At 43.4% G+C, this 72089-nt stretch overlaps 2 protein-coding genes and 1 pseudogene across 3 annotated transcripts; 2 read left to right on the plus strand and 1 right to left on the minus strand.

The window, feature by feature from the left end:
• Positions 1–23579: 23579 nt before the first annotated feature.
• On the minus strand, positions 23580–38177 carry LOC109752687 (callose synthase 3). 2 transcript variants are annotated; one of them, XM_020311586.4, is made up of 42 exons: positions 37584–38177; positions 36635–36735; positions 36226–36350; positions 36025–36118; positions 35639–35752; positions 35408–35524; positions 35176–35268; positions 34986–35077; positions 34728–34854; positions 33656–33793; positions 33503–33579; positions 33314–33413; positions 32945–33067; positions 32718–32832; positions 31833–32167; positions 31697–31749; positions 31554–31614; positions 30907–30988; positions 30784–30833; positions 30616–30702; positions 30278–30403; positions 30062–30165; positions 29889–29973; positions 29646–29806; positions 29424–29547; positions 29234–29331; positions 28973–29114; positions 28708–28859; positions 28252–28361; positions 28043–28168; positions 27864–27932; positions 27599–27773; positions 27358–27520; positions 26789–26908; positions 26593–26711; positions 26396–26479; positions 26010–26122; positions 25700–25929; positions 24809–25606; positions 24628–24678; positions 24276–24461; positions 23580–24175 (listed from the first exon to the last, which is right to left on the minus strand). In XM_020311586.4, exons 1-42 carry the CDS (start codon positions 37813–37815, stop codon positions 23921–23923), a joined length of 5907 nt encoding a protein of 1968 aa, XP_020167175.1. In that variant the 5' UTR covers positions 37816–38177; the 3' UTR covers positions 23580–23920. The 2 variants fall into 2 exon arrangements, with proteins under 2 accessions (XP_020167175.1, XP_020167174.1); XM_020311585.4 differs by having other exon boundaries at positions 27599–27932; positions 37584–38086.
• A 6139-nt stretch (positions 38178–44316) lies between these two features.
• On the plus strand, positions 44317–46593 carry LOC109752690 (outer envelope pore protein 21, chloroplastic). Its single transcript, XM_020311589.4, has 5 exons — positions 44317–44557; positions 44662–44736; positions 44830–44982; positions 45116–45214; positions 46143–46593. The coding sequence occupies exons 1-5, from the start codon at positions 44447–44449 to the stop codon at positions 46224–46226; spliced, it is 522 nt and encodes a 173-aa protein (XP_020167178.1). The 5' UTR covers positions 44317–44446; the 3' UTR covers positions 46227–46593.
• Positions 46594–50259: 3666 nt separating this feature from the next.
• Positions 50260–51514, plus strand: LOC109752711 (nucleobase-ascorbate transporter 7-like; annotated as a pseudogene).
• The last annotated feature ends 20575 nt before the right edge of the window (positions 51515–72089 follow it).

The raw sequence follows: 72089 nt of genomic DNA on the forward strand, positions 1-72089 counted from the left end.
TGCTAATTATGCTCAATGCTTGCTTACGAGATTATTCGTTTCTTGGTTGGTCGCTTCCCAGTCTTTTGCTAGCCTTCACTTTGCACTAAGTATGATTTCTACTTGTGCATCCAAATCCTTAAACCAGTTTTTGCCACATGAGTCCACTATACCTACCTATATGCGGTATTTCCGTGCCGTTCTAAGCAAATTTGTATGTGCCACCTCTAATTTCAAAATAAACTTCTCTTTTGTGTGTTTGTTTCGCTCGCGGAACGGTGAGGGGTGGCTAATATTTTCCATGCTAAGATGTGTTATTCTCACGATGAGTGTTTATTCACTTGTCATTGCACGAGAGTAAGGAAAAGGTATTAGGGATTCCCAATCCCGAAATGAAAAAGAAAAAATATTTACCTTCTGTTATCAAATAATAAATTCCTTGGAAAGTGTTGGTATGGAGAGCACCAGTGGATACGGTTAGCCATGGCAAGTGAAAGCTTGGTGGAAAAAGGAATAACTTTTATTTTTTGTTTGGGAACCACCTATGATATATCTAAGCATGGAAAGTATTCGGAACCCTAAGTCGTTTTCGTTGGTGGGATGGATACACCTCCCAAAATGTTTTTATCTCTCAATTTTCGCTTTGAGATCTGGCACCTCTAAAAATCCCTACTTCCCTCTGCGAAGGGCCTTTCTTTTACTTTATGCAATTTTTATTTTTGAATTTGAGTCTCCATCTTCTCTTATAAAAACACCAACTAGGAGGCACTATGATTGTACCTAAGTATTGCGTGTAGCTAATATGTGAATGTGTTTCATGAATGGATCAATGTTTAAGCATGATAGGCTAGGGGTAACTTTTTTTAGCATTGATATTCTGAAAAAGCTTGGTTGCTTGTTGATATGCTTGAGTATCTAAATTATTATGTCAAAACTAGACTATTGCTTTGAATCACATAAAAGTCCAAATGTCCATGCTATAAATAAAGAATATGATATGACATGTTAGGCAGCATCCACATCAAAAATTCTGTTTTTATCACTTCCCTACTCGAGGACGAGTAGGAGTTAAGCTTGGGGATGCTGATACGTCTCCAACGTATCTATAATTTTTTATTGTTCCATGTTGTTATATTATCAATCTTGGATGTTTTATAATCATTTTATATCATTTTTTGTACAAACATATTGACATAGTGCCAAGTGCGATTTGCTATTTTTTCCATGTTTTTTACAACGCAGAAATCAATATCAGACGAAGTCCAAATGCCCCGAAACTTTACGGAGATTTTTTATGGGCCAGAAGAGACAGAATGGGCCCTGGCTGGGCCTGGGGGTGCCCCGAGGGAGGCCCAAGCGCACCCTGGTGGGTTGTGCCCACCTCGAGATTCCCCCGGACCGCCTCTTTGCTCTATAAATACCCCAATATTCTAGAAACCCTAGGGGAGTCGACGAAATATTCATCCAGCCGCCGCAGAGTCCAGAACCACCAGATCCAATCTAGACACCATCAAGGAGGGGTTCACCACTTCCATTGGTTCCTCTCCGATGATGCGTGAGTAGTTCTTTGTAGACCTTCGGGTCCGTGGTTAGTAGCTAGATGGCTTCCTCTCTCTCGCTGGATTCTCAATACAATGGTCTCTTGGAGATCCATATGATGTAACATTTTTTGCGGTGTGTTTGTTGGGATCCGATGAACTTTGAGTTTATGATCAGATCTATCTTTTTATATCCATGAAAGTTATTTGAGTTCTTTCATCTCTTTTATGCATGATTGTTTATAGCCTCGTATTTCTTCTCCGATATTTGGGTTTTGTCTGGCCAACTCGATCTATTTATCTTGCAATGGGAAGAGGTGCCTGGTAGTGGGTTCGATCTTACGGTGCTTGATCCCAGTGACAGAAGGGGAACCGACACGTATATATCGTTGCCACTAAGGATAAAAAGATGAGATCTATATCTACCGCCATATAGATAAACGGATCTCGTCTACATCATGTCATCATTCTTATTGCATTACTCCATTTTTTTCATGAACTTAATACACTAGATGCATGCTGGATAGCGGTCGATGTGTGGAGTAATAGTAGTAGATGCAGGCAGGAGTCGGTCTACTAATCTTGGACGTGATGCCTATGTAGCTATCTTTGCCTGGATATCGTCATGATTATTTGAAGTTCTTTCAATTGCCCAACAGTAATTTGTTCACCCACCGTTTGCTATTTTTCTCGAGAGAAGCCACTAGTGAAACCTACGGCCCCCGGGTCTCTTCTTAATATATTTGCCTTTGCGATCTATTTTCCGTTGCTTTTATTTTTAGATCTATTAAACTAAAAATACAAAAATACCTTGCTGCACTTTTTTGTTATTTATTTTTTCTCACATTCCCGCAAGATCTATTTATCCAAATTACTACAAAATTACTTATCTTTTACCCGTGAGGGATTGACAACCCCTCTCTTACGTCGGGTTGCGAGTATTTGTTCTTTCTGTGCAGGTGCCTTTTACGTTGTGATTGCTTGGTTCTCCTACTGGTTCGATAACCTTGGTTTCATATCTGAGGGAAATACCTACCGCCGCTATGTTGCATCATCCCTTCCTCTTTGGGGAAAAAACCGACGTAGCTTCAAGCGACATCAAGTACCACTAGCAGTTTTGTAGTGATTGTAATAGCAGCAGTAGCAAAAGTAAATTAGCAAAGATCGATATATGAAAAGTGTAGGCATTTTATCAGTGGTGGATAATTGTGTTGGATGACATTCATCATGTAACAGTCACAACCTATAGAGCAATACACAATAGCTCCAATTCATCAATATAATATAGGCATGTATTCCGTATATAGTCATACGTGCTTATAATAAGAACTTGCATGACATCTTCTGTCCTACCCTCCTGTGGCAGCGGGGTCCATAAGGAAACTAAGGGATATACTAGGACCTTCTTTTAATAGAGAACCAAAACAAAGCATTAACATGTGGTGAATACATGAACTCCTCGAATTACAGTCATCCCTGTAGAGTATCCCAAACAACTGTCACTATGGGGTCTACGGAAGAGAACAATAAAATTGCATATGACTAGCAGATAGGATGAAGAACTCAAATGTATTCATGAAAACATAGAGGGTTCAGTTCTGAAATCATTGCACTCGGGCCCTAATGAAAAGCATTAAGCATAGCAAAGTCATAGCAACATCAATCTCAGAACATAGTGGATACTATGGATCAATCCCTAACAAATTGACTCGATTACATGACAAATCTCGTCCAACTCCATCACCGTCCAGCAAGCCTACGAAGGAATTACTCACTCCCGATGGTGAGCATCATGTTATTGGCGATGAAGAAGGATTGGTGATGATGACGGCGATGAATCCCCCTCTCCGGAGCCACGAACAGACTCCGGATCAGCCCTCCCGATGAAGAACAGGAGGTGGTGGCAGCTCCGTATCGTAAAACGCGATGAAACTTCTTCTCTTATTTATTTTCTTGGGGGGAAAGGAATTTATAGGCTTAAGATTAGGGTCAGCGGAGCTATGTGGGCCCCACAAACTAAAGGGCGCGCCAGGGGGTGGTCGCACTCTATTGCCTTGTGGGCAACTGGTGACCCCCCTCTAGTGAATCTTCACTCTAGTATTTTTTATATTTCCAATAAAAATCTCTAAAAAGTTTCGTCTGATTTCGAGAACTTTTATTTCTGCACAAAAACAACACCATGGTAGTTCTGCTGAAACAATGTCACTCCAGATTAGTTTCATTCAAATCATGCAAATTAGAGTCCCAAACAAGAGCAAAAGTGTTTGGGAAGTAGATACGACGGAGACGTATCAACTCCCCAACGCTTAACTCATTTCTTATCCTCAAGCAATTCAGTTGACAAACTGAAAGTGATAAAGAAAAACTTTTACAAACTCTTTTGTTCTTGTATCCGTATATAAGCTTAAATAGCACCCAAGTTTTTAGCAAAGATTATGAACTAACCATGCAAATGATAACACTTAGAAGTAATATTCACTCATATCAATGGAATAATCAACTAGCAAGCAATAAAAACATATATCAAATGCCAACAATTTGTCAAAACAATCATGATATAATATTGTAACATGGTATCTTGCTAGCACTTTCTGAGACCGAAAAACATAAATGCGGAGCACTTCCAAAGTTCAAGCAGCGACTAAACATTGTAATTCAGGGTAGAAGAGATCCAGTCATGATGCACACAACATTAATTATACTCAATGCATAAGAATGACAATAGTGCTCTCAGGATTGGTGCTTTAATTCAGAAGGTGATGACTCAACAATAAAAGTAAATAGATAGGCCCTTCGTAGAGGGAAGCAGATATTTGCAGCGGCTCCAGAGCTCAAAGCTTAAATCAAAGGTAAATATAATTCTGAGAGGTACCTTCCCTATCAACGTCACGATCGAGGATTTTCAATATCTTCCATGCTAAACAGATTATCGGCGGTTCCCGAGTGGAAAGGTAAAGTTTACTCCCCCTCCATCATACAAACACAAGCCATGGCTAGCCGAATCCACGGGTGCCCTCCATACCAACAACTCCCCTGGGGAGTTTGTTTTCATTATATATTTTTTTCATTTTAATTATAGGATTAGGCATCCCAATTACCAGCCTCTCTCGTGTAGTGACGAATGAATAAACACCCATCGTGAGACTAACCCGCTTAGCATGGAAAATACTGACCGCCCCCTGTCGCTCCATGAGTGGTACGGGTACACAGAATAGATGCTTATTTGAATTATTAGAGGTGGCACATGCAAATTTATTTGGAACGACAGAGTAATACCGCATATAGATAGATATAGTGGACTCATATGGAACAACTTTGGTTTAAGGATTTGGATGCACAAAAAGTATTCCTGCTTAGTACAGGTGAATGTTAGCAAATAGATTGAGAAGCGACCAACTAGAGAGTGACAACGGTCATAATCATGTGTGCAAGTACAACCAACTAGAGAGTGACAACTACTTAAGTATGGCATGAGCAACTATAATCTCTAATTGTCATCACAAACATGTTTACCCAAAATATGCTGAATCATGGATACTGAGCTAAACTTATTTACAAAAACACAAACAAGTAGAGTTCATACCAGCTTTTATTCAAGTGAAAAGACAAGGTAATATGGGCTCTTTGTTAATAATAGTGCAAGTGTGCCGCGGACTAAGCTGGAATCTGCAAACATTTTATTCAAGTTAGAAGACAAGGTAATATGGGCTCTTTTTTAATTCAACAACAAAGCATATGAGAGCCAGTCGTCAATTTCATCGTGGTCTTCTCCCTACAATGACTCAACAAAAGAAGATAAATTCAGAGAAACACACTGAAATATTTTTGGAGTTTTTAGTTTTCCTGAAGAAAGCAAAATAACAAAGGAGAAAAAAATGAGATAAACTATTTACATGGGAAATCTCCCAAAAAGTAAAAGAAGAAATGAGAAATATTTTTGGGTTTTCTTCTAATACTAAGAACTAAATAAACAGGAAAAAAAACCGAAAAGAAGTGAATAATATTTTTGGATTTTCAAAAGTTTTCCAAGCACATAAGAAGAAAGCGGGAGATGAAAACTAGCATGAGTTATACAATGAAAGAGGATGAACACCGACAAGTGGCATGAATGTGTGAACATGAATGTAATGTCGGTGAAACATATGTACTCCCCCAAGATTAGGCTTTTGGCCTAGCTTCGTAATCACCATCCGTAGAATCCATCGGGCCCGGTAGGAAAGTGGCTGGGCTGCGGCACTCGAGCATCCCAAGGCTGGTCCTCATTCTCAGCTGCGGCCAACTTGTTCCGGAGCAGTAATATCTGGTGGCATGATGGTGTATCCGTTCCTCGCATAAGATTCAAACAAAGAAGGTGCAGGCAACGGAATACCATGAGTATCCTCACTAAGTACCAAGTTATAACGAATGTGGTGAGGAGGCTCCAAGTTATCAATAAAGTGGTGATCCATCATAGCCTGGTGATCTTAGTAAATCCTAGGCAGAAAATAATCATTGTGGTGTATATCAACATGGAAACGTTTCGCTAAGCGAGTAGCATAAATACCACCATGAATTTTACCCCTAGTCCTATTAGTGTGCAAGCGGCGTGCAATGATATCTAGAAGGTTGTAAGTGTTGTCACTCAAAAGCGCACAGCGTAAAAAGGCGAGGTCAGGGGCACTGAGCATACCACCTTCCTCCCTAGCAGACAAACATTTCCCTATGAATAAAGCAAAGTAATGTACTGCAGGAAAATGCAAACTAGTAGCTCAGTATTTCGACACCTGCCCCTCTCTTCTCCCACCATTAAAGTATAGAGGGAATCCTCAAACTCCTCCAGTTGAGGCTCCCTAAATTCCCCATCAGAGGGAAATAGACATATCTCACAAAATTCCACAAGTGGTATCTCATAGTGTTGAGCATACAAATCAAAGCGCACCTTGGGAACATTGAGCCTAGGCATGAAATAGAAATTTTGCACAAAGGAATTTGTAAGGAGGTGGTACTGGTCACACTCATCTACGAGGAAGTCAGTCAACCTGGCATTTTCAATGAATTGCACGAACTCTTGGTGAAACCTGGCTTCGTCCATGAAGCCATTGTGTGGCCATTCGCATGGCCAGACCTCGATCCGTCCTACGCGGAATGTTAAGGTCACGGTCCGGGGTATCCCCAATGACTCCCTTGGCACTCCTGCTCGAGGAACCTCTCCGAAAGAAGTTCATTCTCCTACGAACAAATTTCTAATTTTTGGACCACAGATTGATGTTAATAAAACTTCACAAGATTGATAGTGACTACTCATATGGATGTCTAGAGGCTATATCAAGCATTCAAACTACTTGGAATTCAAAGAATTGAACATGCAAGCTCATGTTCAGTAGCACCAAGAGCATTGAATTATGCAAAATATAATCTACTAAATCGAAAACTAATTGGAGCAATGGAGGAGTCACATACCTAGGAGCAATCCCCAAAACAGTTTCGGAAAGGAGCTCCGAACAAAGAGATCGAAAATCTCAGGTTTGGGAGCAACAACACGAAAGAGAAAGCAACCACGATTTTTTTCTGGAGGTAGGGACGAAGTTGTTGAATGGGTAAGTGAGTGGGGTCCTGTGGACCCCACAAGACATCTTGGCACGGCCAGGGCGTGGCCGCATCCCGTTGCCTTGTGAGCAACAGGGGCACCCCCTGGGATGTATTCAGTGCCACAAATTCTTAAATATTTCAGAAAAAATCATGTTAAAATTTTACGACATTCTGAGGACTTTCTTTTTGGGCCATTTTTTTATTGCACGGATAGTTTAGAAAACAGGATAATCATGGCATTTTATTTTATTAAACTACAAATAACAGAGAGCAAACTGTAGGTATAGTAGGTTGTGCTTACTAAATTCATCGACCACATACTCCTCAAAAAGAATCCATTAATAAGGTTGATCAAGTCTTATTAACAAACTTTTTCCGAGTGACATGAAATCGAAGAATCTTTATATAACATTAGGTTACCTCAACGGGGATATGAATTTCCTAAGAGTTTCATATTTCTTTTTGACGGAAGGAAGAGGGAATTCAAAACCTCCAATGGTGATTGTCGAAACTATTTCAATACAATTGATACCATTCACTTGAAGTTTTTTTTCCGAAAAATATACCGTATGCTCATTACCATTGACATGAAAAGTGACATTGCTTTTGTTGCACTCAATAACAGCCCCTGCAGTATTCTAAAAGGGTCTACCAAGGATAATCGACATGTTGTCGTCCTCGAGCGTATCAAGTATAACAAAGTTTGTTAAGATAGTAACATTTGCAGCTACAACAGGCACATCCTCACAAATACCGATAGGTATTGTAGTTGATTTATCAACCATTTGCAAAGATAAGTAGGTGTCAGTTTATTTAAATCAAGTCTTCTATATAAAGATAAAGGCATAACACTAACACCGGCTCCTAAATCACATAAAGCAGTTTTAACATAACTTCTTTTAATGGAGCATGGTATATTAGGTATTCGTGGATCTCCTAACTTCTTAGGTACTATAACTATGTTGTTCATGTGTTAGCAAAGTATAGTTTTTAGAATAAGATTTCATGTAATTGGGTTGATAAACCCTTGGAATTTTAGTTGAGCACAATGTGAACGATGTGATCGTGCTATGATTTAATAAGGCTAACCATGATGGTCTTCCCTAACAAGAGTATGTTCATATAGTGTTCAACAAACAAAAAATGAAAAAAATAACAAAATAGCAACAAAGTTCATTGTACACTTACTACGATGCCAAAGCATACAAGAGATCGAAAACACTCTTTTCTTTGCATTGAAATTAAAGGAGTGAAATTTCTCCTCATCACCGGTTCTAATCGCTAATGTTTTATCTAAGCTTTCACACCCGCTAGTCTAGGCAACTACACTCCTAAAAAATTCTTTGAAATTGGGCACTTATTCCCACCACGATAGGATGGATGATTGCATAACTGAAAATCAGTGAAGCATGGTCAATTGTTGCTTCAAGCGCAAGTCCATTTATCCAGATTTTCAAATTAATAGTTGTCCCTTTATAGAGGACTACTAAATCCAAATGCATGAAGGACTCCATGCCATACTAGTTTAGCTAGAGCACAACAAATAGCAAAGGGTCCATTGTTTCCTTCAAACCACAGAAGTTGCATCGGTCATTCCGACCAACCTCTTTTGATTAGATTTGTATGCTAATTTTAGCATGCATGAACGTTATAGTAATGTCACCTCATTTCCTTCATATTCTTCAGGTGTTTTTGAACTGTTAAAGACCCCAAAGATATGTCATGCGATTGGTGAACCAATGTCTTTGCCCTAAATGCTCTGGGACATAATTTGCGGTTGTTGAACCATATTGTACTGGACATACATCATAACCGGCTCACTCTGGAAAAATAGCCATCAAAGCAAAAACAAAATAGATCAATAAATAATAAAATAAGTAAAAATTGTTAAACAATATCATAATCCACTGCACTGCTAGACGCAGCATGTGTCATTGTTTGTGTTGAGTGTATTTTTTTCTCCGCTCCCTAGTATGTCTAGCACACAAAAACTACACTCGGTCCAAGATGATTTGGGCTCCAAGAAGATGTTGGAAATATGCCCTAGAGGCAATAATAAAATGGTTATTATTGTATTTCCTTGTTCATGATAATTGTCTATTGTTCATGCTATAATTGTATTAACTAAAAACCGTAATACATGTGTGAATACATAGACCACAACATGTCCCTAGTAAGCCTCTAGTTGACTAGCTCGTTGATCAATAGATGGTTATGGTTTCCTGACCATGGACATTGGATGTCATTGATAACGGGATCACATCATTAGGAGAATGATGTGATGGACAAGACCCAATCCTAAGCATAGCACAAGATCGTGTAGTTCGTTTGCTAAGAGCTTTTCTAATGTCAAGTATCGTTTCCTTAGACCATGAGATTGTGCAACTCCCGGATACCGTAGGAATGCTTTGGGTGTACCAAATGTCACAACGTAACTGGGTGGCTATAAAGGTGCACTACAGGTATCTCCGAAAGTGTCTGTTGGGTTGGCACGAATCGAGACTGGGATTTGTCACTCCGTATGACGGAGAGGTATCTCTGGGCCCACTCGGTAATGCATAATCATAATGAGCTCAATGTGACTAAGGAGTTAGTCACGGGATCATGCGTTATGGAACGAGTAAAGAGACTTGCCGGTAACGAGATTGAACAAGGTATAGGGATACCGACGATCGAATCTCGGGCAAGTAACATACCGATAGACAAAGGGAATTGTATACGGGATTGATTGAATCCCCGACATCGTGGTTCAACCGATGAGATCATCGTGGAACATGTTGGAGCCAACATGGGTATCCAGATCCCGCTGTTGGTTATTGGCCGGAGAACGTCTCGGTCATGTCTACATGGTTCCCGAACCTGTAGGGTCTACACACTTAAGGTTCGGTAACGCTAGGGTTGTTATGGGAAATAATATGTGGTTACCGAAGGTTGTTCGGAGTCCCGGATGAGATCCTGGACGTGACGAGGAACTCCGGAGTGGTCCGGAGGTGAAGATCAATATATTGGACGAAGGGTATTGGAGTCCAGAATTGTTCTGGGAGTACCGGGTGACGACCAGCGTGACCGAAAGGTGTTTCCGAGGCCCCGCAAGCGTTGGGGGGCCTTATGGGCCAAGGGGAGGGGGCACACCAGCCCACTAAGGGGTTGTGCGACCCTCCCAACCCCTCTCACGTAACGTGGAGAGGTGGGGGTGCCTCCCCTAGGGCAGCCACCCCACCCCTCCCCTAGGGCAGCCACCCCTCCCGGCCAGGGGTGGGGGCGCCCAAACCCATCTAAGGTTTCCCCTGTGGCCGCCGCCCCTCCCCTAGGGAACCCTAGGGCGCCTCCTCCACCCCCTTCCCCCTATATATAGTGAGGGAGAGAGAGGGCAGCCGCACCCCTTGCCTGGCGCAGCCCTCTCCTCCTCCAACTCCTCCTCCTCTGTAGTACTTAGCGAAGCTCTGCCGGAGAACCACGAGCTCCATCGCCACCACGCCGTCGTGCTGCTGGAGTTCTCCCTCAACTTCTCCTCTCCCCTTGCTGGATCAAGAAGGAGGAGACGTCCCTGGGCTGTACGTGTGTTGAACGCGGAGGCGCCGTCCGTTCGGCGCTAGATCGGATCTTCCGTGATTTGAATCGCCACGAGTACGACTCCATCAACCACGTACTTGTAACGCTTCCTCTTAGCGATTCAAGGGTATGAAGATGCACTCCCTCTCTCTCGTTGCTAGCATCCCCTAGATTGATCTTGGTGACACGTAGGAAAATTTTGAATTATTGCTACGTTCCCCAACAGTGGCATCATGAGCTAGGTCTATGGGTAGATTCTATGCACGATTAGAACACAAAGTAGTTGTGGGCGATGATTTGTTCAATTTGCTTACCGTTACTTGTCTAATCTTGATTCGGCGGCATTGTGGGATGAAGCGGCCTGGACCGACCTTACACGTACTCTTACGTGAGACAGGTTCCACCGACTGACATGCACTTGATGCATAAGGTGGCTAGCGGGTGTCTGTCTCTCCCACTTTAGTCGGATCGGATTCGATGAAGAGGGTCCTTATGAAGGGTAAATAGAAATTGGCATATCACCGTTGTGGCTTTTGCGTAGGTACGAAACGTTCTTGCTAGAAACCCATAGCAGCCACGTAAAACATGCAACAACAATTAGAGGACGTCTAACTTGTTTTTGCAGGGTATGCTATGTGATGTGATATGGCCAAAAGGATGTGATGAATTATATATATATGATGTATGAGACTGATCATGTTCTTGTAATAGGAATCACGACTTGCATGTCGATGAGTATGACAACCGGCAGGAGCCATAGGAGTTGTCTTAATTTATTGTATGACCTGCGTGTCAATGAAAAATGCCATGTAATTACTTTACTTTATTGCTAACCGTTAGCCATAGTAGTAGAAGTAATAGTTGGCGAGACAACTTCATGAAGACACGATGATGGAGATCATGATGATGGAGATCATGGTGTCATGCCGGTGACGAAGGTGATCATGCCGCGCCTCGAAGATGGAGATCAAAGGCGCAAGATGATATTGGCCATATCATGTCACTTTATGATTTGCATGTGATGTTTGTCATGTTTACATCTTATTTGCTTAGAACGATGGTAGCATAAATAAGATGATCCCTCACTAAAATTTCAAGAGATGTGTTCCCCCTAACTGTGCACCGTTGCGAAGGTTCGTTGTTTCGAAGCACCACGTGATGATCGGGTGTGATAGATTCTAACGTTCGCATACAACGAGTGTAAGCCAGATTTACACATGCGAAACACTTAGGTTGACTTGACGAGCCTAGCATGTACAGACATGGCCTCGGAACACAAGAGACCGAAAGGTCAAACATGAGTCGTATAGTAGATACGATCAACATGAAGATGTTCACCGATGATGACTAGTCCGTCTCACGTGATGATCGGACACGGCCTAGTTGACTCGGATCATGTATCACTTAGATGACTAGAGGGATGTCTATCTAAGTGGGAGTTCATTAAATAATCAGATGAACTTAATTATCATGAACATAGTCAAAAGGTCTTTGCAAATTATGTCGTAGCTTACGCTTTGGTTCTACTGTTTAAGATATGTTCCTAGAGAAAATTTAGTAGAAAGTTGATAGTAGAAATTATGCGGACTGGGTTCGTAAACTGAGGATTATCCTCATTGCTACGCAGAAGGCTTATGTCCTTAATGCACCGCTCGGTGTGCTGAACCTCGAGCGTCGTCTGTGGATGTTGCGAACATCTGACACACGTTTTGATGACTACGTGATAGTTCAGTGTGTAATGCTAACGGTTTAGAATTGAGGCGCCAAAGACGTTTTTTTTGAAACGTCGCAGAACATATGAGATGTTCCAAAGACTGAAATTGGGATTTCAGACTAGTGCCCATGTCAAGAGGTATGAGACCTCTGACAAGTTTCTTAAGCCTGCAAACTAAGGGAGAAAAGCTCAATCGTTGAGCATGTGCTCAGATTGTCTGAGTACTACAATCGCTTGAATCGAGTGGGAGTTAATCTTCCAGATGAGATAGTTCTCCATAGTCACTACCACCAAGCTATTAGAGCTTCGTGATGAACTATAACATATCAGGGATAGACATGATGATCCTTGAGCAACTCGCGATGTTTGACACCGCGAAAGTAGAAATCAAGTAGGAGCATCAATTGTTGATGGTTAGTAAAACTACTAGTTTCAAAAAGGGCAAGGGAAAGAAGGGATACTTCATGAAACGGCAAATCAGTTGCTGCTCTAGTGAAGAAACTCAAGGTTGAACCCAAACCCGAGACTAAGTGCTTCTGTAATGAGGGGAACGGTCACTGAAGCAGAACTACCCTAGATACTTGGTAGATGAGAAGGCAGGCAAGGTCGACAGAAGTATATTGGATATACATTATATTAATGTGTACTTTACTAGTACTCCTAGTAGCACCAGGGTATTAGATACCGGTTCGGTTGCTAAGTGTTGGTAACTCGAAATAAAAGGCTATGGAATAAATGGAGACTAGCTAAAGGTGAGATGACGATAAGTGTTGGAAGTGTTTCCAAAGTTGATGTGATCAAACATCGCACGCTCCCTCTACCATCGGGATTGGTGTTAAACCTAAATAATTGTTATTTGGTATTTGCGTTGAGCATAGACATGATTGGATTATGTTTATCGCATTACGGTTATTCATTTAAGGAGAATAATGGTTACTCTGTTTATTTGAATAATACCTTCAATGGTCTTACACCTAAAATGAATGGTTTAGTGAATCTCGATCGTAGTGATACACATGTTCATGCCAAAAGATATAAGATAGTAATGATAGTACCACATACTTGTGGCACTGCCATTTGAGTCATATTGGTATAAAACGCATGAAGAAGCTCCATGTTCATGGATCTTTGGACTCACTCATTTTTGAAAAGATTGAGACATGCGAACCATGTCTATTGGTAGATATGCATGAAGAAACTCCATACAGATGGATCGTTTCGACTCACTTGATTTTGAATCACTTGAGACATGCAAATCATACCACATGGGCAAGATGACTGAAAGGCCTCGTTTTCAGTAAGATGGAACAAGAAAGCAACTTGTTGGAAGTAATACATTTTGATGTGCGCAGTCCAATGAGTGCTGAGGCATGCAGTGGATATCGTTATGTTCTTACTTCACAGATGATTTGAGTAGATGGTGAGTATATTTACTTGATGAAACACAAGTCTGAATTATTGAAAGGTTCAAGTAATTTCAGAGTGAAGTTGAAGATCGTCGTGACAAGAGGATAAAATGTCTGTGATATGATCATAGAGATGAATATCTGAGTTACGAGTTTGGCACACAGTTAAGACATTGTGGAAATTGTTTCACAACTAATACCGCCTGGAACACCATAGTGTGATGGTGTGTCCGAACATCATAACTGCACCCTATTGGATATGGTGCATACCATGATGTCTCTTATCGAATTACCACTATCGTTTATGGGCTAGGGATTAGAGACAACCGCATTCACTTTAAATAGGGCACCACGCAATTCCGTTGAGACGACACCGTATGAACTATGGTTTAGAGAAACCTAAGCTGTCGTTTCTTAAAAGTTTGGGGCTGCGACGCTTATGTGAAAAAGTTTCAGGCTGATAAGCTCGAACCCAAAGCGGATAAATGCATTTTCATAGGACACTCAAAAACTGTTGGGTATACCTCCTATCTCAGATCCGGAAGCAAAAGGGATTGTTTCTAGAATCGGGTCCTTTCTCGAGGAAAAGTTTCTCTCAAAAGAATTGAGTGGGACGATGGTGGAGACTTGATGAGGTTATTGAACCGTCACTTCAACTAGTGTGTAGCAGGGCACAAGAAGTTGTTCCTGTGGCACCTACACCAATTGGAGTGGAAGCTTATGATAGTGATCATGAAACTTCGGATCAAGTCACTACCAAACCTCATAGGACGACAAGGATGCGTACTACTTCAGAGTGGTACGTAATCCTGTCTTGGAAGTCATGTTGCTAGACAACAATGAACCTACGAGCTATGGAGAAGTGATGGTGGGCCTGGATTCCGACGAATGGCTCGAGGCCATAAAATCCGAGAGAGGATCCATGTATAAAAGCAAAGTATAGACTTTGGAAGAACTACTTGATGGTCGTAAGGCTGTTGGGTGCAGATGGATTTTAAAAGGGAAGACGGACAATGATGGTAAGTATCACCATTAAGAAAGCTCGACTTGTCGTTAAGATGTTTTCCGACAAGTTCAAGGAGTTGACTATGATGAGACTTTCTCACTCATAGCGATGCTAAGAGTCTGTTGGAATTATATTAGCAGTTACTGCATTATTTATGTGTTCTTGCAGATAGGATGTCAAAACATTGTTTCCTCGACGATTTTCTTGAGGAAAGGTTGTATGTGATACAACCAGAAGGTTTTGTCAATCCTAAAAGATGCTAACAAGTATGCAAAGCTCCAGCAATCCTTCTAAGGACTGGAGTAAGCATCTCGGAGTTGGAATATACGCTTTGATGAGATGATCAAAGATTTTGGGTTTATACAAAGTTTATGAGAAACTTGTATTTCCAAAGAAGTGAGTGGGAGCACTATAGAATTTCTGATGAGTATATGTTGTTAACATATTGTTGATCAGAAATGATGTAGAATTTCTGGAAAGCATATAGGGTTATTTGAAAAGTATTTTTCAATGGAAAAACCTGGATTTAGCTACTTGAACATTGAGCATCAAGATCTATAAGGATAGATCAAAACCGCTTAATAGTACTTTCAAATGAACACATACCGTGACAAGATTCTGAAGGAGTTCAAAATAGATCGGCAAAGGAGTTCTTGGCTGTGTTATAAGGTGTGAGTATTGAGTAAGACTCAAGACCTGACCACGGCAGAAGAGAGAGAAAGGACGAAGGTCGTCCCCTATGCTTTAGACGTAGGCTCTACAGTATGCTATGATGTGTACCGCACCTGAAGTGTGCCTTGCCATGAGTCAGTCAGGGGGCACAAGAGTGATCCAGAAATGGATCACAGGACAGCGGTCAAATTTATCCTTAGTAACTAGTGGACTAAGGAATTTTCTCGATTATGGAGGTGGTAAAAGAGTTTGTCGTAAAGGGTTACGTCGATGCAAACTTTGACACTAATCTGGATGACTCTGAGTAGTAAACCGGATTCATATAGTAGAGCAGTTATTTGGAATAGCTTCAAATAGCGCATGGTAGCTGCATTTGCAAGATGACATAGAGATTTGTAAAGCACACACGGATCTGAAAGGTTCAGACCCGTTGACTAATAACCTCTCTCACAAGCGAGATATGAACAAACCCTATGGGTGTTGGATTCATTACAATCACATAGTGATGTGAACTAGATTATTGAGTAGTGCAAGTGGGAGACTGTTGGAAATATGCCCTAGAGGCAATAATAAAATGGTTATTATTGTATTTCCTTGTTCATGATAATTGTCTATTGTTCATGCTATAATTGTATTAACTAAAAACCGTAATACATGTGTGAATACATAGACCACAACATGTCCCTAGTAAGCATCTAGTTGACTAGCTCGTTGATCAATAGATGGTTATGGTTTCCTGACCATGGACATTGGATGTCATTGATAACGGGATCACATCATTAGGAGAATGATGTGATGGACAAGACCCAATCCTAAGCATAGCACAAGATCGTGTAGTTCGTTTGCTAAGAGCTTTTCTAATGTCAAGTATCGTTTCCTTAGACCATGAGATTGTGCAACTCCCGGATACCATAGGAATGCTTTGGGTGTACCAAACGTCACAACATAACTGGGTGGCTATAAAGGTGCACTACAGGTATCTCCGAAAGTGTCTGTTGGGTTGGCACGAAATCGAGACTGGGATTTGTCACTCCGTATGACGGAGAGGTATCTCTGGGCCCACTTGGTAATGCATCATCATAATGAGCTCAATGTGACTAAGGAGTTAGTCACGGGATCATGCGTTATGGAACGAGTAAAGAGACTTGCCGGTAATGAGATTGAACAAGGTATAGGGATACCGACGATCGAATCTCGGGCAAGTAACATACCGATAGACAAAGGGAATTGTATACGGGATTGGTTGAATCCCCGACATCGTGGTTCATCCGATGAGATCATCGTGGAACATGTGGGAGCCAACATGGGTATCCAGATCCCGTTGTTGGTTATTGGCCGGAGAATGTCTCGATCATGTCTACATGGTTCCCGAACCCGTAGGGTCTACACACTTAAGGTTCGGTGACGCTAGAGTTGTTATGGGAAATAGTATGTGGTTACCGAAGGTTGTTCAGAGTCCCGGATGAGATCCCGGACGTGATGAGGAACTCCGGAGTGGTCCGGAGGTGAAGATCGATATATTGGACGAAGGGTATTGGAGTCCGGAATTGTTCTGGGAGTACCAGGTGACGACCAGCGTGACCGAAAGGTGTTTTGGAGGCCCCGGCAAGCGTTGGGGGGCCTTATGGGCCAAGGGGAGGGGGCACAAACCCATCTAGGGTTTCCCCTATGGCCGCCCCCCTCCCCTAGGGAACCCTAGGGCGCCTCCTCCACACCCCTTCCCCCTATATATAGTGAGGGAGAGAGAGGGCAGCCGCACCCCTTGCCTGGCGCAGCCCTCTCCTCCTCCAACTCCTCCTCCTCCTGCGTAGTGCTTAGCGAAGCTCTGTCGGAGAACCACGAGCTCCATCGCCACCACGCCGTCGTGCTGCTGGAGTTCTCCCTCAACTTGTCCTCTCCCCTTGCTGGATCAAGGAGGAGGAGACGTCCCCGGGCTATACGTGTGTTGAACGCGGAGGCGCCGTCCGTTCGGCGCTAAATCGGATCTTCCACGATTTGAATCGCCGCGAGTACGACTCCATCAACCGCGTTCTTGTAACGCTTCCGCTTAGCGATCTTCAAGGGTATGAAGATGCACTCCCTCTCTCTCGTTGCTAGCATCTCCTAGATTGATCTTGGTGACACGTAGGAAAATTTTGAATTATTGCTACGTTCCCCAACAGAAGATTAGTCATCCTTATCTTGAAGGCACATATGCTCGGTCTTCTCAAGCAATGTACATTGGATAATTCCTCACACTAGTGATGCAATTGAGGCTTGCATTTTCCCTAGAGAAATAGAAGGCATGGCATAAGCACAAAACGAGGTATATCAACGCAGGATTGAAGAAGAACATAAGCCATTTTCGAAATGAACATGGTCTAGAGAATACTTTCATAAAATGCAACCAAACGTCTGTTAGCAATTTCCATTGTATGATTCCATTATGATAAACCGCACACACACACTTAACGGGAATGCATATCTATCTATATACAACATGGGGTCATGCATGTTTGTGGCGAAAAAGATCTGGTCGATGCCACTCATAGCGAATATAGTTTGGGAGGACCGTTGAGGCTGCAAGAGATGATCCGTCTAATTATTAACCTATGTATATTCGAGAAAACACCTGTGGGTATTGAGCATGTGTACATATGACCAACAACACAATACAAACCTAACCATGGGCTTAATTCGAACACAACACACATAGACTTGGTAGGCAATCGCTAGATTATTTGTGCCTCCTAAAGTGGTTTTTGTGCACCCACACACATTGCACCCCTGGTGCACCCACGATAAAAAACTTAGCAAAACATTTTTTTAATCTGAAACTTTGTGTGGATGTGATTTTGACCAAATGTTTTAGGTGCTTGCAAAATTTGGGGCGAAATGACATCCAAGCAGCTCTATACAAAAAAAACAAAGTTTGTGCTGAAAACATGTGAACAGTAACGTGGGTGCAGAGCATCATTTGTATTTCCTTTCGTATCGAGATCATTTGATGTTTTTTGGTGACCAAACTTTGCAAGCTCCTAAAACATTTTCTCATAATCACATCCATGAAGTTTCAGTTTTTTTCTATTTTTTTTAATTTACAGTTCACTTCATGGGTGCAGCCACTACTTTCGCTTAAGATGAATTGAAGGAATTTTTCCTTGCAATTAGGCCCTCTTTTAATTTAAGGAATTCCATAGGGATTTTTTAGGATTCTAGTCCATATGAATTATTCGTATCGAAGCCCTTTGGATTGTATGAATGGGTACACCAAATTCCTATGGAATTCATTCCTATACCGTCCATTAATTCCGTAGGAATCTAAACATGAGCTCCATTAATTCCGTACCCATCAATCCTCTAAATTCTTGTCTTCAGTTCCAATAAACAATTGATGCTCGCATTTTTTTTGGGAGAAACAAGGTATGTATCAACCAATGATTGAAGGAAAACATAAGACATTTTCGAAATGACTCTGGCCTAGAGGATTCTTTCATGAAATACAACCTATGCCAGTTAACACAATCTACTGTTGCATCATTCCATAGTGATAAACCGCACGCAGAATTAATGGGAATGCACATATCTATCTATCTACAACATGGGGTCGTGCATATTTGTGGGAAGAAGAGTTGTTCGATGCCACTCATAGTGAATATACTATGAGAATGAGAGCACAACTAAGGCTGCAAGAGATGATCTGTCTAATTGATAACCTATGTATACTAGAGAACACAGACTGGCGTTGAGCAAATGTAGATACAGCCAACACAGCACAAACCTAACCATGAGTTTATTTAGCAAGCAGGTCGTTGGACATCCCTACATTTTCCTGGTCATGAATGGTTTCATTCATCTAGCCATGCAAAATAAACAGAAACCAAACAGGTAGCGAGACTGTCATTCTTGTACCGAACAAAGGCGGAACGGGTATAAAAACATATGAATAAGGGAGTGAGAATATTTGGCTTCCGAGCTACATCGATCTCAAAAATTTCAGAAGGTCAAAATACTTATATAGTGAACAGTAGATGTGCTAGAAATACATGATGTTTGTATAGCTCGCATGAAATGCATTTCATCATGACCCTTTACAAAACATCCATATGCAAAAAATGTGTTTTTCAGAATTTCTTGGAACTTAATTTTTTTTTCTTTGAAATTTCACCCCATGGCCAAAAGAGATTTCCGATGCAAAAAAGGGGCTAGCTAGCACCAAAAAAGACAACCACAACCAACGATTACCAAGGGAGCCTAATTAACTAGACAACATATCCATCGTTTTAGCACTGCTACGTGCCTAAGATGAATGTCATGTTTTCTGTTTGCTTTTCCTCACCATTAGGCCATCTTTGGATTGAAGGAATTTCGTAGGATTTAAATCCAAATGAACTTTTCCTATGGAAGCCTCTGGATCATAGCTAGGAATGGGTGCACCAAATTCATAAGGAATCCATTCCTATACCCTCCATTCCATAGGAATATAAACATGAGATCAAACCTCATTTTTCATTTATATTTTTCTTTTCAGAAGTTCAATGTAGTCGCAATCTATCTCTATCTACTCTCATTCCTCAACCCTCTAAAGTTCTTGTGTTCATTTCCTGTGAACCATCCAAAAAAACATCTTATAAAATTCTTGTGTTTTGAAATCATGTAGAGATTTATAGGAGACATATATGGCATCTCAATCCAACGTTTTTCCTATTCCTGCGTTTCTAAATTCCTGCAAACAAAGGAAGCTCTAGTAGTTTCATTCATCCTACTGGTGTTGCAAAATAAAGTGAAACCAATTAAGCAGCTAGGAAAACTAGCGGTCTTGTGCTGAAGAAATAAAAGCATCCATGCATATGAAGAAAGCTAAATACTAGGAGTATATAGCACCAAACTGCAGGCACATAGCGATCCATGCATCCAACTTTTTATTTGAGACAGCTATGATTGAATTGCACATAAGAAGAAGAAGAAAACTCACATGGCGATCGATATGCAATTAACCCAACCATGTCATCAGTTCTCACACATAGAAATTAAATTAAGCTAAATGGCACCAAACTGCAAGTGCCATATAACCAACCATTTCAGACATAAAAATCAAAATCACATAAAATTTGGTGCATGTCTGAGTTCTTGTCACATAAAATTTTACTTGTCTCACTGGAACTGAAGATGGCGATCAGCACAAGAGTCCAACCAAGGCATGCAGTCAGGGACGATCTGATTGAGTTCTCTCACCAAGACAGTTCAATTTGTAGATGGGATCATGGGATCAATCGATATGGTGCAGGAGAAAAGCAAAACTTGAGGCCAAGCAATTGGAAACCGTCCGGCGGCCGGCTACGCGGCGCCTCCGGCTGCTGCTGCTGCTGCGCCTCCTGCTGGACCTGGACGTCGACCCAAGCATGTGAGCAAGGCAAAAATGGACACAAAATAATAGTGATTCAAGCACCAGTTGGTCTTCGTCTTTGTCAGAGGGGATAAGCAAACTAATTAACCTGCGCCGTTGGCCGGAGGCGGTGGTGGCGGCGGGACGTAGACGTAGCCGAAGAACTGCCTGACGCGGGCGGTAGGGGGTTCGTCCTCCAGCTCCTCCTCCAGCACGCGCAGGATCTGGACCAGGGCGTCCAGGTTGGCAACGCCCCGGCGGGCATGGCGAGCCGCGGCGGCGCATGCGTCGGCGGATCCCTGGGACTGGGCCGGCGCCGGCACGGCGAGGAACTCGTCCACCTCCGAGACCACAGCTCCCAGCTCCAACCGCGCCCGGGACAGCCTGCGGACAGCGTTGGCGACGGCCGACTGGACGCCGGCGAGCCAGGCCGGGTACCACTCGTGGCGGCTCCTCTGCCGCGGGTCCCGCAGCGAGAAGGAGCGCATCACGACGGCGGACGGCACCGAGCCCAGCAGCAGGTCGATGCCCGTCTGCACGTTCACGAGGAGGCCGCGGTTGGGGCGCAAGGGCAGGGCAGCGGCGTCCCCGGCCTTTGCTTCCTCGCTGCGGAGGGCAGCGACGCGGTCGCGGGCGGTGTCGAAGACGTAGCGGCGGAGGAGGCGCCGGACCGGCGCGTCGCTGGCCGCGTAGGCGTTGGCGGCGTGGTGGTCCACGGCCCCCTCCAGCTCGTCCGCCGCGTGGTCGAGCGTGCGGCGGGCCAGGTCGGCGTCGGCGATGATCCAGGCGAGGACGGCGAAGAAGCGGTGCCAGGTGTGCGACTCCATGCCCATGGATTGGCCGCCGGTCGCCGCCGGCTGGCACTCTCAGCTGGATGCTTGTCGGGAGGGAAGGAAATTAAAGGAGGGAGTTTTGCTGGGTTTGAACGGAGGCTAAGGATTTGCTGGCTAATAATAACTTGTTTCCATTTTTGTTTTGTTTTGTTTTGTTTGGGGCATTTATTTCCTTCAATAAAACAACAAATCTTTTACTAAGATTTTGCTGGCTTGCTGGCTAATAACTTCTTTCCGTTTTGGTGGTCATTTATTCTAGTTTTGTGAGAATAAAATAAATATAATAAAATTTACATCGAGATCGCTCGACTACCCAACGACCACCAACATCGCCACTCTGGAGCCAACCTAAGTGCCTAACCGTGTCGATGGAGTCTAGGAAGTCTTCGTGCACGTGCTCTTATAAACCTGCATCACGAAACCGTAGATTGTCGCCGTTGAACCCTTGAATGAATCCAAAGAACCAACTGGTACCAAATCTTATCGTTGTGTATGCACATCAAGAAACCCTAACCTCACCACCCAGATGAGGTGGCAAGGATCTACGACAAAGATCCGTCAAATCCATCGCGACGAACAAACTCAAGGAGGATCGTAGCATGAAAAACCGACTCAAAGATGAAGCATCACCATCCACCCAGACGCCGCACCTAGAAGGGCTGAAATCTATACCTATACCTAATAATAATAAAGGGGATATTGTTTATGGCGGTACGTCACGGAAATTGCCTTCAAAGTTGTACCACCAATGCCACCGGTAAGTGATTAAGAACGTTTCACACAGGAGAATCCCCTGCTTGGGCCGGCCCGTGCAGTAATGACCTCCTATACTGCGCTCTGCACGCTAGGAGAAGGCGCAGCGTGTCCGTTTGGGCTGGCCCATGTCCGGGCGGCCTGTTTCTTAAATTCCGTTTCTATTTTTCCTTTTTTTTCCGTTTTCATTTTTTCTACTTTAAATAATTTGGGACTTTAAAAAGTTCCAAAAATTTAAAAAATAATTTTAAATAAAATGTTTAATAAATCATAAGATGATTGCCGATTCAAAAACTATGCATGATTTTGTAAAAAGTTGTTTGCTTAAAATGATAGAAATTTTGAAAACAAATCTTCCGGAAATGAAAGAATATTCATGATTTTTAAAAAAGTTCATGTATAGGAAAATGTTGATGAACAAAATTTCACCAATTTTCAAAAAATTATGAATGGAAAAATATCCTAAAAATTCAAAAAAAATTCGTAACTTACAATATAGTTTATTCATTCATAAGATGCTCTCTGATTCAAAAAAATGATCATGCATTTCAAAAAATGTCCGTTGAATCCAAAAAAATGTTCGTGAATTTCAAATTTTGTTCCACGTACTTCCGACAAAAATGTTCGTTGATTTTAGAAATGTTTGCCGATTCAATAAAATTGTTTCAAAAAAATTTCACAGATTTTAGAAAAATGTGCAAATAGTATAAAATGTTCATGAATTTAGAAAATGTTCTTGTTTTTAGAAAATGTTCGGAAATTTATAAAAGTGTTCACGAATTTGAAATATGTTCACGATTGCAAATATATTCACGAGTTAAAAAAATATTCATGATTTCAAAAATTTGAGAATGATAGTGTATCTCAGTGGTGCAACAAAATATGGTCATGGCCATTGAAGGTTATGATTTTTTTTTCATTGCAACGCACAGCCCTTTTGCTAGTTGTAACCTACTCCTTCCGTTCCAAAATAGATGACCCAACTTTGTACTAAAGTAAGTACAAAGTTGAGTCATCTATTTTGGAACGGAGGGAGTATGTACTAGCCAGAATAGAGGCACTAGGATTCCCCTCCACACCACTGCCGCTAGAGCGGCAAGCAAAGGCGAGCCTCGCCGGCGGAAATTAATGAGAGGAAGGCTTGGCCCTAGTCGCCTTGCGAGAGGGGGAAGAAAGAGTTCAACGATATAATCTACTTGGAGAAGAAGACACTAGCCAAAAAAATTACACACTCTTCTCCTTTTTACATGGAAGAGACCACACCAAGCAGGCACCACAGTTATAATTCCTAATCACCAATATAAGGTCAACTGATCATATACCATGCATGCCTCCTCACTCCACTACTACTACTACTACTACTACTACTACTACTACTACTACTACTACAAACCATAGCATGCATCCATATGACTTTCTTGTTCACTACATTGCCAATGCAATGTGCAGCCTGGAATACATATATATTCTACAGCAAGCAAGCAAGCAGGCAACCATCCTCCTACCTTACTAGCTACTACAGCAATCGATCTATCTACCTATCGTCCTTGCTCAGCGCCGCCCGGTCCTTCTTGTGCCCGCCCAGGATCCTCGAGATCTGCAGCCCACGGCTGAAGGCCTGGTTGAAGAGCATCCGGGTCTGGAACTCAGACACGAACGGGAACCACGCCAGGAACGCGATCGGGGTGAAGAGCAGCAGCCCCATGATGATCTCGTACCCACGAGCCAGCGCCCGGATCGACCCCCACAGCCCCACGCTCATGATCGCAGGCTTCAGCGCCTGAGCAACCTGCAATCAAACACCACACCACACACAGTGTTATATATGTTTGTTTGAATCACATCATAGCAGGCAGGATACATGAAGAAAGTAAAAGAAAGAAAATTACCAGGAGCAGGCCCCATCCCGTCGGCATGAAGGCGAGGATGCAGACAAATATGTCCTGGATCGTCATGTGGGGGATCACGATCAGGATCACGATGGTGGAGATGAAGACGATGAAGATCAGCCCCTTGAGCAGCCGGAACACAAGCTGGAACTCGGCGCTGAATTTCCGCCGACCAACCGACACAGCCTGCGTGCATGCGTCCATAAACAGTCAGTCAACAGCCAAGTTCACACAAGAGGACACCCTAATGTCTGTTGTAGCACAAGAAGACAAGCAATGGCCCGGCCTAATCTCTGTCGTTTCACAATTGAAAAGACTGCAGTTAAATGGCCAGCCACTAGTTAATGCTCACCTTCATCACCAGCAATATGAAGAAGATGACAACCCATGACAAGCAATACACCTGGAAAGACAGCGCATTCATTAGTCAGTAGGCTTACTAGTAAAACAGAGACTGTAGAACACAATCAAGTCATCATGTTTAGATAGATGATAGGCATCATCAGGATAATAAGATCAAGCAGATAAATTACCAGGACGCTCTTGGTGTGTTTGGTTATGTTGAGATGGTAAACAAGCCCATACTGGTAGATGAAGAAGCGTACCGCCAGCACTATCTCAAGAACGGTGCCACGCTTCCCGGAGTATTTAAGTGGCTCGTGCTCTTTCTCCCACCATGACTCCCAGCTTTTGTCCGGCGAAACACCGATACCCCCGCGGTTGCTGATCCACTTGTTCCAGTCGGTCCAGTCGTCCACAATCTTCTGCCACTCGAACCCAGAAGGGTTGAACAGGAACGGCGCAAAGAGCCAGGTGACAACCATGAACCACATGGAGAAGGTGATGAAGATGTACGCGATAGCTCCTCGGTACGACTGCCCGAAGATCTCAAACACGATAAGCAGGATCATCAGCTCGATGCCCTTGACGAAATGGCTCCGTGAGTACAGTCGATAGTTCTCGGCGAATTTGGCATGGAACACCACGAATCCACGTCCGGTGGCTCTGTACTCGGCTCCTCCGTGGAGCAGCGTCTTTCCGTAGTAGTGAGTCTTGGTTCCGAGGGAGAATGTGAAGAAGACGGACGCTAACTGAAGCTGCATGAGCACAAAGTCGCTCAACGCGGTCCTGAACCCTCTCTCCAGACCGATCTCCATCATCATAGGGAGTGCCATCAAGAAGCCAAGCTGCACAAACGACTGCGAGGCGAGAGCGACCTGGAGAGGGTCATTGTGTATAAACCTTCTTCCAGTGGCTAGTCCTTCATCGAGGCCACTGAGGACAAGATACAAACGCCCGTAGAGGAACACATATACAGTCCATACAGTGATCTGAAAAAAGAACAGCAAAGCTACAGAGGTTAGGAATATTAACCGATTTTTTTCAGAAAGCTGAAAAGTCCAGCAGGGCAAAGGCATCAGTACCATTGTGCTGAAGTAGAAGCCAATAGTAGTGTAGTAGCAGGACAACATTCTGAAGAAATCAAAACGATGCCCAAGTCGGTAGATGTCACGGCTCAGTGTCTGTTCGCCATTACCATACGCAATTTTTGCCTCGAATAGTGAAATCTGGTTGAGACCAACATCTCTTCCCTTGCCAACTTGCATGTATTCATGATGTGTAACGTTTCCTTCACGCAGCGTTGAATTGAATCCTGTCACAAAGAGACATGTATTAGCATAACATTTCCAAGAAACACACACAACAACAGCAAGATGTTGACTGCATGCATACCAGCAAATATGTCCTCACTAAGATTGATAATCTTAGATGCTTTGCTTACACCACCCCTTGTGAGATGGAAAAGTCGATCAAAGATATCAGGATGTCCATAATGAAATCGAACCCTGCACGTGAGAATGACCAGGAAAAGAAATCTTAAACGGACATTCTGTAAATTTCTTTGGAAAAAAAGGAGTAACAATAACAGAAAGAAACAAAACCAAGACAACTCAACCAAATGAACAAAAAAGGAGTACTAAATTGAAATAATCAACAATAACTTGTTACTTGCAGAATTAACGACAAGTTGTAGAAAGAAACATATAGAGAGTGAGTAACTGACCGTAGTAAATGCACAGATGAGAGCACTACATTGTGATTCAGTCAAGATGATTTACCTTAAAGGATTGGCAAGTACACGCTGTCCAATAGTCACAAAACTTGTCTCTTGGTTTGACATGAACCACGCAAGCGAAGAAACACTGCAAAAGCAATCATAGTAAATTAATTTATCCAAGCAAATAGCAACAGGTGTATGAAGTCACACATTAATCACAAATTTGAGGGTGAAGAGGCAGTCAGAAATGACATATACCTGCCAGTGAATATATGTTCTCTTACACCAAGTATTGTCGGATACCTCACACCATCATGTTTCTTCGTAAACTCTTGCAGCAGGTTTCTCATTTTCAATGTCTCCTCCATATAATGCTCCTGTCATGGCATGCATCACGCCATTAACTAAATGGCCCAAAAATCCTAGCATCACAAGAAGCACAAATGACGCATACCTGATTCATGTCTATGGTCTGTAGGCCTTCGCCTCGAGTAAAAATTATCGCATGGTTCTGATTTTCTGGTTTCCCTTCACCCAACATTGCATTGCCTGGAAGTTTTATCCTGTATATGTCCTACACGACAAAATGACACAAGTAAATTTAGATCAAATCGGCACTGGTGAGATCACGAAATGCACCTGTTCCAAATAGAGATGACTATTGTGCCTCTATGCATGCTTGAAGAATAATGATCAAATAACATAGAAATCAAAACATAAAAGCTCGATTTCTGTGGATCATTTCTTCCACATACCACATTCTTTTTCACAACATTGCCCCAAGATTAATCCCGTTAATGCATCTCCCGCTGCCTAACATATATACGTAGCTATACACCCCGTGCGACATCTGCTATGAAATTCAGCTCCAGGACCCAAAAGTAGAAAAACTAACTTTGGTCGGATGCAATTCTGTACTAAGCATCACAGATCGACAGATTATCCACTAAAGACAAACAAGTTTTTGCAGGCAACTAATGGCTAAAACATAATCAACGCTGAATTAAAACCATTTCACAGTACCTGATCGAGTTTCTGACCAGGATCATCAGGCTTAGTTACTGCTGCCTTCACCAACGCCGAGTAGTAAACCTTCTCTATCTTCTTGCTCCTATCTTTGCTTGCCTCGCCCTCTTTGCTTGTCTCCTCGACTTCGTCAATGTAGGCAACCCGAAGTGATGGATAACTAACAAATAAACATTCCTTTTCAATCATTGATTGCAATACCCTCTATAGAACTTTATATTCTTGACTAAAGACTTACGTTGTCATGAGTCTCAGAATATCCTGTGCACGTGCATCACCAGAACGTTTCTGGATACCATATGACTGGCATGATACAACGTATGTAAACTTCATGTCGGCTACAGCTTTTGACTGAGTCAACAAGTGTGATTCCTCAGATAGTATATCTGCAGCCCTGAAGCCTTCCATAAGATCTGAGGAAAACAGGCAAATTAGTTGATACATCATCATACTGTGTTCCGAAAAATCACAATCAGGGAACAGGCTCAGTCGCATAGAAATACCATTCTCTGGGGCCATATCAAGACAAGACTGAAGCACCAAAGCTTGTCGGTAGTACATCATCCCTCTTACTGTAAGATTGAGCGAGCATTACTGAAGGAAAAAAAATACAAAACACGATACCAATGCTTTTTTTTTGGAGAAGTACAGTGCCTATGACAGAAGAGGCGAAGGGGGATACCAGTTCTCGTCAAAGTTTGGCCCCTGTATGATGCCCAAAGGCGAAGCTCATCTTCCGTTTGTTCAGTCTCACGGAGTTCCTCTTCATTCTTGCAGTCCACCCTTTCAAGAAAGTTTTTCCATTCATCTACAAGGAGAGACAAACGTAACTTTGGTGTCCGGGGATTGGAGTTACTAGGAGATGCCGACTCAATGGATGGGATGATGTACCTGGGTAGATTTTTTGCAGGTAAAAAAGGATAGAAACCCCATCCTCGTTCTCTTCCTCTAGTGCTTGTGAGGAGAAAAGGACATCTTCTTTGTAATAGGGAGTCAAGACACTGCAGTACACAAGTTGCCCCGTAAAGAAGCAACAAGCCAACTGATCATTAGGATGTCATTCTTACCCCAGTTAACATGAGCTGGAAACAGAATTTGGAAAGGGCAGTTCTACATGAAATGCAGTTCTATGTCGAGTTATACTAGCGTAACGGTGCATGCATTTTGTTTAGCAAGTAACGGAAGTGTGAATATTTACATATATGAAGGCAAAGAAGCAAAACTCCATGGAGGGAATGATGATTGGTTACCCGTAAAATACACAAGGAAGCTAATCCAGTACACGACGATTCAAGCATAGAACAGAATACATCATACACATAAATTCTAGAGAGAAGAAAAACTTACGAGAAGGGCAGCATATTGCGCACTTTTGGAGCTTTTGGCATGTCCATAAAAAGAGAATTAGCAAAGAAAGATATCCTCCTTCTAGCATCCAGGTTTGTAGGAACATCCATAGCAGATTCCTTCACTGTGAGCAGAAGGTGAAGCCTTTTTATCTGAAGCCAAGAAGATGAGCACAAATCTTAGAAGCTTATCTTTATTTCAAATATACATGTCCCTATTGCTTCAAACAACAATAAATAAATAAATAACAAATCTGAGATATAACCTTTTCCTTCCAGGCATCTGATGCCTTCACAGGAAATTCAAATTCAACGGCTTTAGTGAACAACTGTTCCTGTTCCTGTTGATCAAGTGGTGTAATCCCTTCGTGTTTTCTGTTATTTCCACCATGTACCGGTTCCAGTAGCCTGATCAAGGGATAGCAATACATATAAGTAACCAAGAATCTGAAGCATGTGATTTCCCACTGGGTGGGAAAAGACCATTCTTTTAGTTTCGACAGTAGAATGATAGTTAGGTCACTCACTCGGTGAGTTGGTCTTCCATTATATCCCTCGTAACCACCTCGAGCATATCCTGGAACAAAATGATGACCTGACCCAGATCATCCTTGTTATTCTTTTGCTGCATGCATGGAAAGAATAATAAGAAGAATTAGGTGGTATACACATTCATTCAACATGACCCGTGCCATGACGACTAATTGAATTCTATACCAGTATCACAAGCAGCTCAATAAACTTCTTGCTCAGGGTAGGCAAGTTACTCATGTGCAGATCCTTTATCAGGGTATCGGCTGCTACGAGATCATCCACCACTTTAAAAATCTTTTGGATGACACTGAAAGTGAAATATATACATCATGAAGTGTGTTGAGAATAGAAACAATCAAGACTTGGTGCAGACTTTTAAAGAAGCGAGGAGAATGTAGAACATACTCGCGCTCCCGTGGACCAACCACTACAGCATATATTACGTTTTTGAATGAAGCATAGCATTCCTTGATGGCATAAGTAAAATATGGATCTGAATTCATCCTTTTCTTTAGATCACGATCTTTTCCTCCACTGTCTGCTGCCATGTCCAATGCTATTGGGATCTGAAATGCAGTTAATAAAATAAAATGAAACAACGCCTCATTCCACCAAAACAACAAGCAGGAGTTGAATGAGAATGCGTACCTTGCTAGCAAGCAGGAATGGTGGCCATTGGATCATATCCATTTCACGATCCTTGCAGTATGGAACAAGTAACAAGTCCTTCTCCCTGACCGAAAAAAGCGCAACAAACAACAGATCAGCAGGAAGCAAAAGAAAGACGGTCAATATGTAAGAACAGATGTCAGATACCACACCTGTTATCTATCAAGTCTTCCTGGCGGAAGCTTGTGATAATTAGATTCCATATCTGAGCAAATCTTGCAGCTATTTTGTCTTCTTCTTTGCCATCCTCAGGTTTCTAAAGTAACTTAAGAGGGTTAGATAAAAGAAAATACATAGATGTTCTATCATAGCAGAGATCCACACCTAATGTGGCCTCAGATAAGATGTGAGAATCAAGAAATCCCCACCTTATAAGGTTTGCTGGAGAAAGCGGAGCGGAATCCTCTCCTCTTTGAGTCATTTGGAATCAAGTGATCATTGAAAGCCTTTGGCAAAGATTCGAAGCGAGATCTTAACATTCCTAAGGTCCGTATCTGATTTAGTGAAACCAACAACAGTATACTCTAAGTTACTTTATTCCCTTGTACAAAATTTCAGAGGAGTAGAATCATCTAGAAATATTGAGTAATAAGCAAGGTTCACAAAAAATTGGAAGTTTTAAGGGTGTTTAATTAAAGAACAACTTCATGTACTGACCCAGACCTAAACGGAATAGCTAAGTAAAATATTGGTCGGCTTTACTAACCTCACCAAGACGACGACATGCCCCATAGATACCACCAACTAATGTTGAGAAAATTGCATACCATATTTGGGTATCCATGAAATAGACCTGAACCATTAAACCAAGTCAAGTCAAAATCGGATGAACAACTTCTTCTGTTCTACCCAAGGAAGAGGACAGAAGGCGTACAAGAATGATAGGAGCCCAAAGTGCAATGACAACACCGATGTTGTTCTTTGCTGCAGATAAAACCAAACATAAGAACATGTTCGAGCTCAACCAGGTTAGAGAGAGAAAGAGAGAGAGACCGACCATGTGGGAAGAACTCGTGCCACTGAAATGTTGTTATTGGCACCTTCATTATATCTTTTGTTGGTTGCACGAGTGGCCTGATCTGCAGGTCGAGCATATGACAAGATGAGCAACCAAATTATGATTTCGTAACAACCAAAGGAAACAGCTAGGAAAATTCACTCGATAACCTTTTGCCAGCATAAGTGTACTAATGAGTAGTGGGAACCGTCATAGGTTTCTATTACTAGCCCTCAAGACATTAATGGAACAAAACTTCCGTTGAAATGGCTAGCAATAGTTTGATGCAAAATTATACAACATATATAGAGTTGAATCACCTCTGGAAATACTGGGACCTAAACATCCATTCACTTAGTTAAGTCATGTTGCTCTTGGACACGCATACTTTTGACCTAGGTACGTTACTTATGGACATTTAAATGTCTCAAGTTCACCTACATTGCAATTTCCGCTTTCAAATATGTGTGTGGCACTCTGGCAAGTTAAATCTCTGTTATGGCGATCTCCTTTAATTGTCAGTGCTATAATATAAACCTTAGGTCTATGAAATTGACCAAACATCTCACATATTCCACTAAGAATGCAGAAATATACTCGGATTTCATGTCTAGCAAAATGGTGGTGAAATCAGTTCAGAATAATACCTCCACGTAGAAGCTCACTACCAATTTTGTGGCCAGAAGAACGACCCAGAACATTGTATACCTAGAAGAACAACAACGCTCAGAAAGAGCCCGTGCAATGGCAATTCATAAAGAATAACAGATGCTTAGACGGGCAAACATACTTGAAAAGGGAGAATGCGCCTTCATGCATTCCTCTGCCAACGAATAAGCGAGGCTGTACAATGTTTTACATCTTAGTATAAATAAACAGGGTACCAAGAATCAACAACTTGAATAAAACTGCCAAAGCAAAATTACCTGTGACCACCACATTATGAGGGCTACAACTTTAAGATTTGACTTCTCAAGAAATCTCCTCAGGACAGGAAAAATGAATAACGTAGCCGCCAGCATATTTGGTGACAAATATATCACAACAGCCAAGATGTATAACGATGGCTGGTTCCGGCCGTCACCGAACCAGCTTTTGATTGTTCTATTGAGTCCAGTAGGGTTGTCTGAGGTGTATGCGTAAGTTACTGGTAGAATTACAACCCATGCAGCTCCTGATAGTAATTTCAAGATGTACCGGAGTTTGACAGCAAGAGACATGCTTCTTCTTGCTTTCCAGCTCAAGACAATGTCCAGAATTGCTGCATTAAGATATATTTAGTAAACCTAACCAATGATAAACATTGCCTAGTGTGTACAAAAAGAACAACCAACATATGAACGAGTCAATCAAATTACACAAGTATTTTCATCGAGCTGGTACAGCTCAAGACAATGTCCATAATTGCTGCATTAAAATATATTTATGAAACCTAACCAATGGTAGCAATGTTCGGTGTTCCAATTTGTACCAAACCAACAACCGCCATGCTCCTCTGGTTTCATGCTAAGAATATTATGTTCAGGAAAACTAAACGTCAAGTAAAATCAAGTTGAACAGAAGTACTTTCATCGAGCATTGGCTGCAATATCACTGTCTGTAGACCAGCAAAAGCCCCTGCTGTTCAGAACTTAAGCTAATTGTGGTAACCATTCAAACTATCAAAATCAATATCATGTGTAACCATGCTGATAATTAATGGGATGTGGACACAACGAAGAAACGTAACCAAAAAAAGATACTAATGTGCATACCATAACATTAGGATAGGAAGGGAGGGGGGGGGGGGGGGGGGGGTATTGCCAACATACCTTGGCCCATTTTCATTACTGCAGCAGTTATAAATATGCTCAAAACTTGTTTGAACACTCCTGCATCAAAGATGTCACCTGGTGTGCCACCATTCCAAGCAACTATAACCATGGCCTGAGTGAACGAGAAAACCAACATAATAAGGTTCATCTCAAGTAAACAGAAAACATCCAAAAGTGTAGTCGAAAGAAGAAGAGGAACACGAAGGTGGGAAATCACAATTAACCTGTAAGGACAAAATTAAGAAGCTCCACATCCTGTCAAAGCTACGGAAGATGTGCCAAAATGACCGTATTTCAACAAAGTTGACTTTTCCCATCCAATGGTCATTACCAGCTGGTCTGTGCTCCTGTAGCAGAATAAGAAATATCAATACCAAAAGAGACTGAATATTAAACTGCAAATTTTTTAGCTTATTTGTTTTCCTATCAGACAGTTGAATACATTTATTTTGTTACTACTGAATGGTTTATTTGAAGATTAAATAAGGTAGCTGATTGCTACCAACGTTCTTGCTCTGAGATGCTAGTACTAAGCCAAATCTACTCATTTGCATGAAGGTAATGCAAGTACATTCATATCAAAATGAACTTACCCCATTCGTCTGATCTCGAGGATTGAGAACAAAATTTGGAGTCTTGAAAAAATCAGCATCAGCTCTCATAGGCCATCCTAACCGAAAACAATCTCTTGACCTGTAAGCAATGTAAAATTAATTGCATGGGTGTCCTCCAAAACTGGCTCAGGAAATTACAAGTAAGATAACAAATTATGTTGTACTTACCAAAAGTACTCATTGAGATCATCATAATTTCTCCAATGTGAGTGTTTTGATTTCATGGTCTTGCTCCTTTCAGCTTCCTATGTAAAAATCCCAACGGACATAAGTTAATTGGGCTTGGAATTAAAACATGAGAATGGAAATAAAGAAACATACCATCTCTATGATTTTGTAAATTGGGGTCACAACTTTCTTCAGGAAGGCTTCTTCGGCACCACCATAGGCTGGTTTAACATTTTCACCAGTTGTTGGGCTCACATTTCCAGCCAACATGCCATACAATTCAAAAGCCATCTGCAGTGGAACAACAACAAAACACGACCATCACTTGCCAAAATCATCTCAACGCAAGAGCTATGGCCTAAAAATACAGCAATGCCCCAAGCCAATCAATCACTTTTTACCCGGCATGCCCATGAACACAACTTCACAACTGCTAAAGGTGGAGAAGTATAAAAGGACAATAAAAACATAAATGGTATAAACTTGTACTGCACAGAAATATAATGTACTAACCTAAACTTTCCGCCCATTTACAATGGTCCAAAATATTAGGAGGGTGAGAAAAGGGGGAAGGCAAAAATAGGGATCATTTTAGAACTTTCTTGATCGGTGTTTACTGGATCACCTCAGTAGGGACATATACTTTGCATAAATTATCGTGTACACAACATTGTTTGATACTGCAGTGCTTAGAACATGCATCATGCAGCCAGATTATCGAAGACTTTTCACCTCAACAGTCTTGGCTACCGGAAACAACAGTGCAGCCATGCACCTAGAGAGAGACTGATTCGAGAGAAACTCTTTACCAAATGGCGTACTAACATACTTTGTAGGTAAATGGCGTCCTGATTCGAGAGAGACTGTTCTTTTTAACTCAAAGTTTTGCAGGTAAGTCCTGATGCCTAAGCTTACCCTACCAAAATATTGGTCATGGTTTTGCCTGCCCATGAGTTGGCTAATGTTGGCAAGAAAAATGTACTAGTGTACAAAAGGTCATTTGGCATACCAAACAATTGAAACTTTCGGTCACCTACATAAAAACTGGTAGGGTACAATTTTGGGAACTATCCAGACATGCCCAAATATCATAGTATCATTTGCATCGTTTTCGTTGTAACCAGAAAATCAAATTACGACCTTGAACTAAGAGTTTAAGACCCAGTTTGCCAGATCAGTAAATAGATCATGTGTTTAATTTGACAAAGAAAGGAATTGACCATACATGATGATAGATGTAGCAAAGACACTCTGGCATAAATCGCAAGTTAGCTGCCTCGCCCCATATGAGCAGATAAAGGCCCATATAGAGAAGCTTCCGCTGTTGTACTTCTTGTTGAATTGTCGGCAGCCTAGAAAGATAATGATCAATCAATTAGTGGACCAAGCGACTACGAAGAGCTTATGATTGCAGGCTTGAATTAATTAAATCAAATAATCATGGTTAACTTCCAAATTTTCCAGTGGAGATTGAACATCATACCATAAGCTGCTTTTGCGGCCAAGGTATTTGCACCATCTTTTGTAGTTCTTGAAGAGCTTCTTCATTACTATATCTAGCGCATGGTCGTCTAGCTGAAAATTTCACCAGAGAAGAAACAAGTAAATGACATTACTGCTCAAGGATCCATGTGTGCGCACCTCAGATGAATGCATGTCAGGAAATGCAGTACCTTTGATTGCTGGTCAGGTTTGGACATCTCCCTTATATGGACGTTGGCAAGCAAGAGTATGAGATGTTCTCGTTGATTGGACACGTTATCTTTCTGCAGAGTGGTTGTTGGAGTTAGAAAGCATTGATGTATCAGAGCTCACAAATGAAATCATCGGTACAAATATGTTTGATATGAGAGCAAGAAATAAGATATGAAAACAAAAGGTAGGCAGTAGCCATGTTGTCATAACCTGAAACCCAAACAGTGCCTGAAGCCACTCAAGAAGATCTGCATCATCCTTCTTTTCATGGTCCTTGGGCCATGGCAGACCCCTTGTGTTACGAAGAGCGTGAAAAGAGGCTTGGATCTACATGAAGTAATGGGAAGCAGCGCATAAGCCCTACTGTAACCATCTCGACATTTCACCAGAGTATGATAAGCTCGTAGTAAATTCGGGATGGGAATCAGGATAGATGGGAACCTCAGGGTATCGCATAATAGCCTGATTAGCAGCACTGTCAGGGTCGAGCGGGAGGATATTGTAAGGAAGATACAGCTTCTTCTTCTCCTCGACTTGGTTGTGCGTCTCCAAAATCTGCAACAATCAACAACCACAGCAGAGAGGTTAAACCAACTACTTTTCTACTCCATAATATAAGACCTGTTAGCTTTTTCTTGATTTGTATGCATCTAGACACATTTTAGTATGTATGTTAACTCATTTTAATATGTATGTAGTCAATATTTTAAAATAGCTAAAAGGTCTTATATTTTAGTGGGTCTTTTTTGTGAGGAAACATAACATGTGCATTGTGTGAAAGAAACAAAAGAAAAGAAAAGGCCGCAATGTTCTCTACTAAAACTTACCGCCTGATCGACTTCGATTTTCTGTGAGACATTGACGGCCTTCAGGACCTCAAACAGAACAGCCGCAGTCTGATACGCCTTTGTCAGCTGGGCACTGAGCAAACAGAAAAGCAGAGCAGGCGTCAGGCAAGCCATAGATGAGTCAGCAACAGCATACCGGGCAGGCACATTAAGAAAAGAAGATGGGTTGGTTGCTCTGACCGGTCAGCTTTATCGGCGGCATTCTGGAGCGCCTGGATGTACTTCTTGTAGTAGTGCTGGTAGAAACTCTGCATTTCGCGGGCATCGCTCTGCTTAACCCTCCCCTTCAACGTCGGGTCGTTTTCCTGAGGAAGGAAACGCGTGCGTGGCAAGGGAGTAGAGCACAGTTAATATGGCATATATATATACGTTGGATGTCGTCCAATTAATTTCGCTGCTGGGGTAAAAACAAATGACCAGTAGTAGGCTCTGTGTGCACTTAATATGGTGGCATGATTTGGAAGCTATAAATAGAAGACTAAATCGCGGGGAGGAGCAGAAACGGAACGCAATCAAACATGCTGCAAGTTTTAATGCCGTGCAAGGATGCGGGAGAGGCGCATGTAGGCAGGCAGGCACATGTACGTACCCTTTCGAGCCTCTGTAGGAGCGCGGTCTTGAACTGGCGGACACCACGGCCGCTGGAGGTGGGGTCGAGTCGATGGGCCTTCTCGAAGGCGTAGAATCGACCTAGCATCCCACAAGAGACATATTAGCACATTGTGTGTGTGAGAACATGGAAACAGATAGCACTCTGTACCACAGGTAGGGAATTATGCCCACTTGAGTTGGAATCAATGACCTCGATAGACTATCAAATGCAGTAAAGATAGATAGCACTACTAGTACTAGCCTTGTACTTGAGGTGGAAGAATATAGCACAGTGCTAGTACACAGGTACAAATTATAATCAGTAATAACAATTGTATTGGTGAGACAACAAGACAAGTAGTAGTGCTCTGTACCGCGGCTAGGGAATTATGCTCGCTTCACTTGTATTGGGGTTAATTAAGTTGATAGACTGTCACTGGCAGTAAGACAGGCACTAGTGTTGTACTAGTAGTTGAGGAAGATGGATAGTATAATACTGCGCATACACACAGGTACAAAGTGATAGAATACAGACAAGTTACTACGTAGGTGGAGTAGTAGCAGAAGGGAGGGACCTAAGCTAAGCCAAGAGACATACTACATACTGCTAGTAAATTGGAGTTGTGGATGGGACAAGAGAGCAGCATGTGGTGCTGCTCTTGTGCTGCTCTGCTCTGGAATAAATTAAGAGAGTCAGTCCATGGAGCCATAAGATAGCACTGGTCTTCTAGTCCATGGAGCAAGATGAATATATATAATACGCAGGCAGGAGCAGAGTTGGATGGAGCTAATAGAATAGAATACAGCAGCAGTGAGTAGTAAGTGTAATTAACAAAGAGAGAAGAAGAGGATCTGCTCTGCTTTTGTGCGTTCCTTGGTAACAGTAATTATTAACAAGCAGAGGATGGATGAATGTGCCAAGAAGAAGAGTAGGAGATACTTCTTACATAGGTATGCGACTCGCGGGTTGCTTGCTTCGACCTCGTTGGCGACACGGAGGATGGGGGCGATCTCCACCAGCGACGAGGGCACCACCTCGCTGTCGAAGATGGACTCGCCCAGGTTCCCCGCCGTCTGCGTCCGCAGGATCCTCCTGCCGCCAGACGCCGGGGCCGGGGTGGAGGAGGGCTCCCCGCCGCCGGGGCCCGCGCCCGGCCGCCTCCCGGAGGAGGAGGCCATCCCGCCCGCCGGAAGGAAGGAAAAGGAAGGAGCTTTCGCTAGCTAGGTGGCTCCCTCGCGGCGCGTCGCCTCGGTCGCTCGGGTTTGGTGGGGCGGTGGAGTAAAATGGGGAGGAGCCGCCCGCCGGTTTGCTTGCTTGCTTTTTCACCTTGGCTCTGCTTGGGGGCGGTTTGGTGGGCCGGAGGGGGAGGGAAGCAAACCCTAGATCGGCCGATCCATGGATTTGGGGGAACGGATTAATGGTGAGGTGTAGCAGCAGTGAAGAGCAAAAGGAAGGAGGGAGGCAGTGGGGGTTTGGGGCAAAGCAGAGGTGGGAGAGGGACGGCCGAGCGAGCTGATCGATAGATAAATTTGGATTCTTTCTCACTTTTCTTTCTTTATTGGAGATGGAGAAGACTGTTGGCGGAGTGGAGAAGAAAGGGGGAAGACGCACGAGTTCTCTCACGATAGAGTCCAACCCATCCACCAAATACAGCTGCTGCCTTCCCCCTTTACAAAAAATGGTTCTGCTGTGGATTTCTAAAAGCAGCTGTATGGGAGGGGTGGAGACAGAGCAGACCAAGGTCTTGCGCAGACACCACACCACATCCATCACGCAACAGAGCCAATGGATGGGAGGGGTGGATGCATTTTTTGATTAGAGGATCTGAAACCTGGCGATGGCGCATCTTTGGTTCAGATTTTGGCAGCGGATTTCTGGAATCGGATTCTGCTGGGTTCACCCTTTGGTTCAAATTCTGCTGCGTGGCAGCGGAATCCGTCGATAAAAGCTGAACCAAACTGGGCCTGAATCTCCATCCAAATTCGCTGCTGCTTTTTCAATTTCCTTTTTCCATTGGGGGACGAAACATCATTCGTTTGTTCATTCTTTGTTCATTCACAGGGAGAATATTAATTACAAAATAATAACATATTGTATTATTAAAGGGGGCCCAAGGTCATATATTAAATATCACATGTCTTTACAAACACACCCTTACACAAAAATAAAATTGTTGTTAGGGGGTGCCCAAGTCTTCTTCCTCCACATCCATACATGGGCGGCGCGCCGTGAGCATGACTCCCGCATCAATCTCTACACCCCGGCGGAGCAAACCTGCTTAAACCCATAAACTTGTGTAGGTGGCGGCCTGGACATCATCGACACAAGGCGGCTGTGATCTGCATAGCAAACCACCGCCTCGAATAATAAAATCGACTAGATCCACCTGCAACCAAAATCGACTGGATCTCGGAAGAACCGCCCAAGACACATCTCGACGCGCCTACTGTCCGCGATAAGCACTCGCCGCCCCTAAAGAAAACATCAAACAAATCACTCATGTCGTTGCACACCAAATTCGCGCCTGATGTTGAGCTCGCCGCTGCCCTCTTCTCCGATGACCCAGCGAGACTGGGGCCGCCTTTGAAGATCGCCACCCTCTATCACCATTGTCGTCGTTGAGCAGTGCCTATCGAAGTCCACTACTTGGCCACTCATCTTCATCGATGACCCACGACAAGCCACCAACTCCCACATAGCAGGGAGAGGGGGGGGCACCACGATCAACAACCTCCTTGCCGCCGTTGCCGAAGACGCACCCTGGTGGTGGCGAAGGGGGAAGGAGATTGGGCGACGGCTAGGGTCTCAGTCGCACACCTTGACCCTCTCTCACTAAGCGTTTTTTTGAATGCCCGGGTAAACTTTACCATGTCGTACTGTAGCAGCCAGCATAATGGAATGGAATGTTGTGGGGACGCCTTTTGACTTTATAGGCATACAAATCGAATAAACCTCGATTCTCCGCAGTACATTATACTACAATCATACAATCATAATAGTACACTAAACTACCAGCGAACAGCGATGATTGATACTGGTATACTACGTACATGTAATGTACTAGTGGTGGCGTAAAGCGGCTGCATGAGACCACACCCCAAAAGAAGAGAATTTGAGGGGAAAAGACAGACGGGGGGAGAAAGTCGTGTCTTGCTTTACTTTCTTTCGGTGCTCAATCTACTCAGCATCATCATCGATTCCTATGTGTGTTTTCTCGCTAATTGTTGCTACCATGTCTCTTGTTTATGCCTGCTAAACATAAGCACATATGGACACCCTCAGTTAAGCACTCACCCACTAGGCCACTAAATGAGACCAACACCAATTTAGCCCCTTAATAATTTTTCTTTTATATTACAACCTTCAACTTTGATTTTGTTTGTTCAAAATGCAATCCTAAGCTCCTCGTTTTTCGCTTAGAATCTGCCGACTTCTTAAAAAATTCCTCTTGCTAAAACAAAATCCTAGATTTTTAAAAGAATTTTTCCCATGAGCCCCAACTCCCAGCAGCGCCCTTGTCCTGGTCGACCGTCCGTCCACCGCCGACGCTGCTCTCCCTACCCCGAGCGCGCTGCGGGAGGCACCCTACAGCGGCTCGCAAAACCTCTCCTCAGCCCCGTCCGTTCCCTGCTCGTCAAAAGTCAAAAATTCACTAGTTCAAAAAAATAAGAATTACAAAAAAATCAAAAATAAAATCATGAATTCAAAAATAAAACATGCCAATCCAATTAATCTCGGCATCAAACCATGTCAATCCAACGACCTAGATTGCTACAATGGTGAGTGTTCAACATGTTTACCGTGCAATTAATATCACACCGAATATTAAAACATCTGTACTAATCACATAATTACTGCATAATTGTTATCCTACCTAATATAAGCGTACAATTAATTTCCTCCTAATATTACTAACATGCATTGCACGTACGCATTTAGTACTAGTAATAATATGAAAACATAATAGACTTCCCCACAAAAGAACATAATAGAATGTTAGCTTTTGTAGTACTAACAAACATAATAAAGTTGATAGATACCTGTATGAGACGGAGTGCTGAGCTGGCCACGGCTGAAAATGACTTTGAGAGGAAAAGAGGAGGAGAAAGTTGAGCCTTTCCTTTCGGTGCTTAATCTTCTCGTCATCGATTCCATCTCTCAATCTAATCGTCTTTCTTTGATTAGGGATGATGATGATGCATGCCCGTCTTCTCACTCATTCATTCCACCTAGGGGTTAAATGGATACCGTTAGTTAAGCATCTACCCACTAACCGAGACATGGCCAATACACTTTGTCCCGAGGTGTGGGTTACAACCTTCAGGGCTCCTTTCGTTCATAGGATTTTTATAAGAATTTTTTTTTGTTCCTTCAAATTACAACCTAAGCTCCGAAAACCGTTTCAAACACAACTTTTTTCACGGTTTGGCTGCTTTTAAATACACACACGGATCCACGTTTTCATGCCAACTCATCACACAAGATTGCCATTGTTTCACGACCTGGATGCAACTTTGGCCAATCGATCACTCATACTAAGCCGCAAAATATTTCCCCTCCGCTTATACCCATTCAACAGTACCACGTGTATATAGAGTTCCCGTTTTCGAAACCCTCTTTTGTTGGTTTTGTCTTTTTAGTTTTTATTTTCATATTTTATCTTTAAAATTTGTTTCATTTTTTTTAAATCTGTATTTATAATTTTCAAAGATATCAAAAAATGTTAAGAGTTTATAAAGTTATAAAAAACTGTCTAGAATTTTAATAGACATTTACAATTTAAAAAAAAACTAAAATCATACTTGCACTATCATAGGGGCCTTGTGAAGGCTTGCACTATCATAATTGAGGCCGTGACCTCACATGATCTCTGGATCTGGCACCCTTTCTTCAGCATGGCCGGATCACTCAATGATATCAACGTGCTTCAACCCTCGCCGGTGTTTGCAAGGCTTGCCGAAGGCAACTGCCCACCGGTGAATGTTAACATCAACGGCCACAACTACAACAAATGATACTACCTAGCTGACGTATCTATCCTCAGTGGACCACTATTGTGAAGACGATCTCCAACCCTGTCAGAGAGAAGAGGAAGAGATTTGTCCAAGAGCAAGAGAGTGCTAGGAAGGATGTCGAGCATGCCTTTGGTGTTCTGCAGTCTCGATGTGGCATGTTCGGTATCCCGCTACAACTTGGAGCACCAAGAAATTGTAAGAGATGATGACTGCTTGTGTGATCATGCACAATATGGTCGTAGATGATAAGCGGAAGCATGCAATAAATAGTATGAGAAAAACTTGTAGATGACAAGATCCTCATAAACATGTCATAAACTCTAGAATTTTCTGTTTGCTTGTATCTAGATCATACATTGCAAACGTGTACTGGCATCTATTTTACATCGCATGTTTCACAGATCCCAGTTGAAGTATTTAAGGATATTAAATTATGCACAAACACGAAACAGAGATACACATCATATTTCTGTATAATGTTTGAAGCACGTCAAAAATTATTATACCATGTTTGAACAATGAATATTTCAACCGTACATAAGAGAACGACACAACACGGTCTCCTTTGATTACGTATACTAATTAAATTAAGAAATATACAAAAATAATGTTTTATGTTACATTTTAATAAACTAAATCAAAGTATAAAAGTTTGGTATAAATTTTTAATGAGCCCCAAAACTTGTCGGATGAAGTTTGATACAAATGTGGAGTGGCGAAGCATTTAAATACACTAGGAGTAGTAGCTAAGATGAGAGATATCTCTCGAATGATTCATCTTTTGTTTGCTTGTTTCTTTTCTGGGTGTTGTTTCCTGGTGGTGTCAACTAAATACTCCTTGTTTATTCGTGTCTCCATCGTCCAGGAGACTTTGCAATGCAGTGAAATAATCATGGTTTTGTATTTGCTGTAAAGATGCCTGGTTATAGGATTTTGTTGGGTAGAAAGAATTTGACGGGATCCATGACGATACATTAGGAGTAGTAGCTAAGAGAATTTTGCTCAAGAATTGACGGAGAAGGCAGAGCAATTTGACGGGATCCATGACGATAGACGCCGGAGCCCGAAACAAATTAAAGGCAACCAACGATCATTTTCTCCATCTTCTAAATTGATGTGTTCTAAAAAAATCTGTTGTAGTCGACATAGTTGTGCTCTTCTTTGCAGTTTCAGAGTGTATCTCTTTCTCCTATTATATCGATTTGAGAGTTTGGTCTATATAGGCCTTCTCCACAAGTACTCGGGCTTGACACATGTTCCATCGGTACAACTTTCCAGGCGCAAACACCCGTCGCTCCAAAACCTGTGCTCACGTCCGACGACCGCTCGCCATCCGCAAGTACGATACGTATCTGCACTTTTTGTCTCCCTGTATTCCTAGGACTGCACTTGCATATATGAGAGTTAGTAAATGATGGCACAAATCATGAAGTAAAGCTGAACGCCCTGAATTTAGGGTGCATTTGGACCCCCAAAGCCAAAACACCCCTCCCCATGAGATGGATCTGCTGAGCTGGCCTTGGCCACAGCCGAAAAAGACTTTGAGAAGAAAAGAGGAGGAGAAAGCTAAGACTTTCCTTTGGGTGCTCAATCTACTCATCATCGATACCATCCCTCAATCTAATCTTCTTTCTTTCCCTGATTAGGGATGATGATGATGCATAGTAACGGCGGATGCATACCCGTCTTCTCACTCGTTCGTTCCACCTAGGTGCTAACACATAGCATGCACTAGTACAAATGGCACTGTCAATTAAGCATCCACCCACTAACCCAGACAAGACCAATTTTGCCCCTAAACTACACTTTGTCCCCAGGTTTGGATTACAACCTTCAGGCCTCCTTTTGTTCATAGGATTTCTATGGAAATTTTGTAGGAAATAAAATCCTTTGAAGAACTTTGATTTTGCTCCTTCAAATTACAACCCTAAGCTCCGGAAGCCTTCTGAACAATTCTTTTCACGATTTGGCTGCTTTTAAACACATGCACGCACACACGCGCACACACATCCATGTTTTCATGCCAACTCATCACACAAGACAACTATTGTATCATCGTTAAACTACCTGGACCTGGAGGCAGCTTCAGCCAATCAATCACTCATATATATATTAATCCCTAAAATATATCTGCAACCATCTCCAACATGTCGTGGAGATGAATGCGGGTAACCAAATGGGGCATCTACTTCCTGTGCGGGCCTGGCTGAGGTATATGTGCCCTACCAAACGTGTTGATAGAGTTTTCGTTTTGGGAACTGTACTTTTTAGATAGTTTTGTTCTGTTTTTTTTTCGTATTTTATTTCTAAAAATCGTTTGGATTTTAAAAATATTGTTATTTATATATATTTTAAAAAGTTCAAAGTTGCAAGCGTTTATAAATTCTAATAGGTAATTACAATTTATAAAAATATTGTTGAACGCAAAAAAATTAAAAATAAATAGTAAAGTTTTAGTTTTTTTTTAAAAAAATCACGTTTTCAAAACAATATATTAAAAAAGATTCAAATTTTATTTTTTAAAATGCAAAATCCCTAGTGAGAAAAATGGGTGGAAATTTGCTGGGCTGTTTTGTCAAGTAGGAGGTCCTTGTATGTCCTGATTTGTTTTAGCGGTAGGTAGGAGGAATTAGAATGGGCTCTCAAGCACAGTGGACCGATAGAGAAGAGATTTGGGCCCAACCTAACCCAACCCAAGGAAGGAAAGTCGTCGTCTTCTCCGCAGCAGCCACAACCAACCCTATCCACCTCTCACTCTGCAGGACAGGAGCCGCCGGAGGTGAGGGAGGGAGCGATGGAGACCTCCCTGCGGCTGCGCGGCGCCGACAACACAACCGGGCAGCAGCTGGGCCTCCGCATCCACGCCAAGCAGAAGCTGCCCCTCGCCTACAACGCACTCCTCCAGGCAAACGCAAATCTTTCTTTCTTTCTTTCTTTACTCAACAATGAATGAATCAATCCTCCTCCGGTGACCTGACTCCTGCCCCAATAATCAACCAAATCAATCAGGCTCACGCGGAGATCGACACCGCCACCCGGAAGCCCAGCCTACTCGCCGTCCTCGCAAGGCACTTCTTCCCACAGGTCCTACTCTGCTCTCCCTGCATTCCTTTTCTTCTCTTCTCTTGGAACCAATCCAATGACTGATTTGATTGATTGATTGCTCTGCTCCACCAGCTGTCGGCCAATGTTGGAGCCGGAGTCCAGCTGGAGAGGGGCAACATCTTCAGGTACACCCTCCGGGGGAAGAAAGCCGTCTCCTTCACCGACGACGGCCTCCTCGGCCTCAACATCAAGGGCCGCCTCCTCGCCGACAAGAACTTCAAGCCGGTACTGTAGAATCACTGCCCCAACCATCAGCATTTGCCGTCATGGCCATAATAACCAATCTTAATTTTGTATACCTGTATACACTGAACCTTGCCATTCCTCTGTTCCTGCCTGCCTGCCTGCCTGCCTGCAGAGGAGGAAGAGCGGCGCCATCGAGCTCGCCTGGACCATACTCGACTTCAGAAAGGGCCAGGACGTCAGGATCAAGGCCGGCTACGAGCTATACCGCAAGGTACTTGTACTGGTGCCGACTACTTCCCTTTGTGCCGTCGAATATACATGAGCCGCTTCGCAATCGCCAGTTTGTTATGTGCGCGCACACGCCTGTATGATGCACTTATCTACACAACTGCAATGCTAAATTATAATGCAAATACATTATTCTGAGATGGTCTGCTGGGATCCATTTGCTGCTTCTCTTTTGATGATTGTTCCCATTAAGATCACCACCGATTGTACCCTGCTACCTGCACTAAATATTGTATATGCCTGTGCAGTGGGAAAGTGCATGCCAGTTTCTCCTTCCTAAAGCAAAAAAGGGTTCAGAGCAGGACACACCTGTTACTCTCACCACTCAGTAGCTGAACAAACCTTAGGAGATATCAGCACAGCACTAAATATTGTATGCCTATGCAAATGTACTGGGAAAGTGCATGCCAGTTTCTCTTTCGTAAAGCAAAAAGCTTCAGAGCAGCACACACTTGTTCCTCACCAGTCACATTCGCTCAACAAACCTTACCACATATCAGTACCACTGGTCAGATTAGTTCTTGTACAATATCACTAAATTGGCCAGTTTCTCTTTTGTAAGGCAAAAAAAGTTCAGACTTCAGAGTAACTTGATGTGCCTTTAATACCTGTCAGTGCCTGATACACATCTCCTCCTCGTGTCTTGTTTGTTCTTACACTTTTTGTTTCCAGATGCAGGGTAATCCCTTCCTTTTTGGCCATCTGTTTATCTGATTTAGTAGTTGATATAACTGTATAATCTGATGAGTATATGTTCTGCATACCTTATACCACAATTAATCGGATCAATTTAGTGCAAAACATTGGGTTTTCCGTTGGTTCACTGCTGACCAAAGCATTACCAAGCAGGGTTAGATTTATGTTTCCTACCTGGCTGTAATTTTCATCTGAAAACGTGTTTGTGATTGCAGATGCCTTATTTCCAGCTGAGGGAGAACAACTGGACGCTTAATGGTTACATGGATGGAAAATGGGATGTCAGATTCGATATGTGATCGACCAGGAACCCGTTTGTGGAGGAGGGACTTCTCTGGCGATCAGTTAGCGCTCTAGTTGTGTTGCCCCTCCTTTAGAGGCCACCATTTCATTTCATTGTATTGCTCTGGAAGGATGCCATTCACCAGCAAGCACCAGTTTTATGGAGAAAAGTCGTATGTAGAAGTAGGAACCCTAGACATTTCATTGATGTGATTGAGTCTGGAAAATTCAGGATTCAGTTGTGTCTTCATGTAGCGTTGATGAGATTATTGGTTGGATGAAGGCATGTAAATGCCCATGAAATGCGAATAAGAAGAATGTACTGTACAAGGTGAAGTGCATGTAAGAGAAACACAAATTATAAACTTGAGTGTTTCCCAATGACCTTCACTCCACCTCGACATCTTTGGAGACATCATACATATCCTTCTCCTTTATGGTCTGTAGCTGCTTCCACTTGCCAGCAACTCGGCCTTCCATGGAGGCTGAGATTTCCTTCTTCCCAGGAGTAGGCACTGAAGGTGGAATTGGCCGCCACCGGAACTGCAACAATCGTTCATTCATTCAGTCGTCAGCAAATGAAGGGCAGAGCATTGCAATGACAGAACAACAAGAACCATGGACCGAACCATCTTGCCAATGGAAGACCGGATTTGAATATTGCTTTCCATCTCATGGCCTACCAATGCACTTGGAACGAATCTGAGCAAAATCATTTCGGCTCCACTAACTAAACTGGATGGGAATCAATCTAAATGTCCAACAATTGATATTGTAAACATCAAGAAATATTGTGTTGAAAGAACTCGTGATTATGTGGAACAGCGAGTATTATACCACAAATTAACCAGTACCTGTGGATGAGAAAAGCGCATTAGGCGCTTAAACTCGCCATCGCCGCCCCACGCCTGGGCGCCCTGCGTGTACCGAGAGGAGACCGCTGAACAAAACTATCCGTTCAGTGCTGGCAAGCAAAATAAAATGGGCAAGGTAAGTATGTTTATGATACTTAGTTCTACTATTGGAAGTGGGACAGGCCATGAACTGTACTTCTCAGCAATCAGACTGCAAGCAAGAAGTCCTGAAGAAAATTTGGGCACCTGCTTCTGGTACACAAGCTCAGGTACGGGCGCACCTGCTTCTGGTAGAGGTACCGGCGCGGATGACAAACTTGAGGGGTGTATGGCTTTGGTTTCAGCATGCGTCCATTCGTCAGGGACTTGCATGTACTTGTCAAAGTCATCGAACATATTAACTCTGCAATGTCTAGCGCGTACAGGCAACTTGGGCTTCCTGGCAGGTGAGTTGACAGGTAATTAACTTTCAGCTGCCCAATATGGGTACTGATTATTATTGGATACAAGTCGAAACAATCGTAGTCGAAAGTTAAAATGGTGATGTGCCTCTTTTGTGGGTGAAACGGTCTGTAATATATATGCAGTAAGTTTCAGTAGAGTGATTTCAGTGAAATGGTATGTAATGTTCGAGTGAAGTGACTTTTGCTAGTTCTTTCAGCTGCCCAACATATTGTAAGAGCGTTTTTTTTACATTTGTGTAGTGTAAAAAACGCTCTTATATTATGGGACGGAGGGAGTATTTAAGTTTCTGTTCAAACTGAGCTGAGCTGCAATGGTTACATATGGAATGAATTTGCATTGCTCAAACTGGACTACAGAAAATCATTCACACAGAAAATCATTGAGATATTTGCATTGCTAGCTACAGTTGAGTGCCAAATTTCACCAATTTAAGCAAGCAAAACTACCGTTCAGTGCCATATATAAGGCACACTGCAAACAGATTTGGGCATTGCTCCCTGCTCCCTGCTCAAGTATCCGGATACTGGAGGAGAAGCTGCTGGAGTTTGGGCATTAATTGCTCCCTGCTCAAACTCAACCAATTTAATGTGTTCCCTTGTGCGTGAAAGCTCCAGCACGACGAGGCTCCGGAAGGCCTCCGCCACGAAATGTACTTCTTCACCACGGAAACTAACTAACCACATTGAGACGCAAGACGGCTAGGTTCAGCAGATTCCCCAGGGCTCCTCTTGGCCACATGTTGCGAATTCGATCCTCAAGCTTCTTGACCCATTCCGGCAATTTGGCCATGCTTTGAATGGGGAAATCTGCCATGTTCAGCTTGATCGAGGTTCCGGAGGTTTCTTGTTTCTTCTCTGAACAATGTAGAGCAATACTCTTCTCCCTTGTAGTGACTATGATTCGGCTTGTATTTCCCATCTTCTGGAAAATTACTGGTTGTATTAGCTGATCCCATTCTGCAGTAGATGATACATCATCAAGAACAATAAGGCATCTTTTTTTGTCTACCAATATTGCTAACTCATTGATCAAGTCATCAACTGTCATTGATAGTAATCTCTCCTTTTTGCTTGCAGGGGCGACTTTCACTGATGGTAATCTCTCCGTTTTGCTTGCAGGCAAACCCACAGCAGCCTTCTTTTGAGAAGTTTCCGTGTCAAGTTGCATGAATAAGCTCCTGAGAAGCTCTAGAAGACTGAAAGGACGCATAATTAATTGTGGCACAAGCACGCTTCTCAAACGTGCCAATGAGTTCTTGGCTTTGATAGATATCTTCCACTAGGGTGGTTTTCCCAAGACCACCCATTCCCCAAATGGATATCACCTCCGGCCCCTTTTGGTACAGACCTAGCCATATCCTCTATCGGATTACAGTTCTTTGATTGGAATAATAAATTGGTTCTATTGTTAATTTAACTGTCAAACAGTAGCCGTGAAGCATCATCTCATCCCCCCAGTTTTTATCAATCTGACTGCTACTGTCTACTTTGTTATGTTTACATGACAAAGAATCGTATTTTTTAAGATGACAGCCACTCTATGCAATTCGTTATGATTAGAGGACAATGAAAAATAAAGTTTCTTTACCAGTCCCACTACTCTATGTAATTAGTAATGCTTGGATGTTATAGTTGAATACAAGTTGACGCATTTGAATGGTGTGAAGACAATGAACAAGCTCACTTTTGCTTTGAAATTATTTTTCTTCAGAAATTATCGTGATCTCTTTGCCTTCGCTCTTTGTTTGTGAAGCTTGCAGATTGAGGAGAAGAGAACACATGTAGATAGTTCATCAAAGTTCCTTAACTGCGGCTGATCTTCTTCGTCAGGTGAATGTACTGCAGATTTAGTACATAGAGCTTTTTTCTTCTTCTCTAAGATACAGTATACTGCTAATTTTGATGGTTTGTTGAATTATCTTCTTGTAATATATGAGCGCCCGCATTGGCCACCTCGGCACAAGGAACACAGGTTGCAGAGATAGACGTGCGGGCTGCAGAGAGGGCCGCTTACGACATGGTCGCTACCGTTCGTCCATCGCACGGCAACGGCAGGTCGACCCCACCATCTCTGCCCCTTTTTGATGGCGGCTCTGGAGGACCGAGGAATTGAGGTTGCCCCTTTCGTCTGTTCACATCCTCCGTTAGTATGTTCCCAATCCTCTCTCACTCTCTCTCTTGCTTGATCCATATTACAAATGAATACCTGGTGCTAGCATGAACTTGCAGTATACAAAATCTGAATTAGTGATCATGATCATGGTCAAGGTTTGTACTAAAGAGAAGGAAATATGATGAGGCATATATTTTAAGTTTCAAGGAGATCGATCACACGCCCGAAAAAAAGAGATAGATCACAAATGTTGTGTGCATGTAAGGTGTGTGTTCTTCGAACTAATTCTCTTTGGTCTTTTTGTAGGTTTTAGATTTTTGAAGATTTATGCGATGGAATCACGATATGTAACATGTCTTCTCCTGAAGTGGTCCGCTTATTACTCGATGACACTGTTGCTGGAAACACGGCCAAGGTAACTGTGCTCCTCATGATGGAGCAGCGCCTTAGGACATGTAGGTCTTATTTGTTCAATTCCCCTGCTCGCGGCTTTTGGTTGTTCCAAAAGATTTCTCCATGTACCATGTAAGGAAATTTGGGGGGAAAACATATCTGATGTATAACATGGTATGTACATAGTTTCTTGGGAGGTTGAAGCCGGAAAGGGAGGAGGAGGAAGATGGCAGCCGCCCCGCCGCCCAAGGCCGACGAGCTGCAGCCGCATCCGCTCAAGGAGCAGCTGCCCAGCATGTCTTTCTGCATCACCGGCTCACCGCCATGGCGTACCGTGCTCTGCTTCACCCCGCCTCAGGGGTCTCTTGATTTGCTCTTTGAAAGTTTCCCTCTTACATTCCGTGCTTGTCCTTCACTGTCCTCAGTTTTTGCTCGTACTTGTTGTTTCATGTCCAGGCTTTCATTCCCACTGCATCATGTGTGCTGATTACTGACCTATTTTTGTTGTTGTCGATGCACATCAGTCTTCATATTTTCAGTAGAGAAAGTTATTTGTTGGAAACAAATTCTTTTGCTTAACCAATGTGGAAGGTTCATTGATCTTGAATTTATTTATAATGAAAAGGCCTTACACATCTTTTTATGCAATTGATAGTATGTACTACTCATATTAATCAAATAGTATATAAGTTGATGTTCCTCTTGTGCTTGTAATCTTGGGCGGAACCAAGGCCGTGATACTAGGATTTCAACATTTCATAGTCATGTTGGGCACCAGCATCATCATACCAACGATGCTTGTTCCTCAAATGGGAGGTGGAAATGTGAGTCCTCAACTCTTTATTTATGCGCTACCAAATGTTGGTTATATTCACTTGACACATGAATTTGATATCTCTGAACAAGTACTACTAAGCTGGCACTGAATATGCCTCGCATATAAATGATAGACACTCCCTGAATTTCTGTCAGGAGGAGAAAGCTCGGGTAATCCAGACGCTCCTGTTGGTCGTCGGCATAAACACCTTACTGCAAACCTTCTTGGGGTCTCGTCTCCACGTCGTGATGGGTGGCTCCTACACTTTCATCGTGCCAACCATCTCCATCATCTTGGCCGGATGCTGAGGCAATGAGGCAGATCCTCACGAGGTACTTATATATTACTGTCCAGCAGAATTGCCTTCTCAAGTTCTCATCATGTACGAGTTCCTGTACGGAGGCTAACAAATTTGTGTTGTTGTCAAGAAAATTCCTACGGACGATGAGGGGGACACAAAGCGCTCTCATAATCGCGATGATGATTCAAATCATCCATGGTTTTAGTGGTCTCTGGCGCAATGTTGTCCCCCATTATCTGCGGTTCCTCTTGTTTCATTCATTGGATTTGGGCTTTATGAACTTGGCTTTCCAGGCTTTCACCACCGTTGAGTTTCATGTGAACAATCTGTTTTGATATTTTTATATAACAAGATCATGCCTCATTTTCCATTTGATTTAGTCATTTCAACTTCAACTTTGAGTGTATTAGATATGTACTGAATAGAAAGTATATTACATTATCTGAGTTGTTGCTGCTACTGAGGTGTTAAAAGTGCATATTCATAGCATCTTCCTTGGCACGATTAATTGCCACCGGTTTACATTCAAATCTTCCAACATTTAGTTCAGGAGCTTCATGAATTTTCCATGTCCTGAAATCGTATATATTTTTTAACATGAATTTTGTCTCCACAAAGAACAGTGTGGTAAGCTCTATAACAGTCATTCAGACATCAAATTATGAACTCTCATATTTGATTGCTTGGAAAACAGTTCAAAGCATAGCCAGGAAATGCTGGCGACCGGAATATTGTGATACTATGGATGCTATCAAGCATGCTTTTGGGGGCTTACTGCAGATCATCTACAAGAAGGGCTCGGTTCAAGAACTAATTAAGGTTAAGCTTCACCAATGATTTGAAGGCGAGTTATCTTTTGTTCTTGGACAGGTCTCCTTGGTTTTCATTTTTATTTGCATGAACACAACATCACTGCTTAAGGAATAATTTTGTCACAACCAAGTTATGCAGCTATATATTTTCTATTGATTGCTTTTCATATGCACCATCTGAAATAAGATAGACAGCAATGGTGCCACATATATGTTCCAACATCTTACTTCTACAACAATGTTGCCACATATATGTCTCAGCATCTTCTGTTTCACTTCATCGTCTAATTTACATCAGTCTACATCGCTTTTCAAACCACAGGATCCGCATGACCACGGCTAGGAACCTCCAGAGTACATCATCTGCGGTGAGCACAGAGCTTATCTGTACTTTTTTTATGCAGCAGCGTGATTATTCTTGCAACTAAAACTAATCTAAAAACCCAATGATCAGCCTCGGGTAGTACTCGGGCTGGCCCGACGACCTCGGCTGGCTACAGATGCTGCAGCCGGTTCAACCTGTGGCCATCATAAAGAACAGGAAGGACATGTACACACCGCCGACTGAATGTAGTGGAAGGAGCATGTCCTGCAGGAGATGGACAGCGAGGCCGCTGACAAAGTCTCTGAACGACGCGCTACCGGTGGTGGCGGCGGCGACCAAGGCCGTTGGCGAGAAGATCGCGATGGAGGAGAAGTTTTGGAACTGGAAGATGGCGATTGTTAGGAGGAAGCACAACCACATCTTGTCCCTGTTCAACCTACACAAGGTGTTGGTGGAGAAGAAGCAGGGAAGCCGCTCGCTGAGAAGACCATGCAACAGAAGACCCCCACCGCCGCCGGTGCCATCTCTAGCACGAGCTGACCACGTCGGGCGTTAGTTGGACCATAGAATGTATCATGTCATCAGATACATACAGTATATCATCAGTTGCATGTACATTCAAGAGGCTCTCATTGTTTGAATGCAGCTGTGCTACACAAATTGCTAAAAACAAATCAGAAAGTGCGTGTGTGCCTACCTTACACCGCACAACCACCTCTCAGGCGGCGCGCCACGGGCGCGCCCCAACCACTAGTATGTATCATCGTTTGTGGTTGACCAATGAGACGACGACGTCGACATCAGGAGCATTTCATACAATGAAAGAACAACAGTGCTTTGAATCACATAAAAGCTTTAGCCCAGTATGCTTTGAATCACATAAAGACAGTGCAACAATCATTGTATCCAGTGGTCATGTGGGCAATATGGCATAACATGAATAAATATGCACATAATGAAGAAACCTTCCAGCCACTAAGATCGATGCAACTGATTCAGGAGCTCATCAAAGCTTTGGAGATACCAGAAAGAGGAGAACAGGTCGTGAAGACACTGGCTAAATGGAGCCCCCCGGGAGGTTTTTTTTTGGAAAAGGAGGCTTGCCCCCGACCTCTGCATCTAAGCGATGCATGTAGCCATATTATTAGAAGTCTCAAAGTATTACAAAGTCATAAAAAAATACAGCTCGCAAGCGGAGCAAGAACAAAAGTAGAAAAACTCCATATGACAACCAGCATGTATAAAAGGACAAGCTCCCTAGACTCCTATCCTGTTATGCGACCGCCATCCAAACCGGTTATATATAGCCCATGCTACCATCACCCATTGGTTGCACCTAGTAACCAAAGGCTCCCTGGAGTCCGTAGGAGTGAGTAAGGACCACGTGCGGATCCATGATGTAGCTCTGAAGATGACCTGCAAGAAAGTTAAAGTATGTTGTCTGTTAAAAATCATATCATTCCTGCAGTTCCATATAGCCCAATTAAACACACATATTCCAATCGAATACGAGACGCAGTAGTATATTCAACTCCAGCTAACCACGTCCCAAATGACGCTTCAATGCTAGCTAGAGGAGTAATGTTAAAGGCTATATGAATCATTCGCCAAAGTAATTTCGCGAGAGGGCAATCTAAAAATAGGTGTTTTATTGTTTCATCATGATCACAAGAACAACATCGTGTACTGCCTACCCACCGTTGTTTTAGTAAATTATCTTTGGTGAGGATCACTTGCTTGTGGACAAACCACATAAAGAGTTTAATACGTAAGGGTACCTTGACTCTCCCTCCCCTCCGTTGCACCTCCTCCCCCCCGTGCGCGGGCGACCGAGGGGTTCCAACCCTTGCCGTCGTGTCACCGCTCCTTCCTCTCCCTCCCCTCCGCCGCCGCCGGTACTCGGCGCCGGGCTTAGCCTATGCGTGCGACGTCGGCGGCGGAGGCACTACTTGTTGGGGGAACGTAGTAATAATTCAAAAAATTTCCTACGTGTCACCAAGACCAATCTAGGAGATGCTAGCAACGAGAGAGAGGGAGTGCATCTTCATACCCTTGAAGATCGCTAAGCGGAAGCGTTACAAGAACGCGGTTGATGGAGTCGTACTCGCGGCGATTCAAATCGCGGAAGATCCGATCCAAGCGCCGAACGGACGACGCCTCCGCGTTCAACACACGTACAGCCCGAGGACGTCTCCTCCTTCTTGATCCAGCAAGGGGGGTGGAGAAGTTGAGGGAGAACTCCGGCAGCACGACGGCGTGGTGGTAATGGAGCTCGTGGTTCTCCGGCAGAGCTTCGCTAAGCACTACGGAGGAGGAAGAGGTGTAGGAAGGAGAGGAAGGGCAGCACCAGGCGTGTCTGGGTGCGGCTGCCCTCTCTCTCCCTCATTATATATAGGGGGAAGGGGCAAGAGGAGGCGCCCTAGGGTTTCCCCTAGGGGGGCGGAGGCTAAGACAGATTGGATCTCCCTAGGGAAACCCTAGGGAGACTTGCCCCCCAAGCCAAGCAGGTGGAGGCTTGCCTCCCAAACCAGGTGGAGGCGCCCCACCTTCCCAAGCAACGTGGGAAAGGGTGTGGGGGTTTATCATTAGGAATGACGGTAATACCTCCCTTCTTAGGGACACAATGGACAAGACTTACCCACTGACTATCAGCAACTGGATAAATTATACCTGCCTCAAGGAGCTTTAGTATTTCTTTTCTTACCACTTCTTTCATCTTAGGATTCAGCCGTCGTTGATGATCACGAACTGGTTTGGCATCTTCTTCCAAATTTATTTTATGTTGACATAGAGTGGGACTAATGCCATTAAGATCATCAAGAGTATATCCAATAGCAGCACGGTGCTTCTTCAGAGTTTTCAATAATCTCTCTTCTTCATGCTCTGAAAGGTTAGCACTAAGATAAGCATATTTAAGAGTATCAGGTAACGGTTTAAGCTCAAACACGGGATCACCCTTGGGTGGAGGAGGATCCCCTAGGATTTCAACAGGCAAATTGTGTTTCAGGATGGGTTCATGTTTAAAGAATACTTCATCTATTTCCCTTCTTTCATTCATAAATATATCATTTTCATGGTCTAGCAAATATTGTTCTAAAGGATCACTAGGAGGTACGACAATAGAAGCAAGACCAATAATTTCATCCTTACTAGGCAATTCCTCTTCACGGTGTTGTCTACGAAATTTAGAGAAATTAAACTCATGAGACATATCACCTAAACCAATAGTAACAACATCCTTTTCGCAGTCTATCTTAGCATTAACAGTGTTCAAGAAGGGTCTACCAAATATAATGGGACAAAAACTATCTTGTGGGGAACCAAGAACGAGAAAATCAGCAGGATATTTAGTTTTCCCACACAAGACTTCAACAGCTCTAACAATTCCCATTGGTGAAATAGTATCTCTATTGGAAAGTTTAATTGTGACATCAATATCTTCTAACTTTGCAGGTGCAATATCATGCATAATTTCTTTGTATAAGTCAAAAGGTATTGCACTAGCACTAGCACCCATATCACATAAGCCATGATAACAATGATCTCCTATTTTAACAGAAATAACAGGCATGCCTACCACATGTCTATGTTTATCTTTAGCACAAGGTTTAGCAATTCTAACAGTTTCCTCACAGAAATAAATAACATGCCCATCAATATTATCAGACAAGAGATCTTTAACAATTGCAATATTAGGTTCAACTTTAATTTGCTCAGGAGGTGTATAAGTTCTAATATTGCTTTTACGGACCACAGTTGAAGCTTTAGCATGATCCTTTATTCTAACAGGGAAGGGTGGTTTCTCAACATAAGAAGTAGGAACGATAGGATCATTATAAGTGATAGTCTTTTCTCCAACTTTAATAGGTGCAGCTACTTTTACTTCTATGGGAGGATGATATTTAAACCACTTCTCCTTGGGCAGATCAACATAAGTAGCAAAAGATTCACAGAAAGAAGCTACTATCTCAGAGTCAAGTCCATATTTAGTGCTAAACTTACGGAAAACATCGGTATCCATAAAAGATTTAACACAATCAAACTTAGGTGTCATACCTGACTCCTTACCTTCGTCGAGATCCCAATCTTCAGAGTTGCGTTTAATTCTATCCAATAAATCCCATTTGAATTCAATAGTCTTCATCATAAAAGAGCCATCACAAGAAGTATCGAGCATGGTGCGATTGTTATCAGAAAGTCGAGCATAAAAAATTTGAATAATTATTTCTCTTGAGAGCTCATGATTGGGGCATGAATATAACATTGATTTAAGCCTCCCCCAAGCTTGAGCGATGCTTTCTCCTTCGTGAGGCCAAAAATTATATATATAATTGCGATCACAATGAACAAGATGCATAGGATAAAATTTCTGATGAAATTCCAATTTCAATCGTTTGTAGTTCCATGACCCCGTATCATCACACAGCCTATACCATGTCGATGCATCTCCCTTCAAAGATAAAGGGAAGACCTTCCTCTTAATAACATCACCGGGTATACCTGCAAGCTTAAATAATCCACAAACTTCATCCACATATATTAGGTGCTCATCAGGATGCTTTGTTCCATCTCCTGCAAAAGGATTAGCTAGCAGTTTTTCTAACATACCCGAAGGAATCTCAAAGTGAATATTTTCATTTTCATTTTCAGTAGGTTCAGTAGGTTGAGGAGCAACTCTTTGCTCTACTGGTCGGGGTGAAGATACCCCGAACAAGCCCCTCAGAGGATTACTTTCCATAGTAACAAGTGACAGTAAATTTCAGCACACTATATAAAATTTTCTTTACCAAATTCCACCTACCAAAGGCGCTTCACTCCCCGGCAACGGCGCCAGAAAAGAGTCTTGATGACCCACAAGTATAGGGGATCTATCGTAGTCCTTTCGATAAGTAAGAGTGTCAAACCCAACGAGGAGCAAAAGGAAATGATAAGCGGTTTTCAGCAAGGTATTCTCTGCAAGCACTGAAATAGTAGGTAACAGATAGTTTTGTGATAAGATAATTTGTAACGAGCAACAAGTAACAAAAGTAAATAAAGTGCAGCAAGGTGGCCCAATCCTGTTTGTAGCAAAGGACAAGCCTGGACAAACTCTTATATAGAGAAAAGCGCTCCCGAGGACACATGGGAATTATCGTCAAGCTAGTTTTCATCACATTCATATGATTCGCGTTCGTTACTTTGATAATTTGATATGTGGGTGGACCGGTGCTTGGGTGTTGTTCTTACTTGAACAAGCATCCCACTTATGATTAACCTCTATTGCAAGCTGATACGTCTCCGTCGTATCTATAATTTTTGATTGTTCCATGCCAATATTCTACAACTTCCATATACTTTTTGGCAACTTTTTATACTATTTTTGGGACTAACATATTGATCCAGTGCCCAGTGCTAGTTCCTGTTTGTTGCATGTTTTTGGTTTCGCAGAATATCCATATCAAAGAGTCCAAATGGGATAAAGAGGACTTGATACTTTAATGCTATGGTTGGGTTTTACCTTAATGATCTTTAGTAGTTGCGGATGCTTACTAGAGTTCCAATCATAAGTGCATATGATCCAAGTAGAGAAAGTATGTTAGCTTATGCCTCTCCCTCAAATAAAATTGCAATAATGATTACCGGTCTAGTTATCGATTGCCTAGGGACAAATAACTTTCTCGTAACAAAAAGCTCTCTACTAAAACTAATTTAGTTGTGTCTTTATCTAAACAGCCCCTAGCTTTTATTTACTCGCTCTTTACTTTCTTGCAAACCTATCCAACAACACCTACAAAGTACTTCTAGTTTCATACTTGTTCTAGGTAAAGCGAACGTTAAGCGTGCGTAGAGTTGTATCGGTGGTCGATAGAACTTCAGGGAATATTTGTTCTACCTTTAGCTCCTCGTTGGGTTCGACACTCTTACTTATCGAAAACTGTTGCGATCCCCTATACTTGTGGGTTATCAAGACCTTTTTCTGGTGCCGTTGCCGGGGAGACAACCCGGAAGTTTTAGAGAGTCATTTATTTCTGTTGAGTGCTTTCTTATAGTTTAAAAACAACAAAAATAAAGAGGGGAACCCAAAACTTTTCAAAAAGAAAAGTGAAAGTGAGAAAGACAAGCATTGTTGAAGTGGGAGAGCTCCTTGAACTTTGTTCATGCTCACGGCAACTTTGTGAATCTTGATTACAGAAACTTTTCAACAAAAATAATTATCCCCTTGTACAATTCCATTGTATTATAAAAATAATGTGCCAAGGTTTGCCTTTAGGATGTTTACAATACTTGTTGGTTTGTACGGTGCAGGACAGAAACTTTGGCTGTAGTGCGCGATTTTTAATTTTTTACTGGAACGTCAAATGGTTCTGATTCTTTTTGCACTGTCTTTCTATACAAATTGTTTATTTTTCCTAATTGTGGAATAATTTTTAAAGTATCAGAAGTATGGTGAATGTTCAGATCATTACAGACTGTTCTGTTTTAGACAGATTCTGTTTTTGATGCATAGTTTGCTTGTTTTGATGAAACTATCGATTTATATCAGTGGATTAAGCCATGAAAAAGTTATATTACAGTAGACACAATGAAAAAACAAAATATGAATTGGTTTTCAACAGTACTTAGAGTAGTGATTTGCTTTATTATACTAACGGATCTTACCGAGTTTTCTCTTGAAGTTTTGTGTGGATGAAGTGTTCGATGATCGAGAAGGTCTCGATGTGAGAAGAAGGAAGAGAGGCAAGAGCTCCAGCTTGGGGATGCCCAAGGCACCCCAAGTAAATATTCAAGGAGACTCAAGCGTCTAAGCTTGGGGATGCCCCGGAAGGCATCCCCTCTTTCTTCAACAAGTATCGGTATGTTTTCGGATTCGTTTCGTTCATGCGATATGTGCAAATCTTGGAGCGTCGTCTTTTGCATTTAGTTTTCATTTTTCTTTTATGCACCATGCTGTTATGAGATAGTCCTTGGTTGATTTATAGAATGCTCATTGCACTTCACTTATATCTTTTGAGTATGGCTTTATAGAATGCTTCATGTGCTTCGCTTATATCATTTGAAGTTTGGATTGCCTGTTTCTCTTCACTTAGACAACCGCCATTTGTAGAATGCTCTTTTGCTTCACTTATATTTGTTAGAGTGTGGGCACATCTTTTGTAGAAAGAATTAAACTCTCTTACTTCACTTATATCTATTTAGAAAGTTGACAGGAACTGGTCATTCACATGGTTAGTCATAAAATCCTACATAAAACTTGTAGATCACTGAATATGATATGTTTGATTCCTTGCAATAGTTTTGTGATATAAAGATGGTGATATTAGAGTCATGCTAGTGGGTAGTTGTGGATTGTAGAAATACTTGTGTTGAGGTTTGTGATTCCCGTAGCATGCACGTATGGTGAACTGTTATGTAACGGAGTCGGAGCATGAGGTATTTGTTGATTGTCTTCCTTATGAGTGGCGGTCGGGGACGAGCGATGGTCTTTTCCTACCAATCTATCCCCCTAGGGGCATGCGTAGTAGTACTTTGCTTCGAGGGCTAATAAACTTTTGCAATAAGTATATGAGTTCTTTATGACTAATGTGAGTCCATGGATTATACGCACTCTCACCCTTCCATCATTGCTAGCCTCTTCGGTACCGCGCATTGCCCTTTCTCACCTAGAGAGTTGGTGCAAACTTCGTCGGTGCATCCAAACCCCGTGATACGATACGCTCTGTCACACATAAGCCTCATTATATCTTCCTCAAAACAGCCACCATACCTACCTAACATGGCATTTCCATAGCCATTCCGAGATATATTGCCATGCAACTTCCATCATCATCATATACATGACTTGAGCATTCATTGTCATATTGCTTTGCATGATCGTAAGATAGCTAGCATGATATTTTCATGGCTTGTCCGTTTTTTGATATCTTTGCTATGCTAGATCATTGCACATCCCGGTACACTGCCGGAGGCATTCATATAGAGTCATATCCTTGTTCTAGTATCGAGTTGTAATATTGAGTTGTAAGTAAATAAAAGTGTGATGATCATCATTATTAGAGCATGGCCCCAGTGAGGAAAGGATGATGGAGACTATGATTCCCCCATAAGTCGGGATGAGACTCCGGACTTTACAAAAAAATAAAAGAGGCCAAAGAAGCCCAAAAAAAAGAGGCCAAAGAAGCCCACCAAAAAAAAATGAGAGAAAGAGAGAGAAGGGGCAATGTTACTATCCTTTTACCACACTTGTGCTTCAGAGTAGCACCATGTTCTTCATAGAGAGAGTATCCTATGCTTTCACTTTCATATACTAGTGGGAATTTTCATTATAGAACTTGGCTTGTATATTCCGATGATGGGCTTCCTCAAACGCCCGAGGTTTTCATGAGCAAGCAAGTTGGATGCACACCCACTTAGTTTCCAGTTTGAGCTTTCATATACTTATAGCTCTAGTGCATCCGTTGCATGGCAATCCCTACTCCTCACATTGACATCAATTGATGGGCATCCCCATATCCCGTTGATTAGCCGCGTCGATGTGAGAATTTCTCCTTTTTTGTCTTCTCCACATAACCCCCATCATCATATTCTATTCCACCCATAGTGCTATATCCATGGCTTGTGCTCATGTATTGCGTCAGGGTTGAAAATGCTGAAGCGCGTTAAAAGGTATGAACCAATTGCTCGGCTTGTCATCGGGGTTGTGCATGATGTGAATATTTTGTGTGGTGAAGATGGAGCATAGCCAGACTATATGATTTTATAGGGATAACTTTCTTTGGCCTTGTTATTTTGAAAAGACATGATTGCTTTATTAGTAGGCTTGAAGTATTATTGTTTTTATGTCAAATGATAGGCTATTGCTTTGAATCACTCGTGTCTTAATATTCATGCCATGATTAGACATATGATCAAGATTATGCTAGGTAGCATTCCACATCAAAAATTATCTTTTTTATCATTTACCTACTCGAGGACGAGCAGGAATTAAGCTTGGGGATGCTGATACGTCTCCGTCGTATCTATAATTTTTGATTGTTCCATGCCAATATTCTACAACTTCCATATACTTTTTGGCAACTTTTTATACTATTTTTGGGACTAACATATTGATCCAGTGCCCAGTGCCAGTTCCTGTTTGTTGCATGTTTTTGGTTTCGCAGAATATCCATATCAAACGGAGTCCAAATGGGATAAAGAGGACTTGATACTTTAATGCTATGGTTGGGTTTTACCTTAATGATCTTTAGTAGTTGCGGATGCTTGCTAGAGTTCCAATCATAAGTGCATATGATCCAAGTAGAGAAAGTATGTTAGCTTATGCCTCTCCCTCAAATAAAATTGCAATAATGATTACCGGTCTAGTTATCGATTGCCTAGGGACAAATAACTTTCTCGTAACAAAAAGCTCTCTACTAAAACTAATTTAGTTGTGTCTTTATCTAAACAGCCCCTAGCTTTTATTTACTCGCTCTTTACTTTCTTGCAAACCTATCCAACAACACCTACAAAGTACTTCTAGTTTCATACTTGTTCTAGGCAAAGCGAACGTTAAGCATGCGTAGAGTTGTATCGGTGGTCGATAGAACTTGAGGGAATATTTGTTCTACCTTTAGCTCCTCGTTGGGTTCGACACTCTTACTTATCGAAAACTATTGCGATCCCCTATACTTGTGGGTTATCACAAGCATCCGCAACTAGAACAAAAGTATTAAGGTAAACCTAACCATAGCATGAAACATATGGATCCAAATCAGCCCCTTACAAAGCAACGCATAAACTAGGGTTTAAGCTTCTGTCACTCTAGCAACCCATCATCTACTTATTACTTCCCAATGCCTTCCTCTAGGCCCAAATAATGGTGAAGTGTCATGTAGTCGACGTTCACATAACACCACTAGAGGATAGACAACATACATCTCATCAAAATATCAAACGGATACCAAATTCACATGACTACTAATAGCAAGACTTCTCCCATGTCCTCAGGAACAAACGTAACTACTCACAAAGCATATTCATGTTCATAATCAGAGGGGTATTAATATGCATAAAGGATCTGAACATATGATCTTCCACCAAATAAACCAACTACCATCAACTACAAGGAATAATCAACACTACTAGCAACCTACAGGTACCAATCCCGGACTTGGAGACGAGAATTGGATACAAGAGATGAACTAGGGTTTGAGAGGAGATGGTGCTGGTGAAGATGTTGATGGAGATTGCCCTCTCCCGATGAGAGGAGCATTGGTGATGACGATGGCGATGATTTCCCCCTCCCGGAGGGAAGTGTCCCCGGCAGAACAGCTCTGCCGGAGCCCTAGATTGGTTCCGCCAAGGTTCCGCCTCGTGGCGGCGGAGTCTCGTCCCGAAAGGTTGCTTATGATTTTTTCCTGGACAAAAGACTTCAGATAGCAGAAGATGGCCACTGGAGAGCCAACAGGGGGCCCACGAGGTAGGGGGCGCGCCCTGGGGGGTAGGGCGCGCCCCCACCCTCGTGGACAGGTGGTGGCCCCCCTGACGTATTTCTTCCGCTCAATATTTTTTATTATTGCCAAAAATAACTTTCGTGGAGTTTCAGGACTTTTGGAGTTGTGCAGAATAGGTCTCCAATATTTGCTCCTTTTCCAGCCCAGAATTCCAGCTGCCGGCATTCTCCCTCCTTATGCAAACCTTGTAAAATAAGAGAGAATAGGCATAAGTATTGTGACGTAATGTGTAATAACAGCCCATAATGCAATAAATATCGATATAAAAGCATGATGCAAAATGGACGTATCAGTCCTTGTCGACCTACGAGGTTTGGTAGTGACTTGATCCAAAGTTTCATGATCACTTCATCAGCTTCCACTTCAATTGGTGTAGGCGCCACAGAAACAACTTCATGTGCCCTGCTACACACTAGTTGAAGTGATGGTTCAATAACCTCATCAAGTCTCCACCATCCTCCCACTCAATTCTTTCGAGAGAAACTTTTCCTCGAGAAAGGACCCGTTTCTAGAAACAATCACTTTTGCTTCTGGATCTGAGATATGAGGTATACCCAACAGTTTTGGGTGTCCTATGAATATGCATTTATCCGCTTTGGGTTCGAGCTTATCAGGCTGAAACTTTTTCACATAAGCGTCGCAGCCCCAAACTTTTAAGAAACGACAGCTTAGGTTTCTCTAAACCATAGTTCATACGGTGTCATCTCAAGAGAATTATGTGGTGCCCTATTTAAAGTGAATGTGGTTGTCTCTAATGCCGAACCCATAAACGGTAGTGCTAATTCGATAAGAGACATCATGATATGCACCATATCCAATAGGGTGCAGCTATGATGTTCGGACACACCATCACACTACGATGTTCCAGGCGGCATTAGTTGTGAAACAATTTCCACAATGTCTTAATTGTGTACCAAACTCGTAACTCAGATATTCATCTCTATGATCATATCATAGACATTTTATCCTCTTGTCACGACGATCTTCAACTTCACTCTGAAATTACTTGAACCTTTCAATAATTCAGACTTGTGTTTCATCAAGTAAATACACTCAGTATCTACTCAAATCATCTGTGAAGTAAGAACATAACGATATCCACTGTGTGTGCCTCTTCACTCATTGGACAAAATGTATTACTTCCAACAAGTTGCCTTCTTGTTCCATCTCACTGAAAGCGAGGCCTTTCAGTCATCTTGCCCATGTGGTATGATTTGCATGTCTCAAGTGAGTCCAAGCGATCCATCTGCATGGAGTTTCTTCATGCGTATATACCAATAGACATGGCCCGCATGTCTCAAACTTTTCGAAAATAACGAGTGAGTCCAAAGATCCATCAACATGGATCTTCTTCATGCGTTTTATACCAATATGACTCAAATGGCATTGCCACAAGTAGGTGGTACTACCATTACTATCTTATATCTTTTGGCATGAACATGTGTATCACTACGATCAAGATTCAATAAACCATTCATTTTAGGTGCAAGACCATTGAAGCTATTATTCAAATAAACAGAGTAACCATTATTCTACTTAAATGAATAACCGTATTGCGATAAACATAATCCAATCATGTCTATGCTCAATGCAAACACCAAATAACAATTATTTAGGTTTAACACCAATCCCGATGGTAGAGGAAGCGTGCGATGTTTGATCACATAGACCTTGGAAACACTTCCAACACATATTGTCACCTCGCCTTTAGCTAGTCTCCGTTTATTCCGTAGCCTTTTATTTCGAGTTACTAACACTTAGCAACCGAAACGGTATCTAATACCCTGGTGCTACTAGGAGTACTAGTAAAGTACACATAAATATTAATGTATATCCAATATACTTCTTCGACCTTGCGAGCCTTCTCATCTACCAAGTATCTAGGGTAGTTCTTCTTCAGTGACCGTTCCCCTCATTACAGAAGCACTTAGTCTCGGGTTTGGGTTCAACCTTGGGTTTCTTCACTAGAGCAACAACTGATTTGCCGTTTCATGAAGTATCCATTCTTGCCCTTGCCCTTCTTGAAACTAGTGGTTTTACACCATCAACAATTGATGCTCCTACTTGATTTCTACTTTCGCAGTGTCAAACATCGTGAATAGCTCAAGGATCATCATATCTATCCCTAACATGTTATAGTTCATCACGAAGCTCTAGTAGTTTGGTGGCAGTGACTTTGGAGAACCATCACTATCTCATCTGAAAGATTAACTCCCACTCGATTCAAGCGATTGTAGTACTCAGACAATCTGGGCACATGCTCAACGATTGAGCTTTTCTCCCTTAGTTTGCGGGCTAAGAAACTTGTTGGAGGTCTCATACCTCTTGACGTGGGCACGAGCCTGAAATCCCAATTTCAGCTCTTTAAACATCTCATATGTTCCCCGACGTTTAAAAAACGTCTTTGGTGCCTCAATTCTAAACCGTTTAACATTACGCACTGAACTATCACGTACTCATCAAAACGTGTATGTCAGATGTTCGCAACATCCACAAACGACGCTCGAGGTTCAGCACACCGAGCGGTGCATTAAGGACATAAGCCTTCTGCGCAGCAATGAGGACAATCTTCAGTTTACGGACCCAATCCGCATAATTGCTACTATCAACTTTCAACTAAGTTTTCTCTAGGATCATATCCAAAACAGTAGAACTAAAGCGCAAGCTACGACATAATTTGCAAAGACCTTTTCACTATGTTCATGATAATTAAGTTCATCTAATCAAATTATTAAAAGAACTCCCACTTAGATAGACATCCCTCTAGTCATCCAAGTGATACATGATCCACGTCGACTAGCCCGTGTCCGATCATCACGTGACACGGACTAGTTATCAATGGTGAACATATCCATGTTGACCGTATCAACCATACGACTCATGTTCGACCTTTCGGTCTCCTGTGTTCCGAGGCCATGTCTGTACATGCTAGGCTGGTCAAGTCAACCTAAGTGTTTTGCATGTGTAAATCTGGCTTACAGCCGTTGTATACGAACGTTAGAATCTATCACAACCGATCATCACATGGTGCTTCAAAACAATGAACCTTCGCAACGGTGCACAGTTAGGGGGAACACATTTCTTGAAATTTTAGTGAGGGATCATCTTATTTATGCTACCGTCGTTCTAAGCAAATAAGATGTAAACATGAGAAACATCACATGCAAATCATAAAGTGACATGATATGGCCAATATCATCTTGCGCCTTTGATCTCCATCTTCGAGGCGCGGCACGATCACCATCGTCACCGGCATGACACCATGATCTCCATCATCGTGTCTTCATGAAGTTGTCTCGCCAACTATTACTTCTACTACTATGGCTAACGGTTAGCAATAAAGTAAATTAATTACATGGCGCTCATATTGACACGCAGGTCATACAATAAATTAAGACAACTCCCATGGCTCCTGCCGGTTGTCATACTCATCGACATGCAAGTCGTGATTCCTATTACAAGAACATGATCAATCTCATACATCACATATATAATTCATCACATCCTTTTGGCCATATCACATCACTTAGCATACCCTGCAAAAACAAGTTAGACGTCCTCTAATTGTTGTTGCATGTTTTACGTGGCTGCTAAGGGTTTCTAGCAAGAACGTTTCTTACGTACACAAAAGCCACAACGATGATATGCCAATTGCTATTTACCCTTCATAAGGACCCTCTTCATCGAATCCGATCCGACTAAAGTGGAAGAGACAGACACCCGCTAGCCACCTTATGCAACGAGTGCATGTCACTCGGTGGAACCTGTCTCACGTAAGCGTACGTGTAAGGTCGGTCCGGCCCGCTTCATCCCACAATGCCGCCGAGTCAAGATAAGACTAGTAACGGTAAGCAAATTGACCAAATCATCGCCCACAACTACTTGTGCTCTACTCGTGCATAGAATCTATGCATAGACCTAGCTCTGATACCACTGTTGGGGAACGTAGTAATAATTCAAAAAATTTCCTACGTGTCACCAAGATCAATCTAGGAGATGCTAGCAATGAGAGAGAGGGAGTGCATCTTCATACCCTTGAAGATCGCTAAGCTAAAGCGTTACAAGAAAGCGGTTGATGGAGTCGTACTCACGGCCATTCAAATCGCGGAAGATCCGATCCAAGTGCCGAACGGACGGAGCCTCCGCGTCCAACACATGTATAGCCCAAGGACGTCTCCTCCTTCTTGATCTAGCAAGGGGGGAGGAGAAGTTGAGGGAGAACTCCGGCAGCACGACGGCGTGGTGGCGATGGAGCTCGTGGTTCTCCGGCAGAGCTTCGCTAAGCACTACGGAGGAGGAAGAGGTGTAGGAAGGAGAGGAAGGGCACCACCAGGGCGTGTCTGGGTGCGGCTGCCCTCTCTCTCCCTCACTATATATAGGGGGAAGGGGCAGGAGGAGGCACCCTAGGGTTTCCCCTAGGGGGGGGGGGGGCTATGACAGATTGGATCTCCCTAGGGAAACCCTAGGGAGACTTGCCCCCCAAGCCAAGCAGGTGGAGGCTTGCCTCCCAAGCCAGGTGGAGGCTCCCCACCTCCCCAAGCAACGTGGGAAAGGGTGTGGGGGCGCACAACCCCTTAGTGGGCTGGTTTGCCCCCTTCCCTTGGCCCATGAGGCCCTGCAACACTTGCCGGGGCCCCCGAAAACACCTTTCGGTCATGCTGGCCATACCCCGGTACCCCCGGAACACTTCCGGACTCCAATACCCTTCGTCCAATATATCGATCTTCACCCCCGGACCATTCCGGAGTTCCTCGTCATGTCCGGGATCTCATCCGGGACTCCGAACAACCTTCGGTAACCACATACTATTCCCATTCTAACTCTAGCGTCACCGAACCTACGGGTTCGGGAATCATGCAGACATGACCGAGACACATCTCCGGCCAATAACCAATAGCGGGATCTAGATACCCATATTGGCTCCCACATGTTCCACGATGATCTCATCGGATGAACCACGATGTCGGGTATTCAATCAATCCCGTATGCAATTCCCTTCGCCCATCGGTATGTTACTTGCCCGAGATTCGATCGTCGGTATCCCTATACCTTGTTCAATCTCGTTATCGACAAGTCTCTTTACTCGTTCCGTAACACATGATCCCGTGACTAACTCCTTAGTCACATTGAGCTCATTATGATGATGCATTACTGAGTGGGCCCAGAGATACCTCTCCGTAATACGGAGTGACAAATCCCAGTTTTGATTCGTGCCAACCCAACAGACACTTTCGGAGATACCTGTAGTGCACCTTTATAGTCACCAAGTTACGTTGTGACGTTTGGTACACCCAAAGCATTCCTACGGCATCCGGGAGTTGCACAATCTCATGGTCTAAGGAAATGATACTTGACATTAGAAAAGCTTTAGCAAACGAACTACACGATCTTGTGCTATGCTTAGGATTGGGTCTTGTCCATCACATCATTCTCCTAATGTTGTGATCCCGTTATCAACGACATCCAATGTCCATGGTCAGGAAACCATTACCATCTATTGATCAACGAGCTAGTCAACTAGAGGCTCACTAGGGACATGTTGTGGTCTATGGATTCACACATGTATTACGGTTTCCGGTTAATACAATTATAGCATGAATAATAGACAATTATCATGACCAATTTATTATTGCCTCTAGGGCATATTTCCAACACTACTCCCTCTCGCGGGTCATAGGGTGACACGGGGCGCCCTGGCTCGAGGGTGTGACCTCGATCTGGACTGTGGCGGCGCCGATCTGGTTCATGACGGTCCAGATCAGGACTACTGCGGTGTGGCGGCCGGCCGGCGTCCTAATGTTGGCTGTGGTGGCAGTGTTGGCGACGACGATGGCTGTGGCACGGCGGCGTCGTAGGCGGCGCGGGCTACGGGCGTGGCGGCCTGCCTTGTTCGGGCGGCGGCGGCGGGAGCGTGCCATTTGCCTTTGGATCGGCGGCGGCAGCGTGGAGGGCCTGGTGGTCTCGTCGGCGGCACCTCCGGTTAGATCTGTTCTGACCGGTGCAGCCGGCGGTGAGGGTCATCTCCTCCATCAAAGGTGGCCGACCTGTGGCTGGGTGGTTGGATCTCGAGATTCGTCATCTAGTCCCGGCTACGAGTCGGGGAGACATGGTTGCCGGTGAAAACCGAGCCGTTGGCGGGCGATGGCGGCGTTTTGCGCCGTTACCTTGATGAAGGCATCGTCTCGTAACTGTTGTCGATCCACTCGTGCTGCTTCGGGGGAAACCCTAGGATTTGGTCTTCCAGATCGGACGATGGCGGTACTACGGTGCCGTTTCTCTCTTGGGTGCATCGTTTGTGGAGTAGCGCTGGAAGACAGAGGCAGGAGGTGGAGCGGCTTCATCTTGCACGGAGCTTCGGTGGAGCTGTCAAGTCATGCCTGGCCGACAGGTGCTACGCTGGGTCATGACTGGTTGGTAGGTGCTACGCACGACGGATCTTCCAGAGTCTTCCCCTCTGGACGGACGAGCGCAGGGCGGTGGCATCGTTGGGCGTCATGGTGGCGTCGACGGATTTCCGGACTGGCAAGGAAGATGCGGATCTCTCTCCTGAAGATGGATCAGTGGTCCGATGATGATGGCGGCTTCTAAAACATATGCATGTGGCGTGCGCTTTAGGTAGGCTGCACCGGCTGTTGGTCCCGATACGTTATGTGGATGGATCGGCGACGACACCGGTTTTAGATATGGGGAGTGAGAGCACTCTATATTATCAAGTTTGTAGGTGTGACTGGTGGCTTCGGGTAGATTAATGTATATTCTTGTCAGACCTTTGTGGAATAATTAATAAAGATGGCTACATGCATTGATTGATGCAGAGACCGGGGGTTTAACCTCCTTTAAAAAAAAAACAAGTCTTCAATCCTTGCTGTCTCCTGTTGATGACTTTGCTGTTCCCAAGCTTGCTGCCCTGCTGCCTCCTCTTTCTTCAAAAATTCTTGCCTCTCAAACTGCTCGTCTTGCTCTGTAATAGGAAGGCCCCGCAATTTTTCTCTTCTCATCAGCAATCCTCTGTTTTTCTTGAGCCTTCAATTTATTTGCTAGCTCTGAATTGTTGCCCCCTATACGCCAAGTTTTTCTTCTTTCTTCTCCCTCGGCTTTCTTTTCTTCCAGTTTTTTATTTTTTTTATTTTTTAGAAAAGGAGGATGACCCCCAGACTCTGCATCTGGGAGATGCATGCGGCCATTTTATTGATTATTCTTGAGGACCTTACAAAGTAGAACAACAATATGCCTGAATCCGCCATCTTGGCAACATCTGCCGCTACTCCTATCCAAATGATGAAGGGGTGCAAGCTGGGTCACATACCCAGACCTCTCACCTAAGCCTAACATCTAAAGCCGGAGGCCCCGACCAAGCCATCTGCCGGGTCCGGGGCTCAAACCGGTCCGACGCACTCACATGTGTCATCGCCGCCGCCATCTTCCGCTGGTCCATCTTCAGAACAGATTGAGGTGACAACCTTGGCAGGTCCTCCGCCATCGACGCCACCATGACGTCAAACGACGACCTCCACCTACGCGAGCCTTGGCAGGTCCTCCGCCATTGATGCCACCACGACGCCAGACGATGAACTCCACCTACGCGAGTCCATCTGCAAGCACCGGACGTAAATCCATGCTAGGATAGGGCTGCACCACCGCCGTCGCCCACCACCCACAAGCGTCACCCAACCCCAAGGTTCCCAAAGCGGCGCCTTCAAGAAGGGAACGGCCGCGTGAGCGCCGTCGCCGCCCAACAAAGTTAGGGCTTTCGCCCGGGAGACCTAGGGGAAGGGGAAGTGAGGAGATCAGTCCATACCGACGCCTCCAAGGAGGGGAACGGCGCCCTCAGGCGTCGTTGTCGGCGCGGCCGGTCATGGCCGGCCAGGGATTTCGCCCGAACTAGATCCCCGCCACCAGCAGCGCCTCCTGTACAGAACCGGCGACCAAGAGGAAGCGCGGCCCGACCAGGCTGGCCCGCACGCCAAACAGAGGAGGAGGGGAGGCGCCAGATCGCGCGCACCGACCGCCGCGGAAGCTGCCGCCGGCCGCCAACGACCACCAGATCCCGCCGCCCGCACGACCAGGACGCCAGATCCACCGCCCGCACGGCTCGGCCGTGCCTTGCCAATGGAGCCGCTGCTCCAGATCCGGGGTTCCCCACGCCGAGGCAGGGCAACCGAGGCCCCGCCGCCACCATCCTTGGCGCCCCGGGCTTGCCGGCGGCTCCCTCAGGCGGCGGCGAGGAAGGGAAGAAGCGGGGGGTGAGGAGGAGGGGTGGCTAGGGTTGGGAGGAGGGGAGGGGCAGAGGGGGTGAGGAGGGTTGACCCCAGGTGACCGGATGGAGGTGAATGAAGACCACAGCAGTCGGAGCAGCCCGAGCCTGATGAAGCAAACTGCAACGACGTTGCCTCGACAAGGGAACGACATCTAAGACGCCTCCATCGTCCGCCATGACCGTAGTCGGTGCGATTTTCATCGGCAGTTGCTCCACCAGACGTGCGCCGCCAGCATCGCTGATCCCTTCAACCGGAGTAAGCTCCAAAACGATGCCCCGAAGAGGGGTTACGACGCAAAAGCACCGCCATCGCTTGATCCCAAGGAGATCTAGGGTTTCCCCCGGAGTTGCCCGTGCTGTCAAGGACCAGACAAGGGAAGAATCTCTGCGGATCCGCCCAGCTACCGACGAGCCGCACCCACCACCGTGCCGACGGCAATCCAGTGACCAAGGCCCACTGGACCCAGATCCGGCCGTGCCGCCGCGAACCCATCTGGTCACGCCGCCGCCGTCCCTGGCGACCGCGATGCACCAGACCATGAAGCCGCCTGCCGTGGGGGAAGAGAACTGCCGAAGCGCCGCCACCACCCGCCGTGGCGTCCCGCCTGGCGCCACGCTCCGGCCCGCGCCGGCCCCACGAGCGAGAGGACCACGAGTCCCCGCCGCCGCCAACTTTCTTTTCTTCCAGTAAGTACCAACTTTCTTTTTCTCCTCAGCAGCTTGTTTTTTTGCCTGCTATGGCAAACTGATGACTTGGGAAAAATTAGATGTCTACAGACAACAGCATTAGATGCACCCCTAGAGGCAGAGGCTATATAATACTATGAAGACCACAGGAAGATGAACTGCTGCATACCCAAATCATATCGTGAAGTTGCACCAAAATTTGACTAGTTTTCCTTTTTCTTTTATCAATTATCAAGAATTGGTATGAAGATTACTGAACTTGTATACTGAATCTACAGGGTAAATTGTAACCACACACGCTCATAAATTTTTTGTCTCCAGCAGGTATATTTATCATACACGCCAAAAGGGGGATGCAAGTAGCAGATAATCAACTGTGAGTAGCCTA

The sequence above is a fragment of the Aegilops tauschii genome, chromosome 6, assembly GCF_002575655.3.
Source record: "Aegilops tauschii subsp. strangulata cultivar AL8/78 chromosome 6, Aet v6.0, whole genome shotgun sequence".
NCBI classification, from domain to species: Eukaryota; Viridiplantae; Streptophyta; class Magnoliopsida; order Poales; family Poaceae; genus Aegilops; species Aegilops tauschii.

Bases quoted from the DNA above. Each gene is read 5' to 3' on its own strand.
- LOC109752690 (XM_020311589.4), top strand. From the start codon at position 44,447: ATGGAGACCTCCCTGCGGCTGCGCGGCGCCGACAACACAACCGGGCAG. The intron at 44,737-44,829 runs GTCCTACTCTGC...CTGCTCCACCAG, and splicing joins CAAGGCACTTCTTCCCACAG to CTGTCGGCCAATGTTGGAGC. The intron at 45,215-46,142 runs GTACTTGTACTG...TTGTGATTGCAG, and splicing joins GCTACGAGCTATACCGCAAG to ATGCCTTATTTCCAGCTGAG.
- LOC109752687 (XM_020311585.4), bottom strand. From the start codon at position 37,815: ATGGCCTCCTCCTCCGGGAGGCGGCCGGGCGCGGGCCCCGGCGGCGGG. The intron at 36,119-36,225 runs GTCAGAGCAACC...CTGTTTGCTCAG, and splicing joins GCCGCCGATAAAGCTGACCG to TGCCCAGCTGACAAAGGCGT. The intron at 30,703-30,783 runs GTACGCCTTCTG...TTAATGGTTCAG, and splicing joins TTTGGGCTCCTATCATTCTT to GTCTATTTCATGGATACCCA.